This window comes from Lolium rigidum, chromosome 2 (genome assembly GCF_022539505.1).
Source record: "Lolium rigidum isolate FL_2022 chromosome 2, APGP_CSIRO_Lrig_0.1, whole genome shotgun sequence".
Taxonomy (NCBI): Eukaryota; Viridiplantae; Streptophyta; class Magnoliopsida; order Poales; family Poaceae; genus Lolium; species Lolium rigidum.
In genome coordinates this window covers 162421233-162490767 of record NC_061509.1, presented here as the reverse complement: position 1 = coordinate 162490767, position 69535 = coordinate 162421233, and the positions used below count along the sequence as shown (strand labels likewise).

At 43.4% G+C, this 69535-nt stretch overlaps 4 protein-coding genes, 1 non-coding gene and 3 pseudogenes across 6 annotated transcripts; 6 read left to right on the top strand and 2 right to left on the bottom strand.

The window, feature by feature from the left end:
* The first annotated feature begins 1736 nt into the window (after nucleotides 1-1736).
* Nucleotides 1737-3485, top strand: LOC124690266 (annotated as a pseudogene).
* Nucleotides 3486-3663: 178 nt separating this feature from the next.
* On the top strand, nucleotides 3664-4892 carry LOC124690265 (annotated as a pseudogene).
* A 761-nt stretch (nucleotides 4893-5653) lies between these two features.
* On the top strand, nucleotides 5654-7459 carry LOC124690264 (annotated as a pseudogene).
* Nucleotides 7460-7633: 174 nt separating this feature from the next.
* Nucleotides 7634-9439, top strand: LOC124690263 (30S ribosomal protein S16-2, chloroplastic/mitochondrial-like). Its single transcript, XM_047223670.1, has 4 exons — nucleotides 7634-7822; nucleotides 7973-8045; nucleotides 8647-8876; nucleotides 9426-9439. The coding sequence occupies exons 1-4, from the start codon at nucleotides 7690-7692 to the stop codon at nucleotides 9437-9439; spliced, it is 450 nt and encodes a 149-aa protein (XP_047079626.1). The 5' UTR covers nucleotides 7634-7689.
* A 7581-nt stretch (nucleotides 9440-17020) lies between these two features.
* On the top strand, nucleotides 17021-17126 carry LOC124693712. The gene has a single exon (XR_007000172.1). It is a non-coding gene; the product is annotated as a small nucleolar RNA R71 (small nucleolar RNA).
* A 21147-nt stretch (nucleotides 17127-38273) lies between these two features.
* Nucleotides 38274-41348, top strand: LOC124692527 (protein PEROXIN-4-like). 2 transcript variants are annotated; one of them, XR_006999579.1, is made up of 7 exons: nucleotides 38274-38526; nucleotides 38842-38891; nucleotides 39465-39584; nucleotides 39669-39797; nucleotides 40122-40251; nucleotides 40516-40673; nucleotides 40932-41348. XR_006999579.1 is itself a non-coding variant. In XM_047225926.1 (6 exons), the coding sequence occupies exons 2-6, from the start codon at nucleotides 38886-38888 to the stop codon at nucleotides 40602-40604; spliced, it is 474 nt and encodes a 157-aa protein (XP_047081882.1). In that variant the 5' UTR covers nucleotides 38274-38526; nucleotides 38842-38885; the 3' UTR covers nucleotides 40605-40878. The 2 variants fall into 2 exon arrangements, 1 of the variants encoding a protein (XP_047081882.1); XM_047225926.1 differs by lacking the exon at nucleotides 40932-41348 and having other exon boundaries at nucleotides 40516-40878.
* On the bottom strand, nucleotides 41012-47439 carry LOC124692526 (serine carboxypeptidase-like 34). The gene is made up of 10 exons (XM_047225925.1): nucleotides 47012-47439; nucleotides 42954-43061; nucleotides 42756-42851; nucleotides 42573-42665; nucleotides 42382-42470; nucleotides 42008-42304; nucleotides 41783-41919; nucleotides 41602-41694; nucleotides 41421-41526; nucleotides 41012-41330 (listed from the first exon to the last, which is right to left on the bottom strand). Exons 1-10 carry the CDS (start codon nucleotides 47268-47270, stop codon nucleotides 41178-41180), a joined length of 1431 nt encoding a protein of 476 aa, XP_047081881.1. The 5' UTR covers nucleotides 47271-47439; the 3' UTR covers nucleotides 41012-41177.
* Nucleotides 47440-57527: 10088 nt separating this feature from the next.
* On the bottom strand, nucleotides 57528-60901 carry LOC124687597. Its single transcript, XM_047221375.1, has 4 exons — nucleotides 60805-60901; nucleotides 60309-60403; nucleotides 59643-59911; nucleotides 57528-58642 (listed from the first exon to the last, which is right to left on the bottom strand). The coding sequence occupies exons 1-4, from the start codon at nucleotides 60832-60834 to the stop codon at nucleotides 57828-57830; spliced, it is 1209 nt and encodes a 402-aa protein (XP_047077331.1). The 5' UTR covers nucleotides 60835-60901; the 3' UTR covers nucleotides 57528-57827.
* Nucleotides 60902-69535: the final 8634 nt, after the last annotated feature.

Sequence of the window (69535 nt, the reverse complement as noted above, 5' to 3'; positions counted from 1 at the left end):
CGAAGGATTTGGGCGTGCGTGGGAGCTTTAGTGATAGCTGGTGAGGAAATGTGTGCATTTTCAGGGAAGGATGGTGGCAAGAGGATGGGACTGAAATTCGACCGGGTCAAGTGAGTTTTTGTGCTCCCTCGATATTCATCCTATAGACTATTATTCAGGTATTTTCCTTTTTGGCCGAAAACAGCCTTACCGCAGTTTCTGCTGCACCTACTCTAGAAGTAAACATTGTATGTTTTCGTCCACGTAAGTACTAACCTTTGCGGGCCATGGTCTGGTTTTGCTACAATGAAGCTCCGCCAGTGTCTGAAACCTAAATAAGTTGGGCTTTTTTCCCGTATCATGCTTTGCTTCAGGCAGTACATTATATCATTGGGATGTTGAGTACACAAAAGAAAAAGCAACTGAAACTATCTCGTGCTGCACAGTGCTTGTTGATTGCAATGCCAAACGACAAGCATCGTTCACTTCTTGCAGCCTCCCTCCATTAGTGGAGAATTATTGATTTAATGAACAAGGATTCAGGCATTTTGATTACATGAGTTGTGCTTGATTGCATCATAGCGGACCTGTTTTAAGTACATCGGATGTGCTTGATTATATCCATAGCGGACCTAATAAGTAATTGCTCTAAGTATGACACGCCGTTTATTCGGCTCGCGCCGCAAAACCTGCAACTTTTTGTGACACGAGTACAACTATACTTATGTTGTAGGTATCGGCTATCCGTTGGGGCACAGCCATCGGATCCCGTGCAGCGTATACTCTTCCGCGTCGGGGTTCTGCCTCCACCTCCGTTGCTAGCTATGGGCCGTAAGGGTGGACATCGTGACAGGAACCCCATTCATCCGATGACTGGATGTCCCTTGAATCTTGAGGGTGTCACAATTGTTGATGATCCCAATGCTACTGAAGGTGATGCTGAAGAACATGTGGCGCACATGAGTTCCATGCGCCACAGAACTTTTTTTGACTCCCCACGCAACTCCACCCCCCCCCCGTGGATCGCCTTTTTTACCTCTTTACAAAATAAGAAAAATAGATAAAAATTTCAAAAAATAAATTCCTTCAAGATGCCCATGTATTATGTCATCTTTTACCACCGAGAATTAACAAACAATAATTTCGACTTTTTTTGCAAAATTGCGTGGGAAAATCATCAAACTGGATTTCGGTTGCATACGAACTCGAAAAAAACGCATAATATATCAAAATGATCCCACGAAAATTCTACATCCAAAACGCGTCTATCTACGAAACCTGATTTCGTGTCAGAGATTCCTCTGTAGTCGACACATTTTGTTAGTGTTCTAGTGTGTTAGTGCACACGTTTCTGTAACCTCGTGTATATTCTTACATATACTTTTTGTGATAAGTTATACCACCTCTTACCGTGTCATCTATGAATATGATTTTGCACAAAAAATGCAATCTGGTCAAATTTTTTTTCAAATGAAGCTTTAACTTGAAGTGACCTTTTTTTTTGCCTAGAAACTGAAGCTTAAATTTACAAGTCCATATAAAACAGGCCAAGCGTAGACATGAACCCGCCAAAATAACGCCTCCTTTAGGCCCCAAATTTACTGCAACTATCATGGATAGGCCCGGCCCAGCCCAGGAGAGGGAAATCCCAGCTGAAATCGACCCGACCCGACCTAAAACCCTTGTTCCCAAACGACCTCACCCAGAGTAGGCGACAGGCGAAGGCGGCGAGGAAGAGGAAGAAAAAAAGCGTCGCCATGGTGGTCCGGATCCGGCTGGCGCGGTTCGGCTGCCGGAACCGTCCCTTCTACTTGGGTCATGGCCGCCGACAGCCGCTCCCCGCGCGACGGGAAGCACCTCGAGGTCCTCGGCTACTACAACCCGCTCCCCGGTGAGATTCCCCCACCTCGATTTCCCACTCGATCTGTTCATGTAGCCCCGTGGCGCCCGCTTATTTATTCCCAAGAGTCGGCTCCGCTTAGCTGTGCTACTCTTGTCGTACCTGCGAAGGATTTGGGCGTGCGTGGGAGCTTTAGTGATAGCTGATGAGGAAATGTGTGCATTTTCAGGGAAGGATGGTGGCAAGAGGATGGGACTGAAATTCGACCGGGTCAAGTGAGTTTTTGTGTTCCCTCGATATTCATCCTACAGACTATTATTCAGTTATTTTCCTTTGTGGCCGAAAACAGCCTTACCGCAGTTTCTGCTGCACCTACTCTAGAAGTAAACATTGTATGTTTTCATCCCCGTAAGTACTAACCTTTGCGGGCCATGGTCTGGTTTTGCTACAATGAAGCTCCGCCAGTGTCTGAAACCTAAATAAGTTGGGCTTTTTTCCCGTATCATGCTTTGCTTCAGGCAGTACATTATATCATTGGGATGTTGAGTACACAAAAGAAAAAGCAACTGAAACTATCTCGTGCTGCACAGTGATTGTTGATTGCAATGCCAAATGACAAGCATCGTTCACTTCTTGCAGCCTCCCTCCATTAGTGGAGAATTATTGATTTAATGAACAAGGATTCAGGCATTTCGATTACATGAGTTGTGCTTGATTGCATCATGGCAGACCTGTTTTAAGTACATCAGATGTGCTTGATTATATCCATAGCCAGACCTAATAAGTAATTGCTCTAAGTATGACACGCTGTTTATTCGGCCTGCGCTGCAAAACCTGCAACTTTTTGTGACACAGTACAACTATACTTATGTTGTAGGTACTGGCTATCTGTTGGGGCACAGCCATCAGATCCTGTGCAGCGTATACTCTTCCGCGCTGGGGTTCTGCCTCCACCTCCATTGCTAGCTATGGGCCGTAAGGTTGGACATCGTGACAGGAACCCCATTCATCCGATGACTGGACGTCCCTTGGATCTTGAGGGTGTCACAATTGTTGATGATCCCAATGCTACTGAAGGTGATGCTGAAGAACCTGTGGCGCACATGAGTTCCATGCGCCACAGAACTTTTTTTGACTCCCCACGCAACTCCACCCCCCCGGTGGATCGCCTTTTTTACCTCTTTACAAAATAAGAAAAATAGATAAAAATTTCAAAAAATAAATTCCTTCAAGATGCCCATGTATTATGTCATCTTTTACCACTGAGAATTAACAAACAATAATTTCGACTTTTTTTGCAAAATTGCGTGGGAAAATCATCAAACTGGATTTCTGGTTGCATACGAACTCGAAAAAAACGCATAATATATCAAAATGATCCCACAAAAATTCTACATCCAAAACGCGTCTATCTACGAAACCTGATTTCGTGTCAGAGATTCCTCCTGTAGTCGACATATTTTGTTAGTATTCTAGTGTGTTAGTGCACACGTTTCTGTAACCTCGTGTATATTCTTACATATACTTTTTGTGATAAGTTATACCACCTCTTACCGTGTCATCTATGAATATGATTTTGCACAAAAAATGCAATCTGGTCAATTTTTTTTTCAAATGAAGCTTTAACTTGAAGTGACCTTTTTTTTGCCTAGAAACTGAAGCTTAAATTTACAAGTCCATATACAACGGGCCAAACGTAGACATGAACCCGCCAAAATAACGCCTCCTTTAGGCCCCAAATTTACTGCAACTATGATGGATAGGCCCGGCCCAGCCCAGGAGAGGGAAATCCCAGCTGAAATCGACCCGACCCGACCTAAAACCCTTGTTCCCAAACGACCTCACCCAGAGTAGGCGACAGGCGAAGGCGGCGAGGAAGAGGAAGAAAAAAAGCGTCGCCATGGTGGTCCGGATCCGGCTGGCGCGGTTCGGCTGCCGGAACCGGCCCTTCTACCGGGTCATGGCCGCCGACAGCCGCTCCCCGCGCGACTTGAAGCACCTCGAGGTCCTCGGCTACTACAACCCGCTCCCCGGTGAGATTCCCCCACCTCGATTTCCCACTCGATCCGTTCATGTAGCCCCATGGCGCCCGCTTATTTATTCCCAAGAGTCGGCTCCGCTTAGCTGTGCTACTCTTGTCGTACTGCGAAGGATTTGGGCGTGCGTGGGAGCTTTAGTGATAGCCGATGAGGAAATGTGTGCATTTTCAGGGAAGGATGGTGGCAAGAGGATGGGACTGAAATTCGACCGGGTCAAGTGAGTTTTTGTGCTCCCTCGATATTCATCCTACAGACTATTATTCAGTTATTTTCCTTTTTGGCCGAAAACAGCCTTACCGCGAGTTCTGCTGCACCTACTCTAGAAGTAAACATTGTATGTTTTCATCCCCGTAAGTACTAACCTTTGCGGGCCATGGTCCGGTTTTGCTACAATGAAGCTCCGCCGATGTACCGAAACCTAAATAAGTTGGGCTTTTTTCCCGTATCATGCTTTGCTTCGGGCAGTACATTATATCATTGGGATGTTGAGTACACAAAAGAAAAAGCAACTGAAACTATCTCGTGCTTGCACGAGTGCTTGTTGATTGCAATGCCAAACGACAAGCATCGTTCACTTCTTGCAGCCTCCCTCCATTAGTGGAGAATTATTGATTTAATGAACAAGGATTCAGGCATTTCGATTACATGAGTTGTGCTTGATTGCATCATAGCAGACCTGTTTTAAGTACATCAGATGTGCTTGATTATATCCATAGCAGACCTAATAAGTAATTGCTCTAAGTATGACACGCTGTTTATTCGGCTCGCGTTTGCAAAACCTGCAACTTTTTGTGACACGGTACAACTATACTTATGTTGTAGGTACCGGCTATCCGTTGGGGCACAGCCATCGGATCCCGTGCGGCGTATACTCTTCCGCGCCGGGGTTCCGCATCCACCTCCATTGCTAGCTATGGGCCGTAAGGGTGGACATCGTGACGGGAACCCCATTCATCCGATGACTCGGACGTCCCTTGGATCTTGAGGGTGTCACAATTGTTGATGATCCCAATGCTACTGAAGGTGATCGTTGAAGAACCTGTGGCGCACATGAGTTCCATGCGCCACGTAACTTTTTTGACTCCCCACGCAACTCCACCCCCCCCCCCCGTGGATCGCCTTTTTTACCTCTTTACAAAATAAGAAAAATAGATAAAAATTTCAAAAAATAAATTCCTTCAAGATGCCCATGTATTATGTCATCTTTTACCACTGAGAATTAACAAACAATAATTTCGACTTTTTTGCAAAATTGCGTGGGAAAATCATCAAACTGGATTTCTGGTTGCATACGAACTCGAAAAAAAAACGCATAATATATCAAAATGATCCCACGAAAATTCTACATCCAAAACGCGTCTATCTACGAAACCTGATTTCGTGTCAGAGATTCCTCCTGTAGTCGACACATTTTGTTAGTGTTCTAGTGTGTTAGTGCACACGTTTCAAGTAACCTCGTGTATATTCTTACATATACTTTTTGTGATAAGTTATACCACCTCTTACCGTGTCATCTATGAATATGATTTTGCACAAAAAATGCAATCTGGTCAATTTTTTTTTCAAATGAAGCTTTAACTTGAAGTGACCTTTTTTTTGCCTAGAAACCGAAGCTTAAATTTACAAGTCCATATACAACGGGCCAAACGTAGACATGAACCCGCCAAAATAACGCCTCCTTTAGGCCCCAAATTTACTGCAACTATGATGGATAGGCCCGGCCCAGCCCGGAGAGGGAAATCCCAGCTGAAATCGACCCGACCCGACCTAAAACCCTTGTTCCCAAACGACCTCACCCAGAGTAGGCGACAGGCGAAGGCGGCGAGGAAGAGGAAGAAAAAAAGCGTCGCCATGGTGGTCCGGATCCGGCTGGCGCGGTTCGGCTGCCGGAACCGGCCCTTCTACCGGGTCATGGCCGCCGACAGCCGCTCCCGCGCGACGGGAAGCACCTCGAGGTCCTCGGCTACTACAACCCGCTCCCCGGTGAGATTCCCCCACCTCGATTTCCCACTCGATCTGTTCATGTAGCCCCGTGGCGCCCGCTTATTTATTCCCAAGAGTCGGCTCCGCTTAGCTGTGCTACTCTTGTCGTACCTGTGAAGGATTTGGGCGTGCATGGGAGCTTTAGAGATAGCTGATGAGGAAATGTGTGCATTTTCAGGGAAGGATGGTGGCAAGAGGATGGGACTGAAATTCGACCGGGTCAAGTGAGTTTTTGTGCTCCCTCAATATTCATCCTACGGACTATTATTCAGTTATTTTCCTTTTTGGCCGAAAACAGCCTTACCGCAGTTTCTGCTACACCTACTCTAGAAGTAAACATTGTATGTTTTCATCCCCGTAAGTACTAACCTTTGCGGGCCATGGTCTGGTTTTGCTACAATGAAGCTCCGCCGATGTACGAAACCTAAATAAGTTGGGCTTTTTTCCCGTATCATGCTTTGCTTCGAGGCAGTACATTATATCATTGGGATGTTGAGTACACAAAAGAAAAAGCAACTGAAACTATCTCGTGCTGCACAGTGCTTGTTGATTGCAATGCCAAACGATAAGCATCGTTCACTTCTTGCAGCCTCCCTCCATTAGTGCAGAATTATTGATTTAATGAACAAGGATTCAGGAATTTCGATTACATGAGTTGTGCTTGATTGCATCATAGCAGACCTGTTTTAAGTACATCAGATGTGCTTGATTATATCCATAGCAGACCTAATAAGTAATTGCTCTAAGTATGACACGCTGTTTATTCGGCCTGCGCTACAAAACCTGCAACTGTTTGTGACACAGTACAACTATACTTATGTTGTAGGTACTGGCTATCTGTTGGGGCACAGCCATCAGATCCTGTGCAGCGTATACTCTTCCGCGCTGGGGTTCTGCCTCCACCTCCGTTGCTAGCTATGGGCCGTAAGGGTGGACATCGTGACAGGAACCCCATTCATCCGATGACTGGACGTCCCTTGGATCTTGAGGGTGTCACAATTGTTGATGATCCCAATGCTACTGAAGGTGATGCTGAAGAACACCGTGGCGCACATGAGTTCCATGCGCCACGGAACTTTTTTGACTCCCCACGCAACTCCACCCCCCCCCCCCGTGGATCGCCTTTTTTACCTCTTTACAAAATAAGAAAAATAGATAAAAATTTCAAAAAATAAATTCCTTCAAGATGCCCATGTATTATGTCATCTTTTACCACTGAGAATTAACAAACAATAATTTCGACTTTTTTGCAAAATTGCGTGGGAAAATCATCAAACTGGATTTCTGGTTGCATACGAACTCGAAAAAAACGCATAATATATCAAAATGATCCCACGAAAATTCTACATCCAAAACGCGTCTATCTACGAAACCTGATTTCGTGTCAGAGATTCCTCCTGTAGTCGACACATTTTGTTAGTGTTCTAGTGTGTTAGTGCACACGTTTATGTAACCTCGTGTATATTCTTACATATACTTTTTGTGATAAGTTATACCACCTCTTACCGTGTCATCTATGAATATGATTTTGCACAAAAAATGCAATCCGGTCAATTTTTTTTTCAAATGAAGCTTTAACTTGAAGTGACCTTTTTTTTGCCTAGAAACTGAAGCTTAAATTTACAAGTCCATATACAACGGGCCAAACGTAGACATGAACCCGCCAAAATAACGCCTCCTTTAGGCCCCAAATTTACTGCAACTATGATGGATAGGCCCGGCCAGCCGAGAGGGAAATCCCAGCTGAAATCGACCCGACCCGACCTAAAACCCTTGTTCCCAAACGACCTCACCCAGAGTAGGCGACAGGCGAAGGCGGCGAGGAAGAGGAAGAAAAAAAGCGTCGCCATGGTGGTCCGGATCCGGCTGGCGCGGTTCGGCTGCCGGAACCGGCCCTTCTACCGGGTCATGGCCGCCGACAGCCGCTCCCCGCGCGACGGGAAGCACCTCGAGGTCCTCGGCTACTACAACCCGCTCCCCGGTGAGATTCCCCCACCTCGATTTCCCACTCGATCTGTTCATGTAGCCCCGTGGCGCCCGCTTATTTATTCCCAAGAGTCGGCTCCGCTTAGCTGTGCTACTCTTGTCGTACTGCGAAGGATTTGGGCGTGCGTGGGAGCTTTAGTGATAGCCGATGAGGAAATGTGTGCATTTTCGGGGAAGGATGGTGGCAAGAGGATGGGACTGAAATTCGACCGGGTCAAGTGAGTTTTTGTGCTCCCTCGATATTCATCCTACAGACTATTATTCAGTTATTTTCCTTTTTGGCCGAAAACAGCCTTACCGCAGTTTCTGCTGCACCTACTCTAGAAGTAAACATTCTATGTTTTCATCCCCGTAAGTACTAACCTTTGCGGGCCATGGTCTGGTTTTGCTACAATGAAGCTCCGCCAGTGTCTGAAACCTAAATAAGTTGGGCTTTTTCCCCGTATCATGCTTTGCTTCAGGCAGTACATTATATCATTGGGATGTTGAGTACACAAAAGAAAAAGCAACAGAAACTATCTCGTACTACACCGTGCTTGTTGATTGCAATGCCAAACGACAAGCATCGTTCACTTATTGCAGCCTCCCTCCATTAGTGGAGTATTATTGATTTAATGAACAAGGATTCAGGCATTTCGATTACATGAGTTGTGCTTGATTGCATCATAGCAGACCTGTTTTAAGTACATCGGATGTGCTTGATTATATCCATAGCGGACCTAATAAGTAATTGCTCTAAGTATGACACGCTGTTTATTCGGCCTGCGCTGCAAAACCTGCAACTTTTTGTGACACAGTACAACTATACTTATGTTGTAGGTACTGGCTATCTGTTGGGGCACAGCCATCAGATCCTGTGCAGCGTATACTCTTCCGCGCTGGGGTTCTGCCTCCACCTCCGTTGCTAGCTATGGGCCATAAGGGTGGACATGGTGATAGGAACCCCATTCATCCGATGACTGGACGTCCCTTGGATCTTGAGGGTGTCACAATTGTTGATGATCCCAATGCTACTGAAGGTGATGCTGAAGAACCTGTGGCGCACATGAGTTCCATGCGCCACAGAACTTTTTTTGACTCCCCACGCAACTCCACCCCTCTCCCCCGTGGATCGCCTTTTTTACCTCTTTACAAAATAAGAAAAATAGATAAAAATTTCAAAAAATAAATTCCTTCAAGATGCCCATGTATTATGTCATCTTTTACCACTGAGAATTAACAAACAATAATTTCGACTTTTTTTGCAAAATTGCGTGGGAAAATCATCAAACTGGATTTCTGGTTGCATACGAACTCGAAAAAAAACGCATAATATATCAAAATGATCCCACGAAAATTCTACATCCAAAACGCATCTATCTACGAAACCTGATTTCGTGTCAGAGATTCCTCCTGTAGTCGACACATTTTGTTAGTGTTCTAGTGTGTTAGTGCACACGTTTCTGTAACCTCGTGTATATTCTTACATATACTTTTTGTGATAAGTTATACCACCTCTTACCGTGTCATCTATGAATATGATTTTGCACAAAAAATGCAATCTGGTCAATTTTTTTTTCAAATGAAGCTTTAACTTGAAGTGACCTTTTTTTGCCTAGAAACTGAAGCTTAAATTTACAAGTCCATATACAACGGGCCAAACGTAGACATGAACCCACCAAAATAACGCCTCCTTTAGGCCCCAAATTTACTGCAACTATGATGGATAGGCCCGGCCCAGCCCCGGAGAGGGAAATCCCAGCTGAAATCGACCCGACCCGACCTAAAACCCTTGTTCCCAAACGACCTCACCCAGAGTAGGCGACAGGCGAAGGCGGCGAGGAAGAGGAAGAAAAAAGTTGTCGCCATGGTGGTCCGGATCTGGCTGGCGGAACCGGCCCTTCTACCGGGTCATGGCCGCCAACAGCCGCTCCCCGCGCGACGGGAAGCACCTCGAGGTCCTCGGCTACTACAACCCGCTCCCCGGTGAGATTCCCCCACCTCGATTTCCCACTCGATCTGTTCATGTAGCCCCGTGGCGCCCGCTTATTTATTCCCAAGAGTCGGCTCCACTTAGCTGTGCTACTCTTGTCGTACCTGCGAAGGATTTGGGCGTGCGTGGGAGCTTTAGTGATAGTTGATGAGGAAATGTGTGCATTTTCAGGGAAGGATGGTGGCAAGAGGATGGGACTGAAATTCGACCGGGTCAAGTGAGTTTTTGTGCTCCCTCGATATTCATCCTACAGACTATTATTCAGTTATTTTCCTTTTTGGCCGAAAACAGCCTTACCGCAGTTTCTGCTGCACCTACTCTAGAAGTAAACATTGTATGTTTTCATCCCCGTAAGTACTAACCTTTGCGGGACCTTGTCTGGTTTTGCTACAATGAAGCTCCGCCAGTGTCTGAAACCTAAATAAGTTGGGCTTTTTTCCCGTATCATGCTTTGCTTCAGGCAGTACATTATATCATTGGGATGTTGAGTACACAAAAGAAAAAGCAACTGAAACTATCTCGTGCTGCACAGTGCTTGTTGATTGCAATGCCAAACGACAAGCATCGTTCACTTCTTGTAGCCTCCCTCCATTAGTGGAGAATTATTGATTTAATGAACAAGGATTCATGCATTTCGATTACATGAGTTGTGCTTGATTGCATCATAGCAGACCTGTTTTAAGTACATCAGATGTGCTTGATTATATCCATAGCAGACCTAATAAGTAATTGCTCTAAGTATGACACGCTGTTTATTCGGCCTGCGCTCGCAAATCCTGCAACTTTTTGTGACACAGTACAACTATACTTATGTTGTAGGTACTGGCTATCTGTTGGGGCACAGCCATCAGATCCTGTGCAGCGTATACCCTTCCGCGCTGGGGTTTGATGTCTACGTTCCCCCTCCTTTCCTGTAGACAGTGTTGGGCCTCCAAGAGCAGAGGTTTGTAGAACAGCAGCAAGTTTTCCCTTAAGTGGATCACCCAAGGTTTATCGAACTCAGGGAGGAAGAGGTCAAAGATATCCCTCTCATGCAACCCCGCAACCACAAAGCAAGAAGTCTCTTGTGTCCCCAACACACCTAATAGGTGCACTAGTTCGGCGAAGAGATAGTGAAATACGAGGTGGTATAAATAAGTATGAGCGTAGCAACGGTGCCGGAAAAGTGCTTGCCCGGCGATAGCAAACTGATGGTGGTAGTAATGCAGCAGTAGTAACACGAGTAAAACAAGTAAACAAGCAGTAGTAACTCAGCAGTATTTAGGAACAAGGCCTAGGGAATAGACTTTCACTAGTGGACACTCTCAACATTGATCACATAACAGAACATATAAATGCATACTCTACACTTTTGTTGGATGATGAGCACATTGCGTAGGATTACACGAACCCTCAATGCCGGAGTTAACAAGCTCCACAATAATGCTCATATTTTAGTAACCTTTAGTGTAAGATAGATCAACAGACTAAACCAAGTACTAGCATAGCATGCACACCTGTCACCTTCATGCATATGTAGGAGGAATAGATCACATCAATATTATCATAGCAATAGTTAACTTCATAATCTACAAGAGATCATAATCATAGCATAAACCAAGTACTAACACGGTGCACGCATCGTCACCTTTGCACACATGCGGGAGGAATAAAACTACTTTAATAACAAATCACTAGAGTAGCACATAGATAAATTGTGATACAAAACATGTTGCAATCTTAAAGAGATATAAATAAGCACTTCACTACGCCATTCAACGAGTGAATAAGTATTCCGTGAAATATGGCCTAAGAGACCCACACGGTGCACACACTCGTCACCTTTACACACGTGGGACGAGGAGTCTCCGGAGATCACATAAGTAAAACTCACTTGACTAGCATAATGACATCTAGATTACAAGCATCATCATATGAATCTCAATCATGTAAGGCAGCTCATGAGATTATTGCATTGAAGCACATAGGAGAGAGATGAACCACATAGCTACCGGTACAACCCCGAGCCTCGATGGAGAACTACTCCCTCCTCATGGGAGAAGCAGCGGTGATGAAGATGGCGGTGGAGATGGCAGCGGTGTCGATGGAGAAGCCTTCCGGGGCACTTCCCCGCTCCGGCAGGGTGCCGGAACAGAGACTCCTGTCCCCCGGATCTTGGCTTCGCGATGGCGGCGGCTCCGGAAGGTTTTCGTGTCGTGGTTCTATCGCGTCAGGGTTTTCGCGATCCAGGGGCTTTATATAGGCGAAGAGGCGGCGCCGAGAGGGTCGCAGGGGTGGCCACACCACATGGCGGCGCGCCCGGGCCTGGGCCGCGCCGGCCTGTGGTGCGGGGCCCCGTGGCTCCCCTCCGATCCTTCCCGGGTGTTCCGGATGCTTCCGATGAAAATAGGAACTCTGGTCTTTGATTTCGTCCAATTCCGAGAATATTTCGTTACTAGGATTTCTGAAACCAAAAACAGCAGAAAACGAGAACCGGCACTTCGGCATCTTGTTAATAGGTTAGTTCCGGAAAATGCACGAATATGACATAAAGTGTGCATATAACATGTAGATATCATCAATAATGTGGCATGGAACACAAGAAATTATCGATACGTTGGAGACGTATCAAGCATCCCCAAGCTTAGTTCCGCTCGTCCCGAGCAGGTAAAACGATAACAAAGATAATTTCTGAAGTGATATGCCATCATAACCTTGATCATACTATTTGTAAAGCATATGTAGTGGATGCAGCGATCAAAACAATGGTATATGACATGGAGTAAACAAGTGAATCATAAAGCAAAGACTTTTCATGAATAGTACTTCAAGACAAGTATTAATAAGTCTTGCATAAGAGTTTACTCATAAAGCAATAATTCAAAGTAAAGGCATTGAAGCAACACAAAGGAAGATTAAGTTTCAGCGGTTGCTTTCAACTTGTAACATGTATATCTCATGGATAATTGTCAACATAGAGTAATATAACAAGTACAATATGCAAGTATGTAGGAATCAATGCACAGTTCACACAAGTGTTTGCTTCTTGAGGTGGAGAGAAATAGGTGAACTGACTCAACATTAAAAGTAAAGAGAATGGTCCTTCAAAGAGGAAAAGCATCGATTGCTATATTTGTGCTAGAGCTTTGATTTTGAAAACATGAAACAATTTTGTCAACGGTAGTAATAAAGCATATGCAGTTATGTACATTATATCTTATAAGTTGCAAGCCTCATGCATAGTATACTAATAGTGCCCGCACCTTGTCCTAATTAACTTGGACTACCGGATCTATCATCGCAATGCACATGTTTTAACCAAGTGTCACAATGGGGTACCTCCATGCCGCCCGTACAAAGGTCTAAGGAGAAAGCTCGCATTTTGGATTTCTCGCTTTTGATTATTCTCAACTTAGACATCCATACCGGGACAACATGGACAACAGATAATGGACTCCTCTTTAATGCTATAAGCATTTGGCAACAATTAATTCTTCTCGTCATTAGAGATTTGAGGATATATGTCCAAAACTGAAACTTCCACCATGAATCATGGCTTTAGTTAGCGGCCCAAAGTTCTTCTCTAACAATATGCATGCTCCAACCATTCAACCAGGTGGTAGATCTCTCTTACTTCGGACAAGACGGACATGCATAGCAACTCACATGATATTCAACAAAGAATAGTTGATGGCGTCCCCGTAAGCATGGTTATCGCATAACAAGCAACTTAATAAGAGATAAAATGCATAAGTACATATTCAATACCACAATAGTTTTTAAGCTATTTGTCCCATGAGCTATATATTGCAAAGGTGAATGATGGAATTTTAAAGGTAGCACTCAAGCAATTTACTTTGGAATGGCGGAGAAATACCATGTAGTAGGTAGGTATGGTGGACACAAATGGCATAGTGGTTGGCTCAAGTATTTGGGATGCATGAGAAGTATTCCCTCTCGATACAAGGTTTAGGCTAGCAAGGTTATTCGAAACAAACACAAGGATGAACTGGTACAGCAAAACTCACATAAAAGACATATGGTAAAACATTATAAGACTCCATACCGTCTTCCTTGTTGTTCAAAACTCAATACTAGATATTATCTAGACTCTAGAGAAACTAAATATGCAAACTAAATTAGCAAGCTCTAAGTATTTCTTCATTAATGGGTGCAAAGTATATGATGCAAGAGCTTAAACATGAGCACAACAATTGCCAAGTATCAAATTATCCAAGATAATTTAGAATTACTACATGTAGTATTTTCCAATTCCAACCATATAACAATTTAACGAAGATGAAACTTCGCCATGAATACTATGAGTAGAGCCTAAGGACATACTGTGTCCATATGCTACCAGCGGAGCGTGTCTCTCTCCCACAAAGTGAATGCTAGGATCCATTTTATTCAAACAAAACAAAAACAAAAACAAACCGACGCTCCAAGCAAAGTGCATAAGATGTGACCGAATAAAAATATAGTTTCGAGGGAGGAACCCGATAATGTTGTCGATGAAGAAGGGGATGCCTTGGGCATCCCCAAGCTTAGACGCTTGAGTCTTCTTGATAATATGCAGGGATGAACCACCGGGGCATCCCCAAGCTTAGAGCTTTCACTCTCCTTGATCATATTGCATCATACTCCTCTCTTGATCCTTGAAAACTTCCTCCACACCAAACTCGAAACAACTCATTAGAGGGTTAGTGCATAATAAAAATTCACATGTTCAGAGGTGACACAATCATTCTTAACACTTCTGGACATTGCATAAAGCTACTGGACATTAATGGATCAAAGAAATTCATCCAACATAGCAAAAGAGGCAATGCGAAATAAAAGGCAGAATCTGTCAAAAACAGAACAGTCCGTAAAGACGAATTTTAAAAGGGCACCAGACTTGCTCAAATGAAAATGCCCAAATTTAATGAAAGTTGCGTACATATCTGAGGATCACTCACGTAAATTGGCATAATTTTATGAGTTACCTACAGAGAATTAGACCCAGATTCGTGACAGCAAAGAAATCTGTTTCTGCGCAGTAATCCAAATCTAGTATTCACTTTACTATCAAAGACTTTACTTGGCACAACAAAACACAAAACTAAGATAAGGAGAGGTTGCTACAGTAGTAAACAACTTCCAAGACACAAATATAAAACAAAGTACTGTAGCAAAATAACACATGGGTTATCTCCCAAGAAGTTCTTTCTTTATAGCCGTTAAGATGGGCTCAGCAGTTTTAATGATGCACTTGCAAGAAATAGTATTTGAAGCAAAAGAGAGCATCAAGAGGCAAATTCAAAACACATTTAAGTCTAACATGCTTCCTATGAAGAGGCATCTTGTACACAAATGAATTCATGAAGAACAAAGTGTCAAGCATAAGAGGATAAAACACGAGTAACTTCAAGATTCTCAACATAAAGAGGGGAAACTTAATATTATTGAAATGCATATAACCATATTTCCCTCTCTCATAATAACTTTCAGTAGCATCATTGATGAAATCCACAATATACCCATCACTTAAAACATTCTTATCATGGTTCATATGCATAGAAGTATCATTAAATTTGGCATAAGAAGAGTTATTCTCATTAATAGTAATTGGAGTAAGATTATTATCAAGAATTTGAACATGGTAAACAAATTGCATATTAAGGGAATTGTGTTTGTTAATCCAATCATGACTATGACAAGTTTCATAAGGATAGTTAGAACCTATATCATAGCATTCTTTATAATAATCATCAGAGATCGGGGGCACAGTGTCATCATAGGAAATAGAATAGTTATCTTTCACAGCCGGTTTATCTGTGTCCACACCATCATTGTTATTAGAAGGAGATGTATCAAGAACATAATGACCAGTAGCTAAAGGGTTTTCAAACACCTCTTCCCCAAGCTTAGAGCTTTCTATATCATTATGGGAGGAAACATGGATAGCACTGACACTATGGCAATTATTATCATCATTTTCAGAATTAGTTTCCCAGAGATTTGTAATAAAAAAAGTAGTGTGCTCATTCAAATCATGATCGCTAATGTATGTAAAGGGCATAGGAAGATCATCGTATTCAGATTCATTATCATAATAATCATTAGGAGCAACATACTTACGGTAACCTAGCGTTATCTCATTCACGCGGGGATATGCCGTTACCTTTTTCTCTTTATTCTCCTTCTTCTTCTTCTTAGTTCCCTTCTTCTTCTTCTTCTTCTCCTTCTCCTCGTTCCCTTCTTTAGGAGGAAGGGGCTTGAAGGGTGGCTTGTCCGCATAACCTGATTTACTTTCAGAAACAATAGAAGAAACTTGGGAGGATCCCTCCTTTTCATTAATTAGTTGAAAACACACAGCGGTCCTATCATATTTTGGCAAGGTGTCATCTTCTAAAATATTTTGTATGTAAGTATTTGTATGACTATTATCAATGCAATAAGAAAAACACCCATGCAGGACATCATCAATATCAAGATCACTCATATGTAACAAAGAGATTTTTCTCGACAGTTCTTCACACCCCAAAAATAAAGTAAGTTCATCATGCTGATTAGGAGTAATTTCATCGTCACAATACAAATTTGTAGCACTCATTGGGTTCAAATTATCATTGGAGGATCATTGAAAATTAAAATGACCCACTTCATGGCAAACTTCACAAATAAAAGGATAGAGGGCACAAACTTTTTTACCAAGATCATCTAGAACCCTAAACCACTTTCTAGTTTTTTCATTAGCATGATGGATACAATATTCATCTTTGATTTGATTAATTCCACAAGGTCTATGTATTCCACAAAAATTAACATGCTTATAAGAAATAACATTCTTAGGAGTTTGAGCATGCTCATTACAATAATTAACAACAATTTCATTCTTCATGCAAGCCTCTTTAAAAGGTTCATGATACTTATCAAAATTCTTTTAGGCAATTCAAAATGAGAAGCAAAGGCTTTATAAAGATTTGCAGCAACTTGAGAGTGAAGACCATAAGTAGCACTCATATTTCGAAATTTATCGGTATCCATAAAAGTTTCAATGCATTCATAATCATAATTTATACCGACTCTTTACCTTTGTCGTTCTCCCAATCTTCAGCGTTCTCCTTAATCCGATCAAGAAGGTCCCTTTTAAACTCTTCTTTGTTGCGCGTGGATCCGGAACAAGTAGCATCCAAGCAAGGTCTTATCTTGAAAAGAAAGTCTTGCATAGAAATTATCAATGATGATATTACCTGGAAGCTCATGATTGGGGCATTTGAGCATTAAAGACTTCAATCTCTCCCATGCTTCGGCAATACTCTCTCCATCATGAGGCCAGAAATTATATATTCGGTTTCGGTCTTTGTGAATTTCACTTGGAGGATAGAATTTAGAATAAAATAGAGGCACAATATCCTTCCAATCAAGAGAATGCTCATCCTTTAGCAGTTTATGCCAATGCGCCGCTTTACCAGACAACGACATAGAGAATAATTTCTTCTTCACTTCATCCATAGAGATACCTGCACACTTGAATAACCCGCATAATTCATGCAAAAACAGTAAATGATCTCCAGGATGCACAGTTCCATCCCCTTCATAGCGGTTATCCATAACACGTTCAATAATTTTCATGGGTATCTTGAAAGCGATACTTGCGGTAGGTGGATTTAAAATATCACAAGCATCATTAGAGTTATCGCATATGGGAGATAAAGTGTTATCAGAGCAAATTTTCTCACCTAAAGATGGGAAGCTAAAAAGATCACAAAAACTAGCTTCCCCAAGCTTAGACTTCTCCATAGCATTAGCAGTAATTGCATTCATACTAATAACATCGCTACTAGCATGCGAATAAGGTTCCATTGGTTTTTTAATGTTCGCACCAAACAATTCTAAATCAGGAAAAAGATTAAAAAGCTCACCAATTTTTTTGATGTTTTCCATTATGCCTAACTAGTGAAAATAAAAACAAGAAACAAAAAGATGCAATTGCAGGATCTAAAGGAAATAGCTTCGAGCACAAACACAATGGCGCCAGAAAAGTACTGTATACTCGGAACCGGAGTATGAGTGCCTTTTACCTTTCCTCCCCGACAACGGCGCCGGAAAAGTGCTTGATGTCTACGGGAGCTTCTATTCTTGTAGACAGTGTTGGGCCTCCAAGAGCAGTAGGTTTGTAGAACGAGCAACAAGTTTCCCTTAAGTGGATTACCCAAGGTTTATCGAACTCGGGGAGGAAGAGGTCAAAGATATCCCTCTCATGCAACCCTGCAACCACAAAGCAAGAAGTCTCTTGTGTCCCCAACACACCTAATAGGTGCACTAGTTCGGCGAAGAGATAGTGAAATACAGGTGGTATGAATAAGTAGTAGCAACGGCACTAGAAAAGTGCTTTGCCCAGGACGATAAACAAGCAGTAGTAATGCAGCAGTAGTAACGCAGATGAAACGAGTAAACAAGCAGCGATAGCAGTATTTAGGAACGAGGCCTAGGGATTACACTTTCACTAGTGGACACTCTCAACATTGATCACATAACAGAATAGATAAATGCATACTCTACACTTTTGTTGGATGATGAGCACATTGCGTAGGATTACACGAACCCTCAATGCCGGAGTTAACAAGCTCCACAATAATGCTCATATTTTAGTAACCTTTAGTGTAAGATAGATCAAAAGACTAACCCAAGTACTAGCATAGCATGCACACTGTCACCTTCATGCATATGTAGGAGGAATAGATCACATCAATATTATCATAGCAATAGTTAACTTCGCAATCTACAAGAGATCATGATCATAGCATAAACCAAGTACTAACACGGTGCACGCACTCGTCACCTTTGCACACATGCGAGGAGGAATAAAACTACTTTAATAACATTGCTAGAGTAGCACATAGATAAATTGTGATACAAACACATTGCAATCATAAAGAGATATAAATAAGCACCTCACTATGCCATTCAACAGTGAAAAAGTATTCTGTGAAATATAGCCTAAGAGACCCACACGGTGCACACACTGTCACCTTTACACACGTGGGACAAGGAGTCTCCGGAGATCACATAAGTAAAACTCACTTGACTAGCATAATGACATCTAGATTACAAGCATCATCATATGAATCTCAATCATGTAAGGCAGCTCATGAGATTATTGTATTGAAGCACATAGGAGAGAGATTAACCACATAGCTACCGGTACAGCCCCGAGCCTCGATGGAGAACTACTCCCTCCTCATGGGAGCAACGGCGGTGATGAAGATGGCGGCGGAGATGGCAGCGGTGTCGATGGAGAAGCCTTCCGGGGCACTTCCCCGCTCCGGCAGGGTGCCGGAACGGAGACTCATGTCCCCCGGATCTTGGCTTCGCGATGGCGGCGGCTCCGGAAGGTTTTCCGTATCGTGGTTCTTCGCATCGGGGTTTTCGCGACGGAGGCTTTATATAGGCGAAGAGGCGGCGCAGGAGGGTCGAAGGGTGGCCACACCATATGGCGGCGCGGCCAGGGCCTCGGGCCGCGCCGGCCTATGGTCCGGGGGCCCAGTGCCCCCCTCCGGTCCTTCCCGGGTGTTCTGGATGCTTCCGGTGAAAATAGGAACCCGGGTCTTTGTTTCGTCCAATTCCGAGAATATTTCGTTACTAGGATTTCTGAAACCAAAAACAGCGAGAAAACGGAACCGGCACTTCGGCATCTTGTTAATAGGTTAGTTCCAGAAAATGCACGAATATGACATAAAGTGTGCATAAAACATGTAGGTATCATCAATAATATGGCATAGAACATAAGAAATTATCGATACGTCGGAGACGTATCAGGCTTCATATTCTGCTTCATTGTTAGATGCGTTAGGGAACGTCATCCGGAGGATATACTTCAATTTGTCGCCTTCAGGTGATATAAGTACTACTCCTGCGCCAGCTCCTTCTACTCTTTTGGACCCGTCGAAATTCATGGTCCAGGTTCTCGACAAGTCTGGGGGTCCTGTGTTTTGCAGCTCCATCCACTCGCGATGAAGTCCGGCGGAACTTGCGACTTGATTGCTTTTCTTTTTCGTACGTGATGTCCCGAGGGGAAAGTTCTATTCCCCAAAGGGAGACACGACCCGTAGCTTCTGGATTGTTTAGTATATTTGACAAGGGAGCTTCATTGACCACTATAATCGGGTGTGCCGAAAAATAGTGGCGCAATTTTCGTGCTGTTGTGAATACTCCATATGCTAGCTTTTGGTACTGAGGGTACCTTTGTTTGGATGGCGATAAAACTTCGCTGACGAAGTATACTGGCCTCTGTACTCCGTGGAGTTTTCCTTCTTCTTCTCTTTCGACAACTAGCACCGTGCTCACCACTTGGGGCGTGGCTGCGATATATAGCAAGAGAGGTTCCTTTTCCTTCGGCGCCACCAAAATTGGTGGTGTTGAGATTGTGCGCTTCAAATCTTCGAAAGCTCTATCTGCTTCTTCGTTCCACTGGAATTTCTCCCCTTGTTTTATCAAAGCGTAGAACGGTAGTGCTTTTTCTCCCAGCCTGGTGACGAATCTACTTAATGCTGCGACTCGCCCAGTTAACTGTTGTATTTCTTTCAACTTTGTTGGCTTTCTCATTGTTACGATAGCTTGTATTTTATCGGGATTTGCTTCAATCCCTCTTGCTGAGACCAGAAACCCAAGAAGTTCTCCTGCTGGAACGCCGAAGGAACACTTCGTTGGGTTCAACTTCAGGCAGAATTTGTTAAGGTTGTCAAAAGTTTCCTTGAGATCCTCGATCAGTGTTGTCCCCTTTTTTGACGTTATGACGACATCGTCAATGTATACTTGTACATTCTTTCCAATCTGTGTCGCCAAACACTTCTGCATCATCCTCTGATATGTTGCTCCCGCGTTTTTCAACCCGAAGGGCATTGTTTTATAACAAAATACGCCGTATGGTGTGATGAACGCTGTTTTGGCTTCGTCGTCTTCTCTTAATCTGATCTGGTTATAACCAGAGTATGCGTCCAAAAAGGAAAGACGTTCGCATCCTGCCGTGGAGTCGATGATCTGATCGATCCTTGGGAGGGGAAAGTGATCCTTTGGACAATGTTTATTGAGACACGTAAAGTCGACACACATGCGAAGGACTTTAGTGTTCTTTTTGGCACCATCACTGGGTTAGCTACCCAAGTGGCTTCGGTGGATATTTCTTTGATGAAACCAGCTTCTCTGAGTCGATCAATTTCTGATAGCATAGCTTTGCGGTTTGGTTCCGAAAAGAGCCGCAAAGGTTGTTTGATTGGCCTCGCTAATGGATCCAAGTTTAGGTGGTGCTCGGCAAGTTCCCTGGGTACTCCTGGCATGTCAGCTGGACACCATGCGAAGATTTTCCAGTTCTCACGGAGGAACTCGACGAGCGCGTTTCCTATGCGATATCCATGTCGCTTGCGATAGATGTCGTCTTTTTCGGGTCTGTCGGGTGAATCTGCACCTCCTTAGAATTTTTCTCGGTGTTGAAAGTTGACTCTTTATTTGGCCTTCCAACGTCTGGCAGTACGTCGTAATCAGTCATACTTTTTGACGCCAAATACTCAGCTTGCATCCCGAAAGTTTCTGATAACCGATGAAAATCCTTGTCGCACTTATCGGCTAAGGCGAAGCTTCCTTTGACTGTGATTGGTCCCTTTGGTCCTGGCAATCTCCACAACAGGTATGTATAGTGTGGTACCGCCATAAATCTAGCATATGCTGGTCGTCCCAACAAAGCGTGGTACTGTGATGGAAAATCCACGACTTCAAATTCCAGCTTCTCGATTCTATAATTTTCTCGGGTTCCAAACTGAACGTCGAGATTGATCTTCCCCAATGGATAACTTGGTTTCTCCGGTGTGATGCCGTGGAACCTTGTATCTGTCGGCTTCAAGTTTGCTAAGGATATGTTCATCTTCCTCAATGTATCTGCATACATAAGGTTTAAGCTGCTGCCGCCATCTATGAACACTCGAGAAACATCAAATCCCGCAATGACCGCTGGCAAAATAAGTGCTGACTGCCCTGGTCGAGGAACTTGCTGCGGATGATCTGCTATGGTGAAGCCAATGTCTTGTCCTGACCAATTAAGATACTCCACTGTTGGTGGAGGCATTTTCTCTGCCATAAACACCTGTCGTGAGATTACTTTCTGAGCTCTATTGGATGGCCTTCCTTTCTGAATCATCGACACCGCTCCGTTTGAGTTAGGATCAACATAAGGTGGTGGTGGAGGTGCTGCCGCTATTCTGAGCTGATGCCGATTGTCGTCTGTAATCGCGGGAGGTGGTGGCAGGTGAACCTCGCTCCTGGGATCTCGAGGATTTCTCTGTGCTGCTCGAGCGTTAGCGTGCTCTGCATACCTTAACATTGCCTGAAAATTTCGACAGTCTTTCTGCAGGTGCCCTGACTGTCTTTTTCCGTTGCTGTCGAGGAAAAAATGCATCTGGCACGGTCCGTTCATCATGTCTTCGGGGGACACGAAAGGCCTTGGGAACCTAGGCCCGCTATTTTGCCTGTTATCGCCTCGCTGCTCACTGCTTCTCTGATAATCATCTCCGTTGTTTCCTCCCGTGTTTGCTCGAAACCCTGCCGAAATTTACCCTGGGGCGTCATAGTTTGAGTACTGCCGAGGAAATCGTCGCCTCGGTTGGTAATTTCGACCACGGTCCTCCTCTGGCGACCTGTGCCGTTTGTTGTGGACAGCATCTTCTCCATCTGCCCATCTATTTGCTATCTCCATTAACGCGGATACTGTCTTTGGATTGGTCCTTCCCAAGTCTTCGACAAAATCTCCACGCCTTATTCCTGCGACAAACGCATCTATTGCTCTCTCGTCAGATATATTTTCTGCCGAGTTTTTGATGATGTTCCATCTTTGGATGTACTTTCTCATTGGCTCATCTGGCTTTTGTCAACATGCTCTCAACTCTTCTAACGACGCAGGTTTTTTGCACGTGGATCTGAAGTTCTTGACGAATACGTCCTCGAAACTTTCCCAGCTGTCGATAGATCCTGGAGTAAGTTTCTTTATCCAAGATCGTGCGGCTCCACTCAAGTGCACCTGAATACTTTGCATGGCTGTTGCCCTAGTCCCTCCAGTTAACTTCACCGTCTCGAGGTAATCGACTAACCAATCCTCTGGATCTTGCAGGCCGTCAAATTTTTTGAAATGATCGGGTAACTTGAATCCTGAGGGGACTCGAGTTTTTCGGACTCTCCTTGTGAAGCATGGTAAGCCGCACATATCTTCGTCGTTAAGCTCCGGAGATTGCCGATGATCTCTTCTGCTTTGTCGCGCTCTGTCGACCCTTGCTTGTGCTGCTGTGTCTCTTGCTCCGCTTGGTCCTTCAGGGGCTGCCGCCGTTGCTGCTGCAGGTCGTGGACTATTTTGCCTTGCCGCTCCTTCGGGAGGCGTTGATACAAACGCTGTCCCCATAGCTCCAACCCCTGCTATCGCCATATTGTATAATGTTTCCCTTGGATCACCTGGAGGTGGTTTAGATGCGAGGATAAAAGCTTGTGTCGCCATATACCCAGCTTCTGGTGTCTTAGGGATAATATTTCCTCTTGTATCTATCGACATAAAGGACATGTCGAGGTTTTGAACCAAGTGCTCTCTTTCTGCTTTGGGTATGTGTTGTAACCTTGATCTTCCTCTGTTCCGAGCCTCCCTGTGGCTATCACCCGAAACTCTAGATTGTCGACTTAGATCTGCCCTTCTCCTGCTGGATGCAGAGGCTGCCTCCTTTCTCCTGTTCAACTCAGCTGTCTGTTTTTCTATTTCTCTGGCAGCTCGTGCGAGCCTATATTGATATGCTTGTAATTCCTCTGGTGTGGCTGTGGTAGCCATTGGTTCTGTACCGTTCATAGCTCTCGCGGCTCTGTCCCATGCTGCTTGTGAAAGTTGAACTCTATCTCGCGGCTCTGGCCCGAGGTATTTGTTGCCTAACCCTTGTCGCAGATTGGAGGGATCGACGTATGGATTTCCCAGATCGTCGAAAGCCTCAGATGTTTCCTCTTGATCCTCAATGGCATAAATCTGATGATATTTTGTACTCAGATCTATGTTGGGTTTGGTGACATCATCATTGAGATTGATGAAGACCTTGCCCACTGTGATGGATTTGTCGATGAAGTCGTAACTGTCTACATCATTTGAGCCATCGCTTATATATGAGTCCGCGGATGATTCAAACGACATGTCGCTGAAGATCTTGGCGAGTTTATCTCTTGCTCTGGTGCTGATGTAGCGTGTTGCCGAAGTTTCTTCTTCTCCTGACTCAGTTGACGATGTATAGCTTGAAAAATCGGAATCGACCGCTGACGATCCCGACGAAATCGGAATTTCGACTCGATACGATCCTTCCTTCTCGATGCGAAAGTGGAACCTTCCGAACGTCATCTCCATGGGCTCCGCCAGATACGCATATGCATCCAAACGGGAGGGTGGGTGAGGAACAAAATCGACAGGACCAGCAGCGATCTGTTTACCTCGATCCATTGCGTTGCTTGCGGTTGACGATGTCGAAGATCTTGAACGTGCCATCGAGATCAGATCCTTACGCCTCTAATTCCCACAGACGGCGCCAATTGACAAGGTATCAACTTATCAATGCCTATAGATTGTAGGCTAGGGTTTAGTTGGAAGTAGAGGGCAAGTAGATCTCGAAGGTTTCAGCCGAAAAGTACTCGACGATTATGAAAACTAGGGTTCGCAGACAATGATTCGATGATCTCTTCGTCCCTCGACTCCCCCTTTATATAGGAGGTGGAGCCGAGGGTTTCGTTTCGTACAAGTTACAGAGTCCGGGACGGTTTCTAACTCATCCCGCCAAATTACAAATAATACTTCTTATTACAACTCTAACTTTCCTTAATATATCTTGGGCTCCCGAATCTTCTTATTCTTCGGATAATGGGCCTTCAGTAAACCCCGGGTACTATCTTCGGCAGGCCCATTTGGGATGCCTATGTCACTTGCCTCCAACCTTTTCAGCTCGGCAAAGGAGGAAATTCTTTTATGACTTGAGGCATTATTTTTGGGATGACCCACACTTATATAAAGAAGGAGTGGATGGTATTCTGCGAAGATGTGTTCCCGAATATGAGAAACAAGAGATATTGAGTAAATGTCATGGTAGTGCTTATGGAGGACATCATGCCGGAGATAGAATCGCGCAAAAGGTTCTACAATCAGGTTTTTATTGGCCAACTCTCTTCAAAGATGCAAGGAAGTTTATTTTATCTTGTGATGAATGTCAAAGGGTTGGTAATATCTCCAGACGCAATGAAATGCCTATGAATTATACTCTTGTTATTGAACCGTTTGATTGTTGGGGATTTGACTTCATGGGACCTTTTCCCTCTTCAGAAGGTAACACTCATATACTTGTTGCTGTTGATTATGTTACCAAATGGGTGGAAGCCATACCTACAAAAAGTGCTGATGGTGAGACCTCTTTAAGAATGCTTTTAGACATTATTTTTCCTAGATTTGGAGTTCCTAGATATATTATGACAGATGGAGGTTCTCATTTTATTCATGGTGGTTTTAGAAAAACTCTTGCTAAATATGGTATTAATCATAGAATTGCTTCCGCTTATCATCCTCAAACTAGTGGGCAAGTAGAACTATCAAATAGAGAAATTAAATCTATCTTGCAAAAGACTCGTTAATAAAACTAGAAAGAATTGGGCTAGTAAATTGAAGGAAGCACTATGGGCTTATAGAACCGCTTATAAAAACCCCATGGGAATGTCACCTTATAAAATGGTTTATGGAAAAGCTTGTCATTTACCTTTAGAACTAGAGCACAAGGCTTATTGGGCTGTTAGAGAACTAAATAAAGATCCTAAACTAGCCGGTAATAAGAGGTTGCTGCAATTAAGTTCTCTAGATGAATGGAGAAGTGAAGCTTATGAAAATGCTAAACTCTTTAAAGAGAAAGTTAAGAAATGGCATGATAGAAGGATTATAAAAAGAGAGTTTAATATTGGGGATAAAGTCCTATTGTATCGGTCCCGTCTCAGATTCTTTGCAGGGAAATTACTCTCGAAATGGGAAGGACCATATGTTGTTGAGGAGGTGTATCGTTCAGGAGCAATTAAAATTAGTTCTCTCCAAGGCAATGCCACACAAGTGGTGAATGGACAAAGACTCAAGCATTATATCTCGGGTGATTCTTATAATGTAGATGTTGATGTTATTCGAGTGGAAACACCAGAGGCTTTCATCAAAGGTCAAATTGACAGTCCGCCAGAACTCGACTTTGAATAGGTAACAGTACAGGTAATAAAAAGTTCGCGATTTACTTTCCGAACAATGTTTTTGCTGTTTATGGAAAATATGAAAAATTACGAGATCGAAACGGAGTGGAGGAGACGCACGAGAGCGTGCCCCCATAGGCCGGCGCGGCCAGGCCTTGGCCCGCGCCGCCCTATGAGCTGGCCGCCTCGTCACCCCTTTCCGACTCCGGTTCGACCTGGTACTTTCCTTATGACATACAAATTCCTGCTATATAATCCCCCGGACCCCTTGAGGTCCGTATATCGTTTTCTCGACGCGTTTTGTTTCGAGTTGTTTCTGCCAGGATTTGCTTCGGATCTAGAGGTATCATGTCTTCGTCAGAAACTCCGAAGGACAGCTCCTGCAAGGACTTTGACAACTTGTACATGAACGAGCTGAGGATGCATCCCAAGGAGTTGCTGCTCGTTGATGGGGAGCTGCAGATCAAAGATGTCCAGGGTCCTAAAGGAGAAGGAAGCTTGGAAGACAGGATGGAGAAGCTAGAACAAGAGGTCTTCAACTACAAGAAGATGGCTGAGCGTGAGGTGGATATCTTCCACAAGATTGTGTCTGAACTCATTGTTGAACACGAGAAGGAAACTGCAAAGCTATGGGGCGACATCCTCTCACTTCACGACACCACCAACAAACTCCAAGCTCAACTCTATGACGTTCAGAATCAGAACTGTGAGTATGAAAACAGGTTTAAACACATAAGCCATGCTGCTAGTTTCAGGATTCCCGAGACCAAGATGTCGTTTGTTGATGGAGAGCCTCTTCCTTGGAAGTCTGATGATGGGAATTCATCACCACCATCGCCAAAGGAGTAATTCATCATCGGTATTGGCATCCCCTTGGTTTGTTCCAAGCTTGGGGAGTGCCGCGGTATCACATCATCACTACCTTTTACTTTTTACTATCAAGTAGTGTCATATCATGAGTAGGGAAGTTATCATATAAGATGGGTTGCAGTGTGGAAGTATCTCTCCTTTAGTCGGTTGTCTATGTATCCCTTGGAGTGGGTTATCGTTATGAAATATTAATGAGAAGTCTTATCATTTACATATTGCACACCTTATTTTAGTTTGCAATTTCTATTATATGATTGATCTTGATTTTAGTATTGGTACCACTTTGGGAGCATTGAGTAAATCTATTTGGTTTTGGCAAACTTAGCATTGGTCAATAGCAACAACACCTTGAGGTTTAAGTAGAAAAGAGAAATATATATAGTTGTTTCATTGTCTTCCTTTCTTGTTAGCTCATAGCTTATTATTCTGAAGTTAAAATTGTTTGTGCTTACAAGAAAGATGCATGATTGTTTCTATCACATGTATATTCGTTTGTTTCCCTCAACTTTTGTGATTGCTAATTAACCTTGCTAGCCAAAGACCTGTATTGAGAGGGAATGCTTCTCGTGCATCCAAACCTCAACCCAAACCTATGCCATTTGTGTCCACCATATCTACCTACTACATGGTATTTCCTGCCATTCCAAGTAAATACTTCGTGTGCTACCTTTAAACAATTCAAAATTTATCATCTCTTATTTGTGTCAATGTTTTATGGCTCATGAGGAAGTATGTGGTGTTTTATCTTTCAATCTTGTTGGGCAACTTTCACCAATGGACTAGTGGCTTCATCCACTTATCCAATAATTTTGCAAAAAGAGCTGGCAATGGGGTTCCCAGCCCCGATTAATTAACCTTCATGATACTACAAATAGACACTCCTCCATGGTATGTGATTGTTGGACGGCACCCGAGGATTCGGTTAGCCATGGCTTGAGAAAGCAAAGGTTGGGAGAGTGTCATCTAAATAAAACTAAAATAAAAAGGCACTCCTTCATGGTATGAGATTGTTGGCAGGCACCCGAGGATTCGGTTAGCCATGGTTTGTGAAAGTAAGGTTGGAAGGGGTGCCACCCAAAATGAAAATGCCTTAATGGGAGCCGCTCTTCGAGAGTTTGTCTGGAAAGGGGGTTAGAGTACCCGCTACCAGTCGTTGACAACAACAAACACCTCTCAAAATATTACTTTTATTCTCTTTATATGATTTCAAAACTGAAAAAGCTCTAGCACATGATTTAATCTCTGCTTCCCTCTGCGAAGGGCCTGTCTTTTACTTTATGTTGAGTCAGTAAACCTATTTCCCTCCATCTCAAGCAAGCATTTGAGTTGTTGTGATCAAACCATTATATTGTGATTTGCTTCATCATGTCTTTTACTCTTCCTTGTTTAGTACAAGTTTTATTTGAATGAATATAGCTTTGAAAGTTATCAATGATCATTATGATTGAGTATGCAAGATGAGCCATATAAACTTTAACATGAGAGCGCTGCTTGATAGATAAGAATAACCGGTTAATTGTTCTCTGACCAAGAACGAAGTTTGCCATCACCAACTATGATTTCTTATGCACCTTTATTTGTGATTACCTTATACTTGTTTCAAGTTGAGTTATATGAGGAAGTTGTTCACTAGAATGTCTTGTGTGAATGAATATGATGCTTCTTGTCCGTATTTGATTTATCGACTCTTCACTCCACAAACATGTGGTCCTGTTTACCGAGTTCAGTTTCGCTTGGGGACAAGCGAAGTCTAAGCTTGGGGGGAGTTGATACGTCCAATTTGCATCACTATTTTATATCATAATTTGTTGTTATTCATTGATATATTTCATATTTGGAGTTATGTTATTTCATCTATTTTGCATGTTTCATGATTATTGGAGGATCGCGCACCGGAGTCAGGATTCTGCTGGAAAAAGCGCCGTCAGAATGCAATATATATTTCGGAAGATCAACAGTTGACGGAAATTATATGAAAAATCCTATTTTTCCAGAAGACGAAGGGAGCCAGAAGGGGGAGCCGAGGGGACCCGAGGTGGGCCCACCCCATAGGCCGGCGTGGCCCAAGGCCTGGCCGCGCCGCCCTGTGAGGAGGGGGCCCACAGCCCCCTCTCGCCTCCTTTTCTTCGCGTACGCCTTCGTCCCGAAAACCTAAGCTCCAGGGGTACATCGCGAAGAGCCACAGCCGCCTCTGCGGGGCGGAGAACACCAGAGAGAAAAGAGCTCTTCGGCAGGCTGAGATCCGCCGGGGAAATTCCCTCCCGGAGGGGGAAATCGACGCCATCGTCACCGTCATGGAGCTGGACATCATCTCCATCACCATCATCATCATCTTCATCATCATCACCGCCGTCTCCACCGCTGCACGCCGTCACCGCTGTAACAATTTGGGTTTGATCTTGATTGTTTGATAGGGGAAACTCTCCCGGTGTTGATTTCTACTTGTTATGCTATTGAGTGAAACCGTTGAACCAAGGTTTATGTTCAGATTGTTATTCATCATCATATCACCTCTGATCATGTTCCATATGATGTCTCGTGAGTAGTTCGTTTAGTTCTTGAGGACATGGGTGAAGTCTAAATATTAGTAGTGAAGTATGGTTGAGTAATATTCAATGTTATGATATTTAAGTTGTGGTGTTATTCTTCTAGTGGTGTCGTGTGAACGTCGACTACACGACACTTCACCTTTATGGGCCTAGGGGAATGCATCTTGTACTCGTTTGCCAATTGCGGGGTTGCCGGAGTGACAGAAACCTAAGCCCCCGTTGGTATATCGATACAGGAGGGATAGCAGGATCTCAGAGTTTAAAGCTGTGGTTAGATTTATCTTAATTACTTTCTTGTAGTTGCGGATGCTTGCAAGGGGTATAATCACAAGTTTGTATTAGTCCTAGGAAGGGCGGTACATTAGCATAGGTTCACCCACACAACACTTATCAAAACAATGAAGATTAATTAGCCGTATGTAGCGAAAGCACTAGACTAAAATCCCGTGTGTCCTCGAGAACGTTTGGTTATTATAAGTAAACAAACCGGCTTGTCCTTTGTGCTAAAAAGGATTGGGCCACTCACTGCAATTATTACTCTCGCACTTTACTTACTGGTAGTTTATTCATCTGTTACATCAAAACCCCCTGAATACTTGTCTGTGAGCATTTACAGTGAATCCTTCATCGAAACTGCTTGTCAACACCTTCTGCTCCTCGTTGGGATCGACATTCTTACTTATCGAAGATACTACGATACACCCCCTATACTTGTGGGTCATCACGGCTCTGGAAGGTTTCTCGTACCGTGGCTTTTCCGTATCGAAGTTTTAGGTCAGGGACCTTTTAATAGGCGAAGAGCCGGAGTCGGAAGGCTGACGGGGCGATGACACAACAGGGGGGCGCGGCCCAGGCCCTGGCCGCGCTGCCCTATCATCTGGGCCCACCAGGGCTCCCCTCTGGTGGCTCTCGGGTGTTCTGGAAGCTTCGTGGAAAAATAGGATGCTCGGGCATTGATTTCGTCCGATTCCGAGAATATTTCCTTACTAGGATTTCGAAACCAAAAACAGCAGAAAACGAAACCGGCACTTCGGCATCTCGTCAATAGGTTAGTTCCGGAAAACGCATAAATATGACATATAATGTGTATAAAACATGTGAGTATCATCTTAAAAGTAGCATGGAACATAAGAAATTATAGATACGTTTGGGACGTATCAAGCATCCCCAAGCTTAGTTCCTACTCGCCCTCGAGTAGGTAAATGATAACAAAGATAATTTCTGAAGTGACATGCTATCATAATCTTGATCATACTATTGTAAAGCATATGTAATGAATGCAGCGATTCAAAGCAATGGTAAAGATAATGAGTAAACAAATGAATCATATAGCAAAGACTTTTCATGAATAATATTTTCAAGACAAGCATCAATAAGACTTGCATAAGAGTTACTCATAAAGCAATAAATTCGAAGTAAAAGCATTGAAGCAACACAAGGGAAGATAAAGTTTCAGCGGTTGCTTTCAACTTCAACATGTATATCTCATGGATAATTGTCAACACAAAGCAATATAACAAGTGCAATAAGTAAACATGTAAGAATCAATGCACACAGTTGACACAAGTGTTTGCTTCTAAGATAGAAAGAATAGGCAAACTGACTCAACAATAAAGTAAAAGATAGGCCCTTCGCAGAGGGAAGCAGGGATTACTATATTTGTGCTAGAGCTTTTCATTTTGAAACCAAGAAACAATTTTGTCAACGGTAGTAATAAAGCATATGAGTTATGTATAAGATATCCTATAAGTTGCAAGCCTCATGCATAGTATACCAATAGTGCCCGCACCTTGTCCTAATTAGCTTGGATTAACACGGATTATCATTGCATAGCATATGTTTCAACCAAGTGTCACAAAGGGGTACCTCTATGCCGCCTGTACAAAGGTCTAAGGAGAAAGTTCGCATTGGATTTCTCGCTTTTGATTATTCTCAACTTAGACATCCATACCGGGACAACATAGATGACAGATAATGGACTCCTCTTTAATGCATAAGCATTCAACAACAGTTAATATTCTCATAAGAGATTGAGGATTAGTTGTCCACACTGAAACTTCCACCATGAATCATGGCTTTAGTTAGCGGCCCAATGTTCTTCTCTAACAGTATGCATACTCAAACCATTTGATCATGAAAATCGCCCTTACTTCAGACAAGACGAACATGCATAGCAACTCACATGATATTCAACAAAGGTAAAAGTTGATGGCGTCCCCAGAAAACATGGTTACCTCTCAACAAGCAACTTATTAAGAAATAAGACACATAAGTACATATTCTTCACCACAATAGTTTTTAAGCTATTTTTCCCATGAGCTATATATTGCAAAGACAAAGAATAGAATTTTAAAGGTAGCACTCAAGTAATGTACTTTGGAATGACGGAGAAATACCATGTGGTAGGTAGGTATGGTGGACACAAATGGCATGGTTATTGGCTCAAAGATTTGGATGCACGAGAAGAATTCCTCTCAATACAAGGCTAGGCTAGCAAGGTTGTTTGAAGCAAACTCAAGTATAAGAGGTGCAGCAAAGCTCACATATGAACATATTGTAACTATTATAAGACTTTACATTGTCTCCTTGTTGTTCAAACACCTCAACCAGAAAATATCTAGACTCTAGAGAAACTAATCATGCAAACCAGATTTTAACAAGCTCTATGTAGTTATTCATTAATGGGTATAAGGTACATGATGCAAGAGCTTAAACATGATCTATATGAGCACAACAATTGCCAAGTATCACATTATTCAAGACATTATACCAATTACCACATGCAGCATTTTCCGTTTCGAACCATATAGCAATGAATGAAGTAGTTCAAATTTCGCCACGAACATTAAAAGTAAAGCTAAGAACACATGTGTTCATACGAACCAACGGAGCGTGTCTCTCTCCCACACAAGCATGAATTTATTCAAACACAAACAAAAATAAAAGAAAACAGACGCTCCAAGTAAAGTACATAAGATGTGACGGAATAAAAATATAGTTTCACTAGAGGAACCTGATAAGTTGTCGATGAAGAAGGGGATGCCTTGGGCATCCCCAAGCTTAGATGCTTGAGTCTTCTTGAAATATGCAGGGATGAACCACGGGGGCATCCCCAAGCTTAGACTTTTCACTCTTCTTGATCATATTGTATCATCCTCCTCTCTTGACCCTTGAAAACTTCCTCCACACCAAACTCAAAACAAAATCATTAGAGGGTTAGTGCATAATCAAAAATTCACATGTTCAGAGGTGACACAATCATTCTTAACACTTCTGGACATTGCACAAAGCTACTGGACGTTAATGGAACAAATAAATCCATACAACACAGCAAAAGAGGCAATGCGAAATAAAAGGCAGAATCTGTCAAAACCGAACAGTCCGTAAAGACGAATTTATTTGAGGCACCAGACTTGCTCAGATGAAAATGCTCAAATTGAATGAAAGTTACGTACATATCTCTGAGGATCACGCATGTAAATTGGAAGATTTTTCTGAGTTACCTACAGAGAAGCATATTGAAATTCGTGACAGCAAGGAATCTGTTTCTGCGCAGCAATCCAAATCTAGTATCAACCTTACTATCAAAGACTTTACTTGGCACAACAATGCAATAAAATAAAGATAAGGAGAGGTTGATATAGTAGTAACAACTTCCAAGACACAAATATAAAAAAAAAGTACTGTAGTAAAATAAACACATGGGTTATCTCCCAAGAAGTTCTTTCTTTATAGCCATTAAGATGGGCTCAACAGTTTTAATGATGCACTCGCAAGAAATAAGAGTTGAAGCAAAAGAGAGCATCAAGAAGCAAGTTCAAAACAAATTTAAGCCTAACCCACTTTCTATGAAAAGGAATCTTGTAAATAAACAAATTCATGAAGCATAATGCAACAAGCATAGAAAGATAAAACAAGTGTAACTTCAAGATTTTCAGCATATAGAGAGGTGTTTTAGTAACATGAAAATTTCTACAACCATATTTTCCTCTCTCATAATAATATCCAGTAGCATCATGAGCAAACTCAACAATATAACTATCAAGTGAAACATTCTTATCATGAGTCTCATGCATAAAAGTATCATTACTCTCCACATAAGCATAGTCATTCTTATTAATTGTAGTGGGAGCAAATTCAACAAAGTAGCTATCATCAAATATAGAAGGCATATTGTAATTATAATTAAATTTATCCTCCATAGTAGGCGGCACCAAAAGACCACTATCATTATAATCATCATATATGGGAGGCATATCATAATCAACATAAACTTTCTCCTCAATACCCGGAGGGCTAAAGAGATCATTTTCATCAAAACCGACCTCCCCAAGCTTAGAATTTTCTATATCATTAGCAATAATGGTGTTCAAAGCGTTCATACTAATATCATTGCTACTAGCACACAAATAAGGTTCCATAGGTTTTTTAATTTTTGCATTAAACCATTCATGTCTTGACTCAGGAAATAGTACAAAAAGCTCACAGATGTTTTCCATTATGCCTTACTAGTGTTTAACAAGAAACAAAAATATGCAATTGCAGGATCTAAAGGAAATAGCTTCGAGCACACACACAACGGCAACAGAAAAGTACTTAGTTACCTGGGACCGGAGTATGAATGCCTTTTACCTTTTCTCCCCGGCAACGGCGCCAGAAAAGTGCTTGATGTCTACGGGTGCTTCTATTCTTGTAGACAGTGTTGGGCCTCCAAGAGCAGAGGTTTGTTGAACAGCAGCAAGTTTCCCTTAAGTGGATCACCCAAGGTTTATCGAACTCAGGGAGGAAGAGGTCAAAGATACCCCTCTCAAGCAACCCTGCGATCACAATACAAGAAGTCTCTTGTGTCCCCAACACACCTAATACATTTGTCAGATGTATAGGTGCACTAGTTCGGCGAAGAGATGGTGAAATACAAGTAGTATGAATGAATATGAGCAGTAGTAACGGCGCCAGAAAAGTGCTTGCTGGCGTGCAGTTGATGGTAGTAATATTGTAGGAAGTAAAGATGCAGTAAAACAGTAAACAAGCGATGATTGCAGTATTTGGAAACAAGGCCTAGGGATCATACTTTCACTAGTGGACTCTCTCAACATTGATCACATAAATAAATAAGCTATCTTCCTTTGTGCTACATATACTCTTGTTTGATAATGAACACCATTCGTTGTGTAGGGCTACGAGAGCACCTCAATGCCGGAGTTAACAAGCTCCACAACATTCGACATTCATATTTAAGTAACCTTTAGAGCATAATAGATCTTTGCAATTTAAACCGAGTACTAACATAGCATGCACACTGTCACCATCACACTACGAAGGGGGAATAAATCACATCAATACTATCATAGTAATAATTAACTCCATAACCTACAAGAGATTATGATCATAGTCTACGCCAAGTACTACACGATGCACACACTGTCACCATTACGCCGTGAAGGAGGAATAGACTACTTTAATAACATCACAAGAGTAGCACATAGACTAATAGTGATACAAAACTCATATGAATCTCAATCATGTAAGGCAGCTCATGAGATCATTGTATTGAAGTACATAGGAGAGAGATTAACCACATAGCTACCGGTACAGCCCCGAGCCTCGATGGAGAACTACTCCCTCCTCATGGGAGACAGCAGCGGTGATGAAGATGGCGGTGGTGTCGATGGAGATGCCTTCCGGGGGCACTTCCCCGTCCCGGCAGCGTGCCGGAACAGAGACTCCTGTACCCCAGATCTTGGCTTCGCGATGGCGGCGGCTTTGGAAGGTTTCTCGTACCGTGGCTTTTCCGTATCGAAGTTTTAGATCAGGGACCTTTAAATAGGCGAAGAGGCGGAGTCGGAAGGCTGACGGGGCGATGACACAACAGGGGGGCGCGGCCCAGGCCCTGGCCGCGCCGCTCTATAATCTGGGCCCACCAGGGCTCCCCTCTGGTGGCTCTCGGGTGTTCTGGAAGCTTCGTGGAAAAATAGGATGCTGGGCATTGATTTCGTCCGATTCCGAGAATATTTCCTTACTAGGATTTCTGAAACCAAAAACAGCAGAAAACAGGAATTGACACTTCGGCATATCGTCAATAGGTTAGTTCCGGAAAACGCATAAATATGACATATAATGTGTATAAAACATGTGAGTATCGTCATAAAAGTAGCATGAAACATAAGAAATTATAGATACGTTTGAGACGTATCACTCTACAAATCAGGGGTTTCTCAACTGAAACATCAACAAATTATTGAAATTCAGGTTTGTTTTACACTAAGAGCAATTGAATCTGTTCTTACTCCTTACATGTGAAATTTAGGCCATGGTAGATTGGTAGGCAGCGCTGTTGGTAGATTGGTAAACAACTACACATACCAGGTCTGCTGATCGCATGGTAGACTGATGAGGTACTGAGGATCGGAAGGAGCAGCCGGGCGTGGCCACTCGCACACCCACGCCGGCGCGACGCGGAACATATCTACAGGAGCACTCCAAACGTCGTGGAATCGATCTCGATCTCGATTGGGGACGCGAACTGATCGGTCTCGTCGTCCCGTCTGTATTCTTTTAGGCAAAAGATCGATGGTGCGTTGTTGGGTCTAGGCTGCTGAAAATGAGTAGTGGGCTGCAGGAAATCGGGGGCCTCTAGAAATCGGGGGCCCTGATCGATCGACCTTCCTGATCGTGGCCATCGACGGGGCTGACGAGGAGGTAAGTGGTGGAGGATTTGGGGCAGCAAGTTTCTTACGCACTCTTTTCCTTACCAGGATACCGAAGGGGACTGGAAGGTTTTTAATGAGGCGGCTTGCTTGCTCGGTTTAATATAAGTTTTTTACCTCAAAAAAAAAAAAAAGAAGGCTGGAAGCTTTTGCCTCTGACCGTGCATGACGACCGTCCTATCTCAAGAATTTCTAGTCTTACAAAGGCATTGCAATGACAACCATGCAAAACGTGTACAAACATCGCAGATGACACTCATAGCTTGGTGAGCACATGCAACCATTGAGGCATTGTCATCGTAATGACACTCGTGCCAATGACATGCGTGCATTGACTAATAAGATTGGCATTGCAATCAGTGGCGGAGCCAGGAACTGAACCGAGGGGGGTCGAAACCAAGCTCTAATTTTTTTTTCACAGAAAAGAGCAAATGTATTCAATAAAAGAGGTCCAAGCAGATTCAATTTGCATATTTCATCAAGTACAACAACAAAATGACTATAAAAAACAAGAACACCAAAATAGAGCTACATTTTGATAAGATAGTATCATACCATTAAGTTGCCTCCTCGTCGGCGTCCATCGAAGGCAGCCGGGGACGAGCCGAGCTGGGGGTAGACGGGCAGGGCCGACCGGCCGAGCAGAGGCCAGACGATTGGAGTCGGAGATGGGGACGAGCTGAGGCGTTGAGCAGGGGGAGGCGACTGGAGACGAAGGCGGCGGCGGCGGCGGGCCAGCGAGGAAAGGCGGTGGTGGGCCAGCGGGGAAAGTCGATCAGTGACTGTAAACGGGCCAAAACTTAAAATATTTTTTCGGGCTGCGTTCGGTTCGCTCCGTCGGCCTGTATTTGTAGGGGCCGACGGAGCGAACCGAACGCAGACCGAACACAATCCCTAATTTGCGCGCGATTGAACTTTCAGCTCCTTCCAACCGCCGTCGCCGCCGATATGTGCGTCCTCACCTTCCTCTGCGCCGCCACCCTCCGATTTGTCCCCGATGAGTCTCAAATCGACCCCCAGCCGTCGTTGCTACCCCGCCGGCCGCCGTTGCTACCGTGCAGGCGCCGCCACCCTCTCCCGTGGTCGCAGGAGCTTCCGCCGCTCCACCAACCACCCCGGCGACCGCTCCCACCCCTGTGACCCCCGCCGATGTTGCTTCGACGATCTCGTCGATGACTGGGGGTGAAGCGGCGGCGCGCGGAAACGCATCTGGTCCCGCAAGCCGGTGCCGCAGCGGTCACTGGTGATGGGTCGGCAGTGAAGCCGAAGGCAGCCCGTGCGAGACCGAAGAATTCGGGTCCGAAAAGGACCAAGGTGAAGGCGTTGACTACCCGTGGCGTCCCGCCTTCGTGCCCATCCCCGCCAACGCCGCCGCCGCCTCCGGAAGCCACCGCAAACGCCGCCCAGGACGTGCTCGACGACGGGTCAGCAAGGTACACATGAACTCTTCCTCCTTTTTTTTGATTGCGAGTAGGTACGGAGGCCTCGTCAAATTAGGAACGATTCCACCACGTACATGGAGATGTTGGAGGAGGTGAACATTAACCCACTCCCTCTGTTTGGCAATGAGAACGACTGTGGGGGCGAGGCGGAAGAGGGGGAAGAAGGGGACGAGGGTGTGGTGGAGCTCACGGCCGATGGAAATCGGAAGAAGAGGCGGGCCACAACTACACGGAGATTGAAGACACCACCTTGTGGTGGAGGTCACGTTTGATCGATCATATGCAAATAAATTTTATAAACCTTGTTTTACGGGTTCGGATGCCGCTGGCACAGAACAGAGCCCGTAAACTACTGTTTTACAGTTTTGGTTTACAGGCTCTGTTCTGCGCCAGCCATTTTACAACTTAAATACGCCGAGTTTAAGGGTGTCAAGTGGGATCCCACTTTTGTCCCACTTGTAGTATAATTTGACTTTTTTAGTACAAATTTTGACATCAAAATTTGAACTACATAGTACAAAATGACATCCCACCGGGATCCCACCTTGACACCCTAGCCGAGTTCGGTGAACTCAACTCGCCTTTTTCATGTTTAGGGCTTGTGCTAGAGAGCGGATTTTTAGGGAACACACTGCTACCAAACGGCTTGATTTCGTCTCTTCACATGCAGAAAAAAAAGGCCTCCACGCTACCAAACGCGCGCCCCTAGAGTATACTCCCGTTCCCCTGTTCCCTTCTCTGTCCACCCGTCCTGAGAATTCCCTTTGCTTCGATCCATCAAAAGGAAAAAAAGAGCGTCCTCCGATCCGAGGCACGCCGCACTCCCACCGCTTGAATCGAAGGGACTCAGCGCCAGTTCCTCCTGCGCTCAATTGGATTGGCGTGGATTAAAGATCCATCTGGGCGGGATTTCTTTGTTGGTAAGGAAGCCCTAGATGATTATCATGCTCTACATGTCGACAATAGTTTTAATGTCTCAGTTATGTAGTCTAATAGATGGATTTGGGAGATCCGTTTGCTAGGTGATCTCTGCATTGACAAGAATATTCCTACGAAATATGGATTATGGTCATTAATCCTCGTGGATATATGTTTATTTCTAAATCTAGCCCTTAGATTTTATATTCCTGCGATTTTTTGTTCATGTTACCAAATATTTTCCTTTTATAAGCACCATTGTCATTACGCATTAGAGAACGTAACATCTGCTTTATTTTCTTGGCTGCATTTGACAGATACATTCGCAAATCAGGTTCGTGATCATCAGTAAGGAAGAGAGATGCAGGTCAGCCCCCACAGTTAATTTTTCATCTCTTGCATAGTAAATTAGATATGATGAAGTATGTCAGTAATCTCATACACATTGAATGATTTTGGTTAGTGGTGTCTTGGCCTCAACCAGTACAACCCGGCTGCTAACCTTGTTAGTTCAAGTTAGTATATGATGATTCACTGCAAAACAAAGTTTGTATATGATGCAAAAGCCAGTACACCCCTAATTTAGGTACTTCTTTCGTTAGTGTATCTCTAATATATCCATTCTAAGGCTTAGTAGCTACTGATTCATATCGGACAGCAAGATATTCTGCTGCTTGTTTGGCCAGTCATGCTAGCTAAAGTGTGACGGGATAAATTGGCTAGGTGGAGGATATTTCCTAGTGTCCAGCGCAGCCCATACAGGCTTGTCAGTTGCTTTTTAGAAAACAGTTGTATCGATTTTAACAGGCATAATTAGAACTATCTTGTCTCCGTTTAAATCATGCTATTTTATTTCCTAATGTTCTCGATTAATGACCTTACGGGTTCTTAAAGATGCAATTCGAAAGTTCTGAAAAATCAGAATGTCTTCTATCAATAGGCATCTAGAGCTAGGCTCTTCAAGGAGTACAAGGAGGTGCAGCGAGAAAAGTCAGCGGACCCAGATATCCAATTAATCTGCGATGATTCAAATATATTCAAGTGGACTGCTCTAATCAAGGTGTTTGTTTCTATTGCAAGGTGATGCCAGAATGATCAATACCAGCTGTGTACTGATTCGTTTTCTTACTGTATGTGTCATTAGGGCCCATCAGAGACACCTTTTGAAGGCGGTGTATTTCAACTCGCATTCTCAATTCCTGAGCAGTACCCTCTGCTGCCTCCACAAGTCCGCTTCATGACCAAAATTTTCCACCCAAATGTTCACTTCAAGGTTACTTCTCAAAAGCTTTTTTTGTTTGTTGTAAATATATGTTTATTTAGGGCATTCTCTTTGACTTTTTTTTATTACTTTGCTAAAGGTATGTAGAATTCTAAGGTTGTGGTTCCTAGTTCTTATTAGGATTTTTCTGCTACGACCTGAATCCTTGTTCTGCAAATATAAAGCCATGTGCTGTTAGGATTTTCTTGGTTTCATTGTTGAAATTTCCTGCAACACCTGAATACATCGTGCAAACACAGTTTGAGGTGTCTTTATGATTGTTAAATACAAAAATAAGGGGAATTCCTCAATTTCTTCTCTTGTTTATTTTTCTAGACAGGTGAAATATGCTTGGATATATTGAAAAATGCTTGGAGCCCTGCATGGACCTTACAATCTGTTTGCAGAGCCATAATTGCTTTGATGGCACATCCAGAAGCAGATAGCCCACTTAACTGTGACTCAGGTAGCTTCATATTGTACTCTTTAAGTTTTTCTAACTGCATTACTCATTATTTCTACTGGTGAACTGATTAGTATTTATGTTCTCATTGTACACAAATCTATGATGCATGAAAATTTTGAAGGATTCAGTAGTTCATGATGTGTTATTTGAATTACCTCTAGACTGAGGTGGTAGAAATTTGGTTTCGAAATATGGCCAGCTTTAATACTTTGTATGTTTTAAATTTTCTGCTAGTCCCTGACTATCCTTTTTTTTGCAACATAGGTAATCTCCTGCGCTCAGGCGATATTAGAGGCTATCAATCTATGGCACGGATGTATACTAGGCTAGCTGCCATGCCAAAGAAAGATTAGTTCCAGGGTTGCAGAAGTAAACCAGAGCCATGGTGGTGTCTGGTTCATGTATCACTCGCAAGCTGTCAGGTGTGACTAATGAATATTTGTTTGCTTACCTGATTTGTCTTTGTGTATCTACATTCTGATGCTAAAAATCAGCGAAAAACATGAATTCAAATGCTTGATTTATGATTTAATAATTATATTTGAAAGTGGGATTTGGTACTATGAATCCAATGCAGTATGTACAGTTGAATTGCTTGTATTATACACTTTTAGTTGTTCCCCTATACATGCACAAAGCTTCACAGTTAATTAGCCGATACACTTTGCATTTTTGTTCAGGATATACGTGTACAGTTGAGTACCAGAACACAACAGATTGCACAAACATGGCTATCCAAGAGGCAGGCCACTTTGTTGTGTAAACCAATCAGCACCGTTGACTTCTTTTATTAATTAAACGATTGTTCCAATCGAATTACATCTGTAACACTGGTCGAGAACAAAGAAAAGGAAACCCAAGAAACAAGTTGTTCTTTTTTCTAATATACGGTATCAGAAACAAACGACTTGACACCTGTTTCCTCTCTAGGAGAAGGCCGTGGGAGGCATCTTCTTGTCACCCAAGAAGCTTCTGAAGAGGCTCAGCGCCTGCCTCGGCGTGTGCATAGGGACCTCGTGGCCGGCTCCGCGGATCGTCACGAACGTCAGGCCTTCGTAGTTGATCGTCCACCCACCCACCTATTTTAAGAAGAAATGTGAATTGGATGCTCAAGGGCTAGTGAAGAGTTTCTGCACGTACCGGCTGGGACAGTTAGTCAGGTTAATTACCTGCAGATGGTCGTACCACGGTGTCCACTCCTGGACGCTCTTCAGCCCAAGCTTGTTCAGGGTCAGCCTCGTTGCCGTCACGGGGATCCTCCCGTCAGTGTCACCGCTGCAGCAAGCAACATTGTCATTTGAAAGCAGCTCCGGGTTTGCATTGTTCAGACATGCTGAAGTATCGACTTACCTGAAAACCCAGACCCTGATGCCGCCAGCGATGAGCTTGCGGATGATGGGGAGAGTCGAGGCGGGAGCATCGTTCCAAGTGCCGATCGCGTCGCTGCACCAGGGGGAATAACACATCACATGTCAGCCTGTGAGATCACTCCAGTAGCATTGCCGGTCGGTAGTATATGCAGCAAGTTTACCTGCAGTGTGTCCAGTTATAGCCCATCTTGGTCACGTTTGCGTGCAGCGCTGCCTGGACATCTGGCCGGTTGAAGTAGACCTCGGAGTAGTCGCTGCTGCAGGGGTCGTAACCTGCCGGCCTCATGAACCACCCATGCTGCAACGCGCAAGAGAAACAATGAAGCTGTTGAACCACAGCGATGCCTCTGAAGAAGTCGAGACGGAGATGGACTGTTGGTGTGTACATGTTTGGAGAAGATCTTGGGTGCGGCGCCGTGGACGCCGACCTTCTTGCTACGGCTGAAGGACGACAAGGAAGCGTCGGTGCAGACGGGCGTGTAGAGGCTGTACATGTCGATGAGGCGGTAGACGGCGAAGTACTCGTCCAGCGCCTTGTTGCAGGCGTTGGTCGCGTTCTCGATGCTGAAGTCGCAGTGGGCCTTGATGTCAGCGTAGACGCGGTCGGAGATGACGGCGTGGTCCCAGGCGTACTCGATCATGCCAGTCTGGTCGGTCTCGTCGTCCATCAGAGCATTCCCTATCTGCATCATGCATCATCATCATCATCAGATTACGAGTGATATGGTCCTGAAGGTCATGAATTAGTACAGTTAGCTACCATAAAGCCCTTGAAGTTGATGTGGTTCTCCTTGGGGCCTTGCTTGTTCCCGTCAAAGATCTTCTCGGACAGCTGCGGGACGTAATGTCCTGACAAGAAAGCCACGAGCATCAGTCTAAGGTTTCAGTTGCGTGCTTTGACTGAACTGCATATCTCAGATGTTGACATGCTCTGTGTCTGAGCTCACATACCAGCGTAGCTCTCTCCGGCGATGTAGAACTCGTGGGATTTGTACTGGGGGAAGCGCTTGAACCAGTTGAGCAGGAAGATGTAGGCGTCGTCAGCTGCAGACGTGACAATCCAGTGTTCAGTAATGGTCAGCTAATCTTTTTTTTCTTCAGAAATGATACTGATTGCTCTGGAGGATTGTTTACCGGTGATCTTATCGCCAAGCTTCTTCAGGTCGGAGCTGGTGTTGGTGTAGGAGAAGCCGACGCCCACCGGTGACTCCAGGAACATCAGGTTGGCCTCTGCAGTTTCGAACAAGCTGGAGCATGAATATGCAGATACCGGTACAGCCGCAACGTTTCAAAGAACGACAGTTTAACAGTAGTGAGGCAATTGGTACGTGCCTCTGTTCCAGGAGTAGGGGTTCCATTTCAGCTCCGGCTTGCCCTTCTGGACCAGGAAGGGCCCGAGCTCCTCCGCCTCGCCGTACCCGATGGACGAGCATCCAGGCCCTGCAGAAACAACAAGAGCAACACGAACGTTGCAAGCTCAGAAAATGTCTTTCTACCGTGCACGGGATGGTCCCGTGTGCACGTTTCGTTCGTCGATTTCACTCAGTTTTGTGCCCTGCGATTTGTCCTGCATTGTATGGCTCAGTGCCTCTGTTTCGTTGTGTTCCGTAAATTCTAATTCCGATTGGTATGCAAAATGAAACATTGTGATATACTGCCCCGTTTAAGTTACATTTGCCGACGAAGGAACAAGGGACAAAACGAAGAAGAAATGCTGTCGATCTCTGCTTCACCGCATGGCGCGCGAGGGCGAGAGACATCGACGCGACACCGGTCACCGTTAATCATAGCCCTGCAAGATAGCTAGCTCGCTAGGCATGGACCGGCAAGATCCTTCCCCCTTTCTGCCCCCGCCATTCTTGTCCGTTGGAGCTCGGCGCATGTGATCGAGAATTCGAGATCCACTGACTCGGCATACAGCGCGACAGCACCGATCGCTCTACCGATCGCCTGCTAGCTGCCGTTTCTTCTTTCTTGCCGGTTCGTCTCCTTTTGTTTGACCGCTTCGATCCCGTCGGCGCATATGCAGACATGCATCGCACTGTACGTTTGTGGGCAGTGCTGCCTGCGCTGCGCCCACCTCGCGCGCATGCGTTGCATTGCATTGCATGGTCCACTAGCTACTTGCTGCTGCCTGGCGCCGTTGTTCGTGGGGTTGAGCTAGTGGCGGCTCTGACGTCCCCGAGATCGCCTCTGGAAGATCCAGCGCCAACCATTGCTATATTCTTCTTGCTGCCGGCCCTTGTGTACGGGGTCATGCCCTCTAGCTGGAAGGGTACGTTGGATATGGTGGTTCCATACAAACAAGAAAAGTACAATCCGAGCTGAAGATACAATTCAGGCTCACGGGTGCACTAAACCCATTTTATGAAAACATACTTCATAATGTTAAAAAAAATTGATTTTTTTTTGCATGTACAAGTAGACAGGTCCGCGCACAGATTTTTGGGAAAAAACATTTTTGTGCCCGGCTTTTACACATGCCACAAAAAATGTTCTCTCCCCCCCCCCCCCCAAAAAAAAACTTATATGATGTCTGGATATACAGACAAAATTTTATTTCACATTTTTATATTTTATGTATATTTTATAATAGGTTTATATACACCTATGAGCGAAAACACCACGTCCCGAGCCAGATTTGTATCCTGACCCTCGGAGTGGCGTGGAGGACGTGCTTGTTAGCTAATTAAAGGAGGTCGATCAAATCAAACATCGCCATAAATCGCGAGAGTATGCATATAGATGTGCACGCACACAAGAACGTTGTTTTATACTGCTATCTTGAAGGCATGCGTCACAAAAGGACAATACTAATTACTCCCTTCGTCCCATGAAAGTTGCCTGAGATTTGTTAAAATTTATATATATGTAACTACTATTTAGTGTGTAGATACATCCAAATTGACGGAGGGAGTAGAATGGTTTGGCTAGTTAGCATTTTAACCGTTATTGCCTGAAATACAAAGCTTGACACAAAGTACTATATATCCAGGGCCTGCGGAACAGCTGATGCAAGCACCTCTTCTATAATTTGACGAGAATGGATTGCTTCGGCGCTTTGCTTGGGACAACGACCGGCAGTATTTTACAGATCGTCACGAGGATTACGTCAAGTGTTCCAGAAGATATAGTGCGCTTTGGAACAAACACAGTGAATCTCCACAGGCCGCGCGCATATATATGCGTATACGTACCCCGGCCTTAATTCGCTCCCGGAGCCAAGCTAGAGCGTGTGTTGACCAGGACTGCTGCTGCTAGCTAGGGGTAGTAATCAAATCCGTTTAAGCTAGCTAGCGCATACAAGCACTACAGACTGTGTGTGAGGGTTACTGTAGAATGTGTAGACACCGTACACGCCCATCATATTCTCTACGTACGGGACCAGCAGTCCAGCAGCTATGAACAATGCCGCGCATGTCTAATCATACGGCGCATAGGAGCATGGCATGGCGACATATCTTGTGGACAGCAGCTTCGACCGCTACGTACAGAGTCTGTGGTCCTCGCCGGCCGGCCGGCCGGCCGCCTTGTTTCGTGCTGTACAGCACGTAGCTTGACCGTAGAATTGGCTAGGGTCGGATAGAAAAGGAAAATGGAAGAAAAACGATGCCGGCCGGGTGGGCGTACTCAGCTAATTGCTGCTCCATTTGCTACCCATGCATATACGAGCTGTAATCCATCCACTAGATGTGTAAACTGAGGTCGCCGGAAAAAGCTGAGGCAGAGACGCAGAGTATAGTTCAAAAACTACTCATGCAAGCTAACTAAACCTGTTGGTTTATGTATGCACACTAGTTTAGGATAAGTAATCAGTTGTATGCAGCTCAGGAGTACACTTGTACTAGATATAGTATATGGCGGCACCAATTAATTTGGACACGAGGGAGTGTTTTTTTTTTTGGCTTGTTAGTAGTAAGCCCAAAAATCCAGTCTCCATCACCTTCAGAGTATATTATCATGGAAACCTATTGCAATATACTACCTCTGTATTTTTCAAATGGAATATACTACTACCTCTGTTCACTAATATAAGACGTTTTGAAAAAATAAATTTGCTTTCCAATACGTAGTTATATATGACATTCGCTAAGCTTCTGAAATACAGTTTCATATACATGCCCCTATCCCAAATATTAGTGCTTCCCATGCATATGCTCTCTCTGTTCACTAATATAAGATGTTTTATTTTTCCAAACTAAAAACCTAGGCGTGAAGGTATGGTTTGGACATTCCGCCCTTATAACATTTGTAAAAACAATACAGGAAAATTTACAACCCTTGTGAAAATCACAAATGAATTTATGCATAAGAAGCACTAACTTGTGTTGTAACCCTTTTGCACTTTGGAGATCTATCTGCCAAGGCCAGATATTTTTAGCCCATTATATTTTGGACCTTGGCAGGACTCTAGATGCAGCTTTGACTGCTAATTCCTCTTGTAATACCTAGCCTATCAAAACGTCTTATAATTAGGGAAAATCTACACATTATTTTCATGAGTCTTGTTCATGATGATATATGAACCAAGGCATGGAATGTTTTGGTGTATTTTCCCTAGAATATCATCATGCATGGCCGTGGACTATTATAATATCGTTTCATTGAGGCATATTTATACAGTTTGTTGTTTTCCTATCTGATTTTCATACAGCCTGTCGACATCTTATGTTTGGCAAAAAAAAAAAAAAAAAAAACTGGTCAAACCTTTGTCACTGAAAAGCGACTCATCGTAAATATGTGACCGGAGGAATCGGAGTGGAGTTAACGTGTACCTTCCATGGACGTTAAGTAGATCATCAAACAACAACTACCAATAACCAGACTAACCAGAAAACGACTGTTAGAGAATATATACTGTACTAACAGAGTCACTTGATGGGACGTCTGCTAGCTCTTGATCACTTGAAATGTCGCTCAATTGGTTGGGGGCGAGTGCGCTGTTGATGCTGAAAAACACGCTTTCATTTGCAAGAGCCATCACAATTCATAATTCACACGACATGTACTGACGTACATGTACGATCATCTCTGCTGTAGAGACAACGCGCGCAGCCTAACTAACCACTTCTATTCTTAAACTTTGGAAGATTCTTCCAATCTTCCCTAGCTTAGTAAATCAACGAAACTTGGAAGAAAGAAGAAACACGTCCGCCTCAATCAATTATCAGAGGGCGATAGAATTCAAGCCGCTCAACCGTTCCTTTCTCCATCTCTCAATCCCTATCTACTTACCATTTACCGCATACGATCGATGAGGCAATGCAAGACTTTAAACCATAGTGCCGTGCAAGAAACAGCATATTGATCAATTGATGTATGCGTAGGGAGTGTGTGGAGTAAGTTCTAGGAGCTATAGCAAATTCGATGGATATATGGTGGTTACGTACCGCCGTTGAGCCAGAGCACGAGGGGCTTCTTGGGGGCGTCGTCGACGGCCTCGAAGAACCAGTAGAAGAGCGCGCGGCCGTGCGACTCGTTCACGGTCACGTACCCGGCGTACTGCTGGAACGGCACGGCGGGCTGCCCCGGCAGCCGCCCCACGCGGTCCGCCGCCTGCTGCTCCGGGTATCTGCTGCCCCGTGCGGCGGAGGCGCAGAGCAAGAAGACGAGAGCGAGGAAGCAGCTGACGGCGGCAGGAGCGGCCATTGTTTGTGGTGCGCTAGCTGTTGCTGCTCTGCCGCATCACCACATATCCCCGGCGAGGTATATATATAGGGAGGTGAGAGGAGAGAGCTGGCTGAGATTAACGCCGAGGGACGTGCTGTCATCGCGTCACTATATAGGAAATTCATGAATCGTCGAGTTGATAACTTGACATACCGATACTCAACTCAAATGATTGGTTCCTTGCAAGGGTAGAATGGCATCTGACGCCGGCGCATGTCAGAGTAGAATGCGTTTCAGAAAAATCTGAGTCGCACGAGCGGATGGGTCCGTTTCTGGAATGCGACATGCCCTAGCAGTTTTCAAGGGAAGTTAATCTTGATTCACGAGGAATATCTATTCTTGTTGACTAGTACCCCGTTCGTCCATCTAAAAGAAAGCACTCCCTTCGTCTAAAGCTAGATTTCTTTCTAGAATTAAGGACACCAATTAAGGGTGCTGGAGGTCCTTAGTTTGTTTCCTATCCAAAGCAAGACATGCAAGAAGAGGAGTGCTAGTTAATTAGCTTTGTTGACATTGATTAAGAGCAAAGTAGGAACACATTGACTTGAAGCATGGCGATGGTGGTCGAGTTCCAGGGTGAAGGCTCTTTGAGTTCGAGGTTCGTCGACTTCCCGTCCGTAGAAGGGCTCCGTCTGATCCAAGGCAAGGGAGGAGTTGCGGCGGCGCGCCGGCGGCACGTCCTATTGCTCGTCAACGCCATCGGGTTCCAGCTGGACTGATCTGTATTTTGGTGTTTGTTCTGGACTTTCTTGTAAGGACCGTGTTTTAATATATGTCTTCACTTCCCGCAAAAAAAAATCCATTAAAGCAGGGGAGGGTAGAATGTGGAAACAAATTGTTGACCACAAATACAGAACTAATTAACGACTCCAATATCTTTACTAGTAGAACCAACAATTGTTCTATTTTCGGGAAAGGAGTTGTGAATGTTATTAAATCCATTAAATTTTAATATAGATGGCTAGTTGGTGACGGTAAAAAGGTCAGGTTGTGGGAAGACGCCAGGCTAGGTTCGCCCCCTTTAGCCGGCCAAGGTCCAATATCGGAAAATCTAATCCATCTGTAATGAGAGGTCTGCCAACATCTCACAAATATGGGATGGAATGGAAGACAATTAAACTGACTTTTAAAAGATTATTTCACTCCTGGTATGATGGAACTTTGGTATGAGATTGAGGAGATAGCTTAAGGCATCTCCATCGCTTCATAGATGGACTCTCTCATTTGCAAGTTACAAAATAAGGGCCAATACTCATCTTTTCGATAAAGGGAATATATTAATATCGAAAGATACCAATTGCACCTAACCTCTGCAACAAAGCAATACCCTAATGGTAGTACGGATGCACATGGCCAAAAAAGAAAAAAAAACAAGAACAAAAAGTCCCGCTAGGGTATACAACCCTAACAACAACAATACATTCACCACCAAGACAACACCTGAACTCCAGGATCTCCAAAAGCGACGTCTATAAGAAGGGAACAGTGCAAGCGTCGTCGTCGCCCGATCAAAAGATCTTAGGTTTTCACTCTGAAGATAGTCTCCGCTCTCAAAACAATGCCTTCAACAAGGTCATTGCTAGGCACAACCAATTAAGGGCAGACCTTGGATTTTTACCATGAAAGGTAAGACTCTGAACTTCACCTGTCTTTGCCGCTCCCACTTGCATATTGTTGCTGCGAAAACCAGAACACCAAGCAAGTGCCTCTGAAAGGATCGTATGACACGTAGAGAGAGGGGGGGGGTGTGAATATGTGTTTTATTAAAAAAAAATCCAATTTAGACTTGACACAAAGGTAAATTCACTAGATATGCAACTATGTGAATTTACCTATATGATAAGATGCAAGCAGGCAATACAAAATAAAAGTTACGAGTAGTAAAGTGTGGTAAAAGGATAGAGGTAACCGAGGTGGAGCACGCGGAGACGCCAGGGTATGATTCTCGTAGTTCCTTCCTTGTAAAGGGAAGTACGTCTACGTTGGAGGGGTGTGGTGCCACGAAGCCCAACCAACGCCACAAAGGCCTCACCCTATTTTCCGATGAGCAATGCCACTAAGGCCTAGCTCACGCTCCACACTAAGTGGTTGCCTTAAGGTCACAACCGGCACCTTTACACAAAGCTTGGGGCACACATCCACAACTGAATTGGAGGCTCCCAAGATGTAACCAGAAAGATTTACCCAAGAGTAGCTTCGAGTTCACCTCACAAAGATCCACTAAGAATGGTGATCAAATACAAATTCCTTTGGTGGAAAGGTAGATACAGGTCTCCTCTATCAAATCCTCAAGTATTGGGAGATTTGAGTATGGGAGTAGAGAGATCTAGCAAGTTGAAGCTCTAACAATGGGGGTCAAGAAGATATGCAGGAAAGTTGACTTGTTTGAGGAAGAAGAAGCTCTTTTTATATGCCCCCCGCTGGATCGAGCTGTTGGAAATTTCCTGGCCGGTAGTACCAGCAAGGTTGGGCCCGTACTACCGGCCGCTTGGTGGACGTGGCAGAAGGGCAGCCGAGCGGGGGCGTGGCGGCCGCGGGCAGTGCGGTACCACCGTCCCTTGCTGGCCGGTACCACCGACTGGATGTGGTCGGTACCGGCCGTGGTACCACCATAGGAGCAACAGATATGAAAACTTCGAGAAGGAAGGAAAATATAGCAACGTAAGGCGCACCCAAGCACAAGTCCTTGGCTGTAGCCTCGGGGGCTACTCCCATCGGGAACGCTGTCCGCGTGCCCGATGAAATTATAAAAAAGATGATAAGAAGAAAAAGTGAGCATATTTCGAGTTATGTAAATAACTCTACATATACTCCCATCGGGAATGCAATATAAGTCATCCGTTGACTCAATAAAATGTGCTATTCCATCAGCCGAAAAAGCACTCGATAATATATTCTCAGAGCGCCAAAGTTGCGAACAACCTCTGAATGCCGCAAAACTTTGCAAAGGTAAGACCCTAGATCCGTTCTGAGTGGCGTGGCGCCGTCTCTGACGTCGGTTTGCTACTTTTTTTCGTATCAACAGATACGAAGAAAAATCCTAACGGACGCGTTAGGTACCTGATAAAATATGACTGGGACTCGACAGAATGGTAAGACCTTAAGCGGCACCTGTCGAAGTTTACACCGGTATCCCGAGATCATGTCCAGGGACGTGATCTTGAAGTAGGTTTTTGCGGATTGCCACTAGAGCAGTTAACTAGTACCTGATCCGTCAGATGAACTAGCCCCAACTACCATTATCCATGTACAATATATAATTTCGTATCTAAAAATATGTTATAAAATTCAAAGTTGTTGAACGAATATAAAGTTGGAGATTTTCCTTGACTCTGCGATTCAAGCAAAATCTCGGGGGCTACTGACATAGGCATCCCCAGTGAGCCTGCCAATGGTGGTATCTGGGGTTTACTGGAGGCCCACGACCCGAAGGATAAAGAGAATCGGAAGCCCGAATTACTATTAAGGAAAGCTAGAGTTGTATTAGGAAATAATACTTGTAATCTTACGGATGGGTTGGAAACCCTTCCGGACTCTGTAAACTTGTGTATTACGAATCCCTCGGCTCCGCCTCCTATATAAGGGGGAGTCGAGGGACAAAGAAAGCATCGAATCATTGTCTCACAAACCCTAGTTTTCATATCGTCGAGTACTTTTCGGCTGAAACCTTCGAGATCTACTTGCCCTCTACTTTCGACTAAAATCCTAGTCTACAACCCGTAGGCATTGATAAGTTAATCCCTTGTCAGTGGGGGTACTGGAAGCTCGACTATTATGCCGGTACCAAGCTTGGCCGCTCGAGCGGTGCCACCGGCCAGGGCCTGGCGGTGGTACCGGCAAGCCACGGGTGGTACCACCGGCCAGGGCACTCCCTCGCTTAGTCTTCTCTATTTCCTTCACTTTTCTTTTTCTATTCCTTTTCTTCTTCCTTTCTTGTTCACTCATTAATACAAATAGAAATGCCCAACTGTAGAAATCATCCATAGCCCACTTAAGGAGAGAATTAGCACGACACCAATGAAGCTCTTCAATCTTTTGTGCAATATAAAAAAACCTACAATTCTTATACAAATAATTAGTTAAATACAACCGTTGTCATCAATACCAAAACTACTTCAAGAGATATGTTATTTCACCCTCAACATCACAGAGACTTGAACCTCCATTGCTAGTCCTCCAATCCAGCCTTCATGATATTCTCCGCCTCTGATTTCACCATGGACCAAAATTTCATCTGATGGCAACACAAAGCAGAGCATCGCGGCCAAACGGTCGGAATAAAAGCATGGGTGCGCACTACCGAATACCACCCGATCAAGCAAACTCTAGGCATAAGGTGCACTGTTACATTCGCCGGCGGAGCCTTCCGGAACTTATCACTCTAGTCAGATGAAGAAGGACCAGCATCAGGAAGGTCACCATCTTCGCAAAAGAATAATCCTAGGACATCAACCTTTATTCGGCGAAGTGCAAGGCATGGGATCTCGTGATCCACCATGTCTCGCTGGCCACCTCCGACGGAAGGAGGAGGCCACCGCCGCCATGCCCGGGGGCGCCGCCCTAGCTACCTGGTCATGCAGGCAGAGCAGTAGGCCATCAATGCCACAGACAGGAACAAGGTGAAGGAGTTCGAGGCTCTCTAGGACCGAGTGGATCCAGATCGCCCCAAACTCCCCACCGCACCCACCATCGCCGCGCCTCCGACCGCTATCGCCGAGCACCACCGCAACCAATGGAGAAGCAACGTGCGCCACCGCCGCCACACCTAGCCGCATCCAGCAGGGGCCCTGCCACCACCGCTCCACGCCAGCTTTGAATGGCGGGCGGAGGAGGAGCCCCGGTGCGGCACGCGGCGCCGCCACACGGGGGTTAGGTCAGGGGGAGTCACTTAGGTATTTGCCCGCCAATACTCATCTATTTTCCTATACCATGCCATCAACTTCAGAGCTATTGTACCGGTCCTTATTCTCTCTGTTTGGAATCTCAAAATTCCTCGCATAGTTCAGATATTCCTTTGGATATTATCTCACAGTAAGATCATGACTAGGGATAATCTAAATAAAATGCAAATACACAAACCTGAACACTATCTATTTTGCTCTGAAAATTAATCTATGCACCATCTGATGTTTGATTGTGTGGTGGCCAACAACATTTGGATTTTAATTGTAGAATTCTTCATTATTTCAGTTGGCAACTCCTATGACTTTGTAGCTAGATTCTGGCCGTCAAATAAGAAGAATAATATAATTTATATTATAATATAATTAATTTGAAATAAATATATCGTTTTCTCCTATCCACAATCCTTAATTTATAATGTAATTTAATTTCACACGATTAATTTCTTTGATTTTAGAATATAAATTTCAACTTAGTTTAAATTAACCTGAAATACTTAATCAAGTAAAACCAATAAAGAATCAAATATCTCTCATCCATAAAAAAAATGAGGAATTTGAATTTAATGGAGGAGAAATTACAAGAATAGAAGATATTTTTAATTTTTGAAGGAATTTTTAATGACATTAGATTTGATTTAAAATTATGATAATAAAAATTGTGATGTAGAATGGAGATATAGCCATTGGGCCGGATTCTACCAAGGGGAAAGAATCGGACTCATAAATAATTTATGTAATAATATTTGTGAATGGAAGCTCAATTTTAGATTAAAATTGGAATCGGAGTAAACAAAATGAGTAACTTGGCATTATAATTTTGTATTCTAGGGATATAATCCCTTAATATAGAAGTAGTATCAATGATATAATCCCGCCATTCAATAATTCTTGTGTTGGTCTTAGAAAATTTGAAGTAAAACCACAACAAAAATTATGGAACGAAGGGAGTGTGTTGTAATCCAAGATTTTATGCCAGCTACTATAATAGTGACATTGATTGGGGAGTGGTGTTTTGGAACATGGGTGTATATGCTCCCTATATTTTGAAATGCATCTTACACATATTTTAAATTTCAAAAAAATTGAAACAAAAAATTGGTACGTACATCTTCACGTGCTACGCGCTCACTAAGTCGTTTCATAAAAAATCGACTTATCATGTGACGTGTGTAAAAAAGACAAAATTCAGTGCTAAAAATAATGCTTTTCACATGATAAAGTTTCTCCTTTTTACATAGACCACAAAAAAATATTATTTTTTCGTGAAACTTGACGAATGCACATACATAATGAAGATGTACATGTAGAATTTTTTATCCAAATTTTTCGAAATTTCGAAATATTTTTTTTTGGTAGAGGGAGCATACGCACCCGGGAGCCGAATTGAATTTCCACATTGATACCAGCTATGCACCTAGCTTCCCAACTCTGCCACCAAAAAAACATGACATGTTTTGTTCAAAAAAAAAAATGACATGTGAGTGACTTTGTCGAAGCGAGATTTTGGTATTGAATGGGTAAAAATGGAACGAGACAACGAGTTACTCAAATAGGGTACTATACAGAGAGCTTTATTACACATGGTAAAAGTTTTTCAAACAAAACGTACATAGTTGAATTTGATGATGCGCGTAACTCGTAGTCAAATTGGAGGACTTTGCCTGTGCGGCTTTTTTGTTTGCTCCTCTTGAGCTTTTGTTTCTTCAAAGTTCAAGTGTTCAATGGCAATTTACGCAAAAATAACCCTTTTCTGAAAGAAAAGCATAGACTGATCCTCTGGCCGAATTATTTTACCCATCTAACCATTTTGTGTGGCGCTTTTCCCATCGGCGGCACACATCACTGTGTGGCGCCCATTCCATCGGCGCCACACGTCCATACGAACGTGGCGCGATCGACGCTGACCAACCGACGTGGCAGGATGTGTAGCACCGTTCACATCGGCGCCACACATGTGTGGCGCCGTTCCGAAGGGCGCCACACATCCACTTGTGTGTGGCGCCCGAGCTCGCCCCAGCCCGAGCCAGCTTCTTCTTTCTCTGTTTCGTGAAGGACGGCACCAGGCCGGTAGTTCCTCCTCGCCCCCCCCCCCTCTCCCCCACCAAATCCACCACCAAATCGTTAGATCTGTCCGGCCAGTCTCTTCTCATTCCCCCCCCTCAAGGTATTCTCCCTCGATCCCCTTCGTTTCATCCATGATTTTCTCGGAACCCTAGATATGAAAATCTTAGAATTTGAATCCATGTGCTCATGTATGTATGTGTTGAAATCCATATTCTCATGTATGTATATGTATTCATGTGTTGAAACCCTGCATTTGTTGAAACCCTAGACATCAAATTTCAATGAATGTGTATGTGTAGGAACCCTAGATGTGAACGGCGCCACACATCCTGCCACGTCGGCTGGTCAACGTCGACCGCGTCATGTTGGCATGGACGTGTGACGCCGATAACATGGGTGCCACACAGTGAGGTGTGGCGCCGATGAGAAGGGCGCCACACAAAATAGTTAGATGGGTGAAATAGTTCGGCCAAAGGGTCAGTCTGTGTTTTTTTTTTCCGAAAAGGGTTATTTTTGTGTAAATAGCCGAGTTCAACTAATAGTAGTATATAGCATCGTGACACAACAAATAAATACTACTCCCTCAGTTCAAATTTAAACTAAAACCACGACAAGAATTATGATCTAAACTAAAACCACGATAATATTATGCAACGGAGGAAGTAATTAAGTTCTTCAATAGCGCTATCTTGTTAGCGCTGAGGTCCGCCGCTGCATTGGTTGTTTCTTTTAATTTCACATCGACGTATGGCAGATGACGACCTTGGCAACTCCGCAGAGCATTGTGTGGCCATATACCTTGCTCCGACGGAAGACCTCAGACTCTAGAAACCGCGGGGTGTTCAAGGACAGTAACGAAGCCGCAACGATCGTCCTTACTGCAATCGTATCGACCGAGTCTGACGTTTTGGATGCATCAGTTGAATACGGTTCAGAAAGGTCAATGTTATCTCCTGGTGTCACGGTCCATAGCGTTTTTCTTGGACTACATCAGGAGGCGGTAGCGGTCCGGAGCATTTCCCTGGCCAAGTAGCTATGAAGTGACTCACAAACAACTAAACATAATGTAATTTAACGTCTTGTACTGGCACAAAGAACATTTTCAATCTGGCGGCCGCTTCGCCGATGGATTTAGCGCTTGCAGTGGTACTACTTATTGTTGATCGGAGGAAGTAGTACAAACCAGTGTTGTTAATTTCGAGAACCTTTACACATCTAGATGAAGTTTCAGCCGGCCGGCCGGAGAACTTGTCCGGCATTTGGCCTGTTTCCGGGCTGACGCATGGGGGTAGCCAGTAAAGTAACCCATCGTTTTGTTTGCACTGAAAGCATGATATCAGATAACTAAGCTCGTCAGGGCCGGTCACCATCAGTCATGATCCTAAACATGTTTGACCACAACCGCCAAATCATAGTGGAATACAGCGTGGGAGTAGTATCATTTCTCTATGCGACACAAGTACACAAAGGTGATTGATACATACGACCCGTTGAAGAACGTGCCGTCGTAACAAAGGCCATGGAATCTTCTAAACAATATGGGCGATAGCATCGCCGGATATGGACGGGCATCGAAGCAAATTCGGGTTTGGTCATCGGTTCGCGTTTAATCTGCGCAACTGAAAACTTCTCTTCCATTCGTAAGGTTCAGGATTGCAGATTTCCTTTTTTTCCAATAAGATCATCCTTTTGAATGTTATCTCGATGATGTGAACGCTTAGAATTGCAACAAATGCTACCGACATCAGTCAATCCGGCTCAAGATATTCTTCAGTTCGGGAGGATGAGAAAACATTTTTCAACTTTTAATGTACTATGAAGAAAGAAAAGCAAGCAGGGGCATGTAATTATAATTTCTTCTATAGTTTCACAGAGCCTACTTGCTAGAAAGTGCTAGTGCTAACATGAAAGAAAAAGAAAAGACAGATAAGTTTCGTGTGCAAAATATAAAACCGAATACAGATTAGCTTGTCTACGAGTAGAGACAACATCTCCATCATCATAATCGTGTGATGCCCACACAAATCATCATCTCACTTCCCTAACCATGTGCTACTCGTCCGAACTGGAAGCATAGACTAGCGTGCGAGTTGGTTGTAATCATGTGCTACTCGTCAGTACAGTGATGTATGTGCAAGCTCCTAACGTTCTCGCAAAGAACTGCTAGTGGTTGTAATCATGTGCTACTCGTCAGTACAGTGATGTATGTGCAAGCTCCTAACGTTCTCGCAAAAAATGACTTGCGCTAATTACCGTGCAGAAAATCTATAGGCATTATAGATTGAAACGGAGGGAGTATTAAAATTCTGGTATTAAAAACATTGTCGCAAGAAGGAACAGAAGAAAATGAAGTGTCCTAACAAACAATCGAACATCGGTCACCCACTGACCAGTGTATACATGATGTGTCTCGCTATCCGTTCACTAAATATTCTTTTTCATACCAGTATGCACGTAGTGACAAGCTGACAGCAACTTGCTTGTTGTTTCCACAATAATTCTACGGATTGTTCTATTCCCAAGTAAGTTGGCAGCTTAACTTGCAAGATATCTACTCCTTGGTAAGATATGCTGCCCTGATTAGATGCTCCGTGGTACCAAATATCACTTGAGTATCAGTAGGTTTCAGATTAAGAACAATACAGGAGGAATCTTAAAATACATTAGCTTAGATATCTGAGTTGGCAACTTGCTATGTATAAATACTTGCAAGCAAATTCAGCATGTGCACGGCAAAAATATTCAGGATTCGCGGAGCAGCGATGGGACCTGTGATAGATTTCTTCTGATATTACCAACATACGAGTGTTCTTTCGGTGCAGTTAGCTAGATCGGCAAGATACCACCCAGGCACGCGTATGCGTGTTCCAAGGATGAGCAAACATGCTTGCTACCCATACACGACAACAATCCCTTCTAGGGATGAGGAAGAAGAGACGGCATTTGGTCAGTCAACTCGCATGATCTTCAGTGAAGCCATCTGCACGGAAGTAATTGCCATACAGTACGATACAGTCTGTCGATCTTTAATGGTTTACGTGTATGGCCAAAAAAACCCAGTTCGACAAAACGTCCAAGATACTCAACATAGTGGAGGTACTCCATGTCAGGATACCAGAAGATTACTCAACCTGTTGGAGTTCCAATGTCTCTGTATTTATCTGGCTGAACAGTTAAATATAGAAGTATTGAAATGTTTGTTTCTCCAAAGCAAAGGTATATTCCCTTCTTAGTAAGTTGGATTTGGATAATAAAAACAGTTCAAGAGTTCAAACAACATAATTACCCCATTAATATTCCCTTACTAGTAAGTTGGGACGGATAATAAACTAGTTCAAAGAGCATAACATCATTGGTGTTTCTCTTATTGCTACAAAAATAATTGTGAGAAGAAATATGACAGAGGCACTTCACTTTCCTCAAGCAGCCTGCGGACATAAAAAAGAATTGCCGTAACAGTTTCTGGAGTTTACCAGTCTTCTGTTGCAATTTACCGCCTCATGGGAACAACCATACATATGTTGGCAAAAACATTACATGCGGACCGGTACAGCTAAGAGTTTCAGAACTAGCTCCATCTCCTCTTGTCCTCTTCTTCGTCAACTGGGGTATACCACTCCGGTCGCGCCTTTGTGCTGCTGTACCGGTAATTCAGGAAGAGCTCTTCATCACATATGGACCTTGTACTCACTAGCACAAGCGTCTTTACAACAGGCGACTCCTCGGTTTGTTTACCAGAACCTCTGGACTTGAACCAGAAGGAACCAAATCTCTTCATTGTAACAGCCTCATCACCGCCAAACGCAATATTCGGGATGTATACTCGCATGTCCTTCTCTGTCAGCGGAAAATCATATGGGCAGATCATGACATTAGGAGTTGACCCTGCTGGTGGATGGTTCGCAAAATGGCCAAAAGCTAGCGGATTTCGCCGTTCAAGCACCTCCCCAAAGTTTTCACTGCGGCTTTTCTCCAGGGGCTTGTTAAGCATCCTCCATGCCCGATCAGAGTTGCTCTCTGGGCTTTTGGGTGGTGTTGTATTGTAGTCAACTGAATTTGAACCATCCCATATTTCTCTTGTTTCACCACCTAAGTGCCATGGCTTCGCATTGATTATCGTTCCATCGTATCTTGTAATAAGATAGCTGTTGCATGCATCAATTCTTGGGTACCCAGGGATGTATCGATAATAAGCAGGTGAATATATAACTCCAGGGTAGATGGCTAGGACAGCACCAACGCTAGCTTCTCCAGATAAGAATAGACCCTGACCTGCATCTTTGTGAGGAATTAATGATGGCTTGATGTCAAGGGTGTAGCCCAACTGAGCCCTGAATTTGTTTGACAATTCAGCTCGAGTTAAAGGTCGAGTAGCAGGTACAGCTGCACTGCAGAGTATGTGGATCAGAACACAGCTTGCTAGGATTTATTAGATAATACAACTATGAAAAACTTGATGTATATAACTGTATCTCCCTGAACACATTGACAGCACAATTCCTATATATGCAAATGCAAGAAAGAGCTTGTGGTAAACAACACAAAAAGAAACATTTTTAGGATAAAGAGTTAACTTGGAATCTTTAAGTCGAACATTTCAGGATAAGTCATGATGGAATCGGCAAAAGATAGGTGCATATAATTATGTGTGCTTAACCAAGAACTTCAAAGAAACACTGAAAGCATGATATTACTTAAGGATGCCAAATTATGGTAAACAAAACTGAAGCATAAATAAAGTCCATAGAGAATTCCAAAAAACTAAGGAGATGCTTCATATCACATATCTAAGGGCCTGGGCATGTCTGCGGAACCATAATGATAGAAATATAAGATGAAAACACATGAAAATGTACTGTGATTTCCATATGGACACCGGAGAATGAAGTCCATGATCCATGCGGCCATTCTCAGGTTTCAACGAATATGAAAAAAAATCATGGATATATAGCTTAGGCTACATCTTGTACACCTGCAAAAATTTCATCCAAAAATACGACCATTTCTGGCCTGTACGAAACAAACAAGCTACATGTGAATAACACAAGAAACTATTCACTTATTGCTTCTCTTTTTTGCACAGACTACAAATGGTCATATTTTTAGATAAATTTTCGTAGGTGCACAAGATACGACATAACAGATGTCCATGGACTTTTTTCACTTCCTCTGAAACCTCCGAGGAGTCCCATATAACAAGGGGTGCGGATGCAACTTGTTGCAGGAAATTTCAAGATAGTATCTCTGGTTGCAGAAGTTAAAATATCATTTGTTTGTAATCATTAGGCAGCAAGACAGGTTACTCAACACATGCTTCATTTGGATGATATAGGCCCAGAACTGCAAAAGTGCCAATGCAATGGACTTAGCAAGAACATATTACCTGGCTTGTTTGCATTTGCAACTCCTGTGCCAACGGCCAAACTCAAGCCACTTCGCCGAGAATTATTATGAGCACCTGAAGGAGACTGCGATGGATCCTTTTTTGTTTCAGGACGAAGAATGTTATCCATAGTTTTGCATATATGCTTAAGTTGGTAATTAACATTTTCCTGCACTTGTTTCTGCTGGTCAGTAACAGATGCTTTGCTAGCCATGTCAATAATCTCCTCAGCATCCTTTTCTTCAGAATTCTCTCCCAAGCGATAGTAGCTAAGTTCACACAGAAAGGAATTAGGAAATTAGTAAACTATGCAAATTCGTACAGAGTGTTGCAACGAAACTTGGCAAAGTGCGATTTCAAAGAATGTAGAATATCCAAACACATGGTTCGGAGGCTTGAGCCTTCAGTTGGCGATAACAGAATAAACTAGAGGATGAAAAATGTCTAATCACATGGATAATAATAAGATTGATTTTTTTTGTAGCATCTAAACTATGAGAATCCAATAACCACCTTGATAGACTACAGAGTAAACAAAGTTCCAACTGTTGATCTCGGTTCTCTTTTGCTTACGATGAGGAAAAATGCTAGATATGGCAAGCATGTTAATAATCTACAAAAAACAAGTGAACAGGAACAGGGAGTTTTCTTCAGATACTCATATACCTTGTATAGAGAAACAAACGATTTACGTCAGCATCAAACTGAAGATGCCGTGGGTCTCGAGCGAACCTTGGACTTTTTGCAAGTGTTCTGATTGCCTGGAAAAGTGGAAATGAACCAGCAACTCGATTAAAACAGCAAATGGCAGAGTTCTAAGGCAGCCCAGAGTAGTAATGATGTGCTCATTTGAGTTGGGATTACTCAATACGCAGAGGAATCACATAGAATTTAATAAATAGAATGTAAAATACCTCTACCCTAGATACAAAAGCGAGCACGATTTGGAGATTTGAGGCAAGCCGCAAGCACATTCATACAGCAATAAAACTGCGCAGAAATTTCACTAGACGCCATCATCCCCACATATAATTGACTTCAGGCAAACCCTCACGACAAGAAGTTGTCTCATTTCGCGTGCTCGTTCTTTACAGCAGAACGCGAACCAAAGCAGATCGAGATCCGGAGATAGTTGCGAGATGCGTAGGGGAGAGAGGCGTACCTCCTGGAATTTGTTGAAGAGAAACGCCATGCTGGCCCGGCTGAGGTAGCCCCCGCCGCCGGATTCTCCTAGGTTTGGCGGGAGCGGAAAGACCTGACGCCGGCTGCCGGAGCAGTGGTGAAGAGGAGCGAGGGTTTAGACTTCAGGAAGGGGGCGATCAGTCTAGTCCTATGAGAAGAAAGGGTTTTCGTTTGGGCCGAAAGACCGCAACACATTCTCGTGGGCTAGGCAGGCCACCTTGAGGCCTTGTTCGGTTAGTCCCGTCCCGGGGCCTCAATCCACGTGGATTAGCCGGGATCATCAATACCGGATGTAACGGTCCAAGAAAATACCCATATTAGTTTGATTTGTTTTTGTTCTTTTTTGCATAATCATGTCATATTCATCCACACCTTGCATGATTTATAAAATCCTATAAAATTATTTTGTTATAAGACCTTATTTTGGTTTTGGAAAGAAAGAAAAATTCAGGGTGAAAGCCCAAGGTCTGGCCTTAACTGGTTGTGCCTGGCAATGACCTTGTTGGAGGCATTGTTTTGAGAGCGGGGACTATCTTCAGGGTGAAAACCTAAGATCGTTGATCGGGCGACGATGGTGTTAGCGCACTGTTCCCTTCTTGGAGGCGTCGTTTTTGGAGATTCTGTATTTTAGGTGTTGTCTTGGTGGTGGATGTATTGCTGTTGTTAGGCCCGAGATACTGTAGCAGGACTTTTGTTTCTTAGTTTTCTTTTTCTTTTTTTGGCTGTGTGCATCCGTAGTGCCATTAGGGTGGTGCGTTGTTGCAGAGGCTGGATGTAATTGGTATCGTTTTGATATTAATATATTCCCTTTATCGAAAACAAATACCATAAGGTTTATAAAACCTTCCTATCCCTTTTCCTATTTTAAATAAACTAAATCAAATAGTTTGAAAACCTTCCAAACTTGTTTTAAAAATAAAGGAGTGCTTGCAAAGTTTGGCTGGTCTCAAAATCTGACGTGTTTCTCCAAACTATCCATCCTAGGCCTTTTTCTCCAAAGGAGCTAGCCATCTGCCTTCCCTTCTTGTCTTCTTCTTTACCAAGCACGAGAGGAGCATGAGCTCCGTGGCCGATGTCACGTCCTCAACCACTCTCTCCTCCTTCCTGTTAAATTCCTCCCCCTCCCCAGCAAACCCTAACGCCTTCCCTCCCTCGCGCCACCACTCTCTCGTTAAATCCCCATTCGTTTCCCCCATTACGAAACCAAGGTTTAATCGACCAGTAGGACAAAGATGTGACTTCTGAAGGTGTTGCTAGCTGAATAGTGGCAGGGCGCACTACCGGTGTCAGCAATAACGTGGAACCTGCACACAACACAACCAAAGTACTTTGCCCCAACTTGCAGTAAGGTTGTCAATCTCAGCGGCTTGCTAAACACAAAGGATTAGACACGTATCGAGTGGAAATAGATGTTTGCAGTAATTAAAGAGAACAGGATTGCAGAAAGTAAACAAAACACGATGATTGTATCAGTGTAAGAGAAAAGGACCGAGGGTCCACTGTTCACTAGAGGCGTCTCTCCATAAAGATAAATAGCATGTTGGGTGAACAAATTACAGCTGGCCAATTGACATAATGTCGACCATACATGATAAGATGATTACTATGAGATTTGATTAGGCATTACAACATAATACATAGACAGTAATCCAACTACGTCTATGACTAATAATCCACCTTCCGTTTATCCTTCCCCTTTCAGTAATAAGTTGCAAGGAACAGATTATCGCATTAAGCAATGTGTGTAAAGTAAATAATAGAATTACCCTCGGATAAAACATTGTTGTTTTCTCCCTAGTAGCAACAGCACATCTACAAGCTTAGAAGTTATTGTCACTCTCCCAGATTACTAGAGGCATCAACCTACTATCGAGCATAAATACCCCCTCTTGGAGTCCCAAGCATCTACTTGGCCAGAGTATCTGCTAGCAATGGAGTGCATGCAAGATCACAAATAACATATGGCATGAATATATAATCAACCTCAACATAGTATACAATATTCATCGGATCCCAGCAAACACAACATGTAGGGTTACATAAGGATGATCTTCATCATGTAGGGCAGCTCACAAGATCTATACATGAAGCACAAATTGGAGAAGACAACCATCTAGCTACTGCTATGGACCCATAGTCCAGGGATGAACTACTCACGCATCACTTCGAAGGCGGGCATGGAGATGTAGATTTCCCCCTCCGGTGATGATTTCCCCCTCCGGCAGGGTGCTAGGAAGAGCTTCAGAACCTCCGAGATGGGTTCTGCGATAGCGGCCACGACGGAACTTTTCGTGGATGGAGGCTCGGGTCTCCAGGGTTTTCCCGAGATCGTGAATAAATAGGCGAAGGAGGCGAGGTCGATGGCCGCCTGGGAGGCCCACACCACCCCTAGGCGCGGGCCACACTCAGGACGCACCATGGGGTGGTCTGGCCGCCCTATGGCGCCACTTCGTCACCCCTCCAGACTCTGTCTTCGTTTCGCTAAAATATTGACTTTAGCTTTTGCTTCGTCCAACTCCGAGAATATTTCTTGTACAACTTTTCTGAAATACAAAACAACAGAAAATAGGGCACTGTGGCATCTTGTTAATAGGTTAGTGATGGCGCGTGAGACACACGTCCGTTGGGAATCCCAAGAGGAAGGTGTGATGCGTACAGCAGCAAGTTTTCCCTCAGTAAGAAACCAAGGTTATCGAACCAGTAGGAGTCAAGGAACACGTGAAGGTTGTTGGTGACGGAGTGTAGTGCGGCGCAATGATACGTCTCCAACGTATCGATAATTTCTTGTGTTCCATGCCACATTATTGATGTTATCTACATGTTTTATGCACACTTTATGTCATATTCGTGCATTTTCTGGAACTAACCTATTAACAAGATGCCGAAGTGCCAGTTTGTCGTTTTCTCGCTGTTTTTGGTTTCAGAAATCCTAGTAAAGAAATATTCTCGGAATTGGACGAAATAAAAGCCCAGAGGCCTATTTTCTCACGAAGCTTCCGGAAGTCCGAAGACGAAAGGAAGTGGGGCCACGGGGAGCCAAACCCTAGGGCGGCGCGGCCCCCTTGGCCGCGCCGCCCTGTCATCCGGGGCCCCTGTGCCCCCTCTCGACTTGCCCTTCCGCCTACTTAAAGCCTCCGTGACGAAACTTCCGAGTACCGAGAGCCACGATACGGAAAACATTACCGAGACGCCGTCGCCGCCGATCCCATCTCGGGGGATCCCGGAGATCGCCTCCGGCACCCTGCCGGGAGAGGGAATCATCTCCCGGGAGGACTCTACACCGCCATGGTCGCCTCCGGAGTGATGAGTGAGTAGTCTACCCCTGGACTATGGGTCCATAGCGGTAGCTAGATGGTTGTCTTCTCCCCATTGTGCTATCATTGTCGGATCTTGTGAGCTGCCTAACATGATCAAGATCATCTATCCGTAATTCTATATGTTGCGTTTGTTGGGATCCGATGAATAGAGAATACTTGTTATGTTGATTATCAAAGTTATGCTTATGTGTTGTTTATGATCTTGCATGCTCTCCGTTACTAGTAGATGCTCCGGCCAAGTAGATGCTTTTAACTCCAAGAGGGAGTACTTATGCTCGATAGTGGGTTCATGCCCGCATTGACACCGGGACAGGTGACGAAAAGTTCTAAGGTTGTGTTGTGCTCGTTGCCACTAGGGATAAAACATTGATGCTATGTCTAAGGATGTAGTTGTTGATTACATTACGCACCATACTTAATGCAATTGTCTCGTTGCTTGCAACTTAATACTGGAGGGGTTCGGATGATAACCTCGAAGGTGGACTTTTTAGGCATAGATGCAGTTGGATGGCGGTCTATGTACTTTGTCGTAATGCCCAATTAAATCTCACTATACTCATCATGATATGTATGCGCATTGTCATGCTCTCTTTATTTGTCAATTGCCCAACTGTAATTTGTTCACCCAACATGCTGTTCGTCTTATGGGAGAGACACCTCTAGTGAACTGTGGACCCCGGTCCAATTCTCTTTACTGAAATACAATCTCTCGCAATACTTGTTTTTTCCTGTTTTCTCTGCAAACAATCATCTTCCACACAATACGGTTAATCCTTTGTTACAGCAAGCCGGTGAGATTGACAACCTCACTGTTTCGTTGGGGCAAAGTACTTTGGTTGTGTTGTGCAGGTTCCACGTTGGCGCCGGAATCTCCGGTGTTGCGCCGCACTACATCCCGCCGCCATCAACCTTCAACGTGCTTCTTGGCTCCTCCTGGTTCGATAAACCTTGGTTTCTTTCTCGAGGGAAAACTTGCTCGCTGTGCTCATCATACCTTCCTCTTGGGGTTGCCCAACGAACGTGTGAAATACACGCCATCAAGCATATTTTCCGGCGCTCGTTGCGGGGAGATCAAGACACGCTGCAAGGGGAGTCTCCACTTCTCAATCTCTTTACTTTGTTTTTGTCTTGCTTTATTTTATTTACTACTTTGTTTGCTGCACTAAATCAAAATACAAAAAAATTAGTTGCTAGCTTTACTTTATTTGTTGTCTTGTTCACTATATTGAAAACACAAAAAAATTAGTTTACTTGCATTTACTTTATCTAGTTTGTTTTATTTACTGTTGCTAAAATGGCCAACGCTGAAAATACTAAGTTGTGTGACTTCACAACCACAAATAATAATGATTTCTTATGCACACCTATTGCTCCACCTGCTACTACAGCAGAATTCTTTGAAATTAAACCTGCTTTACTGGAATCTTGTTATGAAAGATCAATTTTCCGGAATTAGTTCTGATGATGCTCGCTGCCCATCTTAATAATTTTGTTGAACTATGTGAAATGCAAAAATATAAAGATGTAGATGGTGATATTATTAAACTAAAATTGTTCCCTTTCTCATTAAGAGGAAGAGCTAAAGATTGGTTGCTATCTCCGCCTAAGAATAGTATTGATTCATGGACTAAATGCAAGGATGCTTTTATTGGTAGATATTATCCCCTGCTAAAATTATATCTTTGAGGAGTAGCATAATGAATTTTAAACAATTAGATATTGAACATGTTGCTCAAGCTTGGGAAAGAATGAAATCTCTCGGTTAAAAATTGCCCAACCCATGGATCGACTACTTGGATGATCATCCAAACCTTCTATGCAGGACTAAATTTTTCTTCACGGAATTTATTGGATTCAGCTGCTGGAGGTACCTTTATGTCCATCACTCTTGGTGAAGCAACAAAGCTTCTTGATAATATGATGATCAACTACTCTGAATGGCACACGGAAAGAGCTCCACAAGGTAAGAAGGTAAATTCTGTTGAAGAATCCTCTTCCTTGAATGATAAGGTTGATGCTATTATGTCTATGCTTGCGAATGATAGGACTAATGTTGATCCTAATAATGTTCCGTTAGCTTCATTGGTTGCACAAGAAGAACATGTTGATGTAAACTTCATTAAAAATAATAATTTCAACAACAATGCTTACCGGAACAATTCTAGTAACAACTATAGGCCATATCCTTATAATAATGGTAACGGTTATGCTAATTCTTATGGGAATTCTTACAACAATAATAGGAATACACCCCCTGGACTTGAGGCCATGCTTAAAGAATTTATTAGTACACAAACTGCCTTTAACAAATCTGTTGAGGAAAAGCTCAATAAAATTGATATTCTTGTTTCTAGAGTTGATAGTCTTGCCTCCGATGTTGATCTTTTGAAATCGAAAGTTATGCCTAATAGGGATATTGAAAATAAAATTGTTACTACAGCAAATGCCATCCAAGTTAGAATTAATGAGAATATAAGATTAATGGCTGAACTGCGTGCTAGGTGGGATAGAGAAGAAAATGAAAAACTAGCTAAAGAGAAGAATATAGCTAAAGTTTGGACTATTACCACCACTAGTAATGCTAATGCTACACATGTTTCTGCACCTCCTACTCATACTAATAAAAAAATTGGTGTTAGCAATGTTTCCACTTCTAATGCAAAGCGCGAAAAACTGCTCAAATCGCTAAAGCTGCTCGAAACTGCTCGTGATAAAGCTGCTGAAATTTTTTCCAACATTGGGGATGATGATCCCATTGCTTTAGATTATAATGGTTTGAATTTTGATGATTGCCACATCTCTGAAGTTATAAAGTTCTTGCAAAAACTTGCTAAAAATCCTAATGCTAGTGCTATAAATTTGGCTTTCACGCATCATATTACAAATGCTCTCATAAAAGCTAGAGAAGAGAAACTAGAGCGCGAAGCCTCTATTCCTAAAAAGCTAGAAGATGGTTGGGAGCCCATCATTAAGATGAAGGTTAAAGATTTTGATTGTAATGCTTTATGTGATCTTGGTGCAAGTATTTCTGTTATGCCGAAGAAAATTTATAATATGCTTGACTTGCCACCGCTGAAAAATTGTTATTTGGATGTTAATCTTGCTGATCATTCTACAAAGAAACCTTTGGGTAAAGTTGATAATGTTCGCATTACCGTTAACAATAATCTTGTTCCCGTTGATTTTGTTGTCTTGGATATTGAATGCAATGCATCTTGTCCAATTATATTGGGAAGACCTTTTCTTCGAACTTGTTGGTGCTATTATTGATATGAGGGAAGGTAATATAAAATATCAATTTCCTCTCAAGAAAGGTATGGAACACTTCCCTAGAAAGAGAATAAAGGTACCTTATGATTCTATTATTAGAACAAATTATGATGTTGATGCTTCATCTCTCGATGTTACTTGATACACACTTTCTGCGCCTAGCTGAAAGGCGTTAAAGAAAAGCGCTTATGGGAGACAACCCATGTTTTTACCTACAGTACTTTGTTTTTATTTTGTGTCTTGGAAGTTGTTTACTACTGTAGCAACCTCTCCTTATCTTAGTTTTGAGTTTTGTTGTGCCAAGTTAAGTCGTTGATAGAAAAGTAAGTAATAGATTTGGATTACTGCGCAGTTCCAGATTTCTTTGCTGTCACGAATCTGAGCCCACTGCCCTGCAGGAAGCTCAGAAAATTATGCCAATTTACGTGCATGATCCTCAGATATGTACGCAACTTTCATTCAATTTGAGCATTTTCATTTGAGCAAGTCTGGTTCCATTTTAAAATTCGTCAATACGAACTGTTCTGTTTTGACAGATTCTGCCTTTTATTTCGCATTGCCTCTTTCGCTATGTTGGATGAATTTCTTTGATCCACTAATGTCCAGTAGCATTATGCAATGTCCAGAAGTGTTAAGAATGATTGTGTCACCTCTGAATATGTCAATTTATATTGTGCACTAACCCTCTAATGAGTTGTTTCGAGTTTGGTGTGGAGGAAGTTTTCAAGGATCAAGAGAGGAGTATGATGCAACATGATCAAGGAGAGTGAAAGCTCTAAGCTTGGGGATGCACCCGGTGGTTCACCCCTGCATATATCAAGAAGACTCAAGCGTCTAAGCTTGGGGATGCCCAAGGCATCCCCTTCTTCATCGACAAATTATCAGGTTCCTCCCCTGAAACTATATTTTTATTCGGCCACATCTTATGTGCTTTTTCTTGGAGCGTCGGTTTGTTTTTGTTTTTGTTTTGTTTGAATAAAATGGATCCTAGCATTCACTTTATGGGAGAGATACACGCTCCGCTGTAGCATATGGACAAATATGTCCTTGGTTTCTACTCATAGTATTCATGGCGAAGTTTCTCCTTCGTTAAATTGTTATATGGTTGGAATTGGAAAATGATACATGTAGTAATTGCTATAAATGTCTTGGGTAATGTGATACTTGGCAATTTTTGTGCTCATGTTTAAGCTCTTGCATCATATGCTTTGCACCTATTAGTGAAGAAATACATAGAGCATGCTAAAATTTGGTTTGCATATTTGGTTTCTCTAAGGTCTAGATAATTTCTAGTATTGAGTTTGAACAACAAGGAAGACGGTGTAGAGTCTTATAATGTTTACAATATGTCTTTTATGTGAGTTTTGCTGCACCGGTTCATCCTTGTGTTTGTTTCAAATAAGCCTTGCTAGCCTAAACCTTGTATCGAGAGGGAATACTTCTCATGCATCCAAAATACTTGAGCCAACCACTATGCCATTTGTGTCCACCATACCTACCTATACTACATGGTATTTTCCCGCCATTCCAAAGTAAATTGCTTGAGTGCTACCTTTAAAATTCCATCATTCACCTTTGCAATATATAGCTCATGGGACAAAATAGCCTTAAAAACTATTGTAGTATTGAATATGTAATTATGCACTTTATCTCTTATTAAGTTGCTTGTTGTGCGATAACCATGTTTACTGGGGAACGCCATCAACTCATTGTTGAATTTCATGTGAGTTGCTATGCATGTTCGTCTTGTCCGAAGTAAGGGCGATCTACACCGAGTTGAATGGTTTGAGCATGCATATTGTGAGAGAAGAACATTGGGCCGCTAACTAAAGCCATGATTCATGGTGGAAGTTTCAGTTTTGGACAAATATCCTCAAATCTCTAATGAGAAAAGAATTAATTGTTGTCAAATGCTTAAAGCATTAAAAGAGGAGTCCATTATCTCGTTGTCTATGTTGTCCCGGTATGGATGTCTAAGTTGAGAATAATTAAAAGCGAGAAATCCAAATGCGAGCTTTCTCCTTAGACCTTTGTACAGGCGGCATAGAGGTACCCCTTTGTGAAACTTGGTTAAAGCATATGTATTGCGGTGATAATCCAGGTAGTCCAAGCTAATTAGGACAA

Excerpts from the sequence above, each read along its gene's own strand:
- LOC124692526 (XM_047225925.1), bottom strand. The coding sequence starts at position 47,270 with ATGGCCGCTCCTGCCGCCGTCAGCTGCTTCCTCGCTCTCGTCTTCTTG. Across the intron at positions 43,062-47,011 it reads CGTGCTCTGGCTCAACGGCG|GGCCTGGATGCTCGTCCATC; the intron begins GTACGTAACCAC and ends TTGTTTCTGCAG. Across the intron at positions 41,920-42,007 it reads CCAAGATCTTCTCCAAACAT|CATGGGTGGTTCATGAGGCC; the intron begins GTACACACCAAC and ends TGCGCGTTGCAG.
- LOC124687597 (XM_047221375.1), bottom strand. The coding sequence starts at position 60,834 with ATGGCGTTTCTCTTCAACAAATTCCAGGAG. Across the intron at positions 59,912-60,308 it reads CGTTTGTTTCTCTATACAAG|CTACTATCGCTTGGGAGAGA; the intron begins GTATATGAGTAT and ends GTGTGAACTTAG. Across the intron at positions 58,643-59,642 it reads TGCAAATGCAAACAAGCCAG|CTGTACCTGCTACTCGACCT; the intron begins GTAATATGTTCT and ends TCTGCAGTGCAG.
- LOC124692527 (XM_047225926.1), top strand. Across the intron at positions 39,585-39,668 it reads AGTGGACTGCTCTAATCAAG|GGCCCATCAGAGACACCTTT; the intron begins GTGTTTGTTTCT and ends ATGTGTCATTAG. Across the intron at positions 40,252-40,515 it reads CCCACTTAACTGTGACTCAG|GTAATCTCCTGCGCTCAGGC; the intron begins GTAGCTTCATAT and ends TTTGCAACATAG.
- LOC124690263 (XM_047223670.1), top strand. The coding sequence starts at position 7,690 with ATGGTGGTCCGGATCCGGCTGGCGCGGTTCGGCTGCCGGAACCGGCCC. Across the intron at positions 7,823-7,972 it reads CTACTACAACCCGCTCCCCG|CCGATGAGGAAATGTGTGCA; the intron begins GTGAGATTCCCC and ends CTTTAGTGATAG. Across the intron at positions 8,046-8,646 it reads CTGAAATTCGACCGGGTCAA|GTACTGGCTATCTGTTGGGG; the intron begins GTGAGTTTTTGT and ends CTTATGTTGTAG.